The following is a 72,089-nucleotide window of genomic DNA, read 5'->3' on the forward strand; positions in this document are numbered from 1 at the left end:
ACTCCTGCACCTATTTTCTATGTTTCTATGAAAATGCAACGAACCATCGATCACCCATTCACACGTGCAATGTTATCCCAATTTTAGATCCACTCCTCACAGCAGGGGCAATTTTATAGAGGCCAATTAACCTATAAACATGCACACCTTTGGGATGTGGGAGGAAACCAGATCACCTGAAGCAAACCCAGGCGGTCACAAGGAAAACGTGCACATAGACAACACCGGAGGTCAGGACTGAACCTGAACTGAGTTTCCTGCTTTGTGAGGCAGCAGCTCTACCAGCTGTACCACTGTGCCATTATTAATTTAATAAATCAACAAATTTTAACACAGTGAACAAGAATTTATTCTCCTAAAAAATGGATTGTACAGAAGAATAAATAATCACAGCAAAAGTATTTTTTTCTAATTGACAAGCTAAAAGCTTCCACCACATGTTATTGAATTGCTCACATTCACATAGAAGGTGTTACCAAGTGTGCACAGATAACAATAATAACAGTTGATTAAAAGAGCTTGTTTAGAGATAAACCTCAGTAGTCACTTTGGATTCATGTCCCAATGGGCAGGAGCATCAGGATGAAGTTTGATCATCTTGAGCAAGGATAAGTGATGGTGCTGTTCTCTCAGCTTATCCTCCAAGGAGGATAGAGAATTGTCTTCACTCTTTATCATTGTCCTTCTCCAACAGCTTGCTGTTTGCTGAAGTAAGTGTGCAATGTTATCCCAATTTTAGATCCACTCAGTGTCAAATATCAAATAATTAAATGAGTTTACTCTGCAGAACAGGTAGATATTTATCTACAGTAACTCCCAATGCATTTTGATGAAGCACAACCTTCACTGGATTGTCGCTGGTCACCATCTTCAATACTGTGAACTAGGGCAGACTCTGGTCATGGAGCTAGGGTCATCAAGTAATAGAGAAATACAGCACAGAAACAAGCTCTTCAGCCCAAGTTGACCATGTTGGCATACCAGGCGATTCCCATTTGGCCCACAGCCCTCTAAACACTTCCTATCTGTTTATCTGTCCAAATGCATTTTAAAAGTGATACTTTTAAAGCAGCCTCTGACAGCTCATTCCAAATTAGCTTTAGAGTGAACATTTTACCCCTGTGGTCCTTCTTAATTTTTCACTTTAAGTCTTTTCCTACTAATTTTAGAATCCTCCACCTAGGGAGCATTCATTTATCCATGCCCTGCATGATCTTGTACACCTCAGTTAGGTCACCCCTCAGCCTCCTGCACTCCAAAGAAAAAGGCCTCAAATCTCTCGAACATCTCCTTATATGACACAAGTCCACAATCCCAGGTAACATCTTTGCAATTTTTTCTACACTGCTTCCAAATTTACAACATCCTACCTAAAGGTTGATGACCAGAACTGCACACAGCACTCCAAGTGTGCTCTCACCAATGTCTGATACAGCTGCATCATGATATCCTTTTGTACTCAATAAGGGAAACATGCGAAAGGCCTCCTTAACCGCTCTGTCACACTGACGGAAAACCCTGCAACCATTCTGCATGATCGCTGTCTGTTGTTCCATATTCTCCAGGACTCTGCCATTTACTGCATAAAAAATGCCCTGGTTTGACATATTAAAGGTCCAACACCTCACACTTGTCAGAGTTAAATTCCATTTGCCGTTCCTTGGCCTATTATCCCAACTGATCTAGATCCTATCATAGACTTAGATATATTTCCTCATTGTCCACTATATCATCAACTGGTGCCACCTGCATTTTCTTTAACAATGCCAACTACAATGTCATCCAAATAATGCAGATAATAAACAGCAACAGACGCAACACCAGCCCTGCAACATTCCACTCATTATTGGCATCTAATCAGCAAAATAACCATCCAGATGTGCCCTTTCACCTCTTTCTCCAAGCCAATTTTGAATTCAGTAGGCTAGCTTGCTGGATTCAATGTGAAATATCCGTTTGGATTAGTCTACCATGTGGGACCTTATCAAAGGCCTTGCTGAAATTCATATAGACAATGTCCCCTGCCCTGCCCCAATCAATCATTTTGGTGACCTCTTCAAACAATGCCTTCCGGTGTGTGAGACACAATTTCCCACATGCAAAGCCATGCTGATGATTCTTAATCCGTCGTGCCTATTCAAATGCTGATAGATACAACGTATCCTCCACTGACTATAGATTTACCAGCCTGCAGCTCCTTGCTTATCACCAAAAACCTGTCCAGATTTTACGTTTTTTTTAAAGGAGAGTGAACGTTAAAGAGTGATTAAGTCAAGTGTTGTTTCTTTCTACCAAGTTTGAATGAAAGCACCAAGTCATGATAAATTAAAGCCTTGAATCAGACACAGCAGGAGATGCCCAACAAGTTTAAAAGAAGATAATGTATTTCCAAGAGTTGGTTTGAACGTTCATAGAGTGATTTGGATTAGTTTTTGTTTTGTCAATAATCTTTAAAGCTGATTAATGGAAAAAATACCAGTCACAGAAAATTTTCCAGCACCAATCTGACATCGAGTTATGGAATGGAAGCTAAAATGGTCCTGATATGTTAAAAATAAAATTTAATTTTTTATAGCACTGAAGATTGTGTCACATCGCAATATTAATGAAAGCAAACTATTTGAAGCAGCTTATCCAGAAAGAGCACTACCTTTTATGAATACATGTAGGTGTATTAAACTATATTGCATGTTCCATTCGATGAGGAACTTGAAAATTCTGCAATTTAAGTGGAGCATCTCGAGAGTAGGTTGCAATCCTATTAACCTTTTTAAAAGCAAGCAAAGGTGATGAGTTGCCTAGCAATGTGTGCAGTAAATTACATCTTTTCAGATGAAAAGATAAATTATGCAAATTTATAACACGTAACACACTTGAGAGTTCCCAATGTACAGTGTTGAAATAAAGTCACAAGAAATTTGACGGTTCCTGGTGCTGTTGAAACCTGCACAGCTACATTATTGGAGGAGCTCAACAATCTGGCAACATCAGTGGAAGGAAAGGACAAGCAATGTTTTGGGTCTGGAGCCTTCTTCAGACTTCCCCAGATACTGCCTGATCTGCTGAGTTCCTCCAGCACTTTGTATTTTGCTCAGGACCTCAGTTTCTGCATTCTTTATGTCTACAGTTTTTCCAAAATTAACCATTTTGCAATTAATAAATGTGACTCTTTGACAGCAAGATTGCACATAGGCACAAGCTGAATTGATTTTGCTGCTGATCAAGTTTGAGGAGCTGCACAGTACACTTGAAATATGGTGCCATTATCAAAGGGATCCTTAGATTTCTCAGAGAATACACAAAACAAATCTCTGCACAGCTGCTCTACGATGTTGAGACTGCACCTAATGAGTGCATGAAAAGGTATAATGAACTGACAAGTTCCGTCCGCTGCTGACAACTACACTGAGAAGGATTGTACAGCTTTTGTTATATATTGTTAAACTCATGGAAACAAGACTGACTCCAAGAAGATTGGAACCACTGGATATTTTAAGAATGTATTTTGAACGAATTTGTTGTAAAGATTTGTAATTATTTTCTCCAACTTTGGAGACAAGAACTTGTTTTCGTCAATTACTCCTGCAATATTCCTGTGCTGCTTTGTCACTTCAAAGTTTTATGTTTTTTACTGATGATGTGATACTCTTTTACTTGTAGGGTGGAGGGAACTAAAGGGAAGAACCACAAACTATTAGCCCATACTGGTTTTGTTTAATCTAGAGATACAGCATGGGAACAGGTACTTCAGCCTGCCCAGTCCCCACAGACCACCAATAACCCGTTTACATTAGTTAATTGTATTCCCATATTCTTATCCATTCCCGACACACTAGCAGCAATTTACAGTGGCCAATTAACTTGCAAACCCGCACATTTCTGGAATGCAGGAGGAAACCAGAGCACTTGGAGGAAACTTACAGGGAGAACGTGCAAACTGCAGGCAGACGGCACTCGAGGTCAGGATCCAACCCGGGTCTCTGGCGCCGTGAGACAGCGGCTCTACCAGCTGTGCCACTGTGCAGCCCATGTTTAGCCTCCATTCAGGTTCCTCTCATCCTTCCACATTTTGCTCTGCCAGGATTCCCTTCTGCCTCATTTAATGTTTTGTGTTCAGTTTTGGTTACCATGTTATAGGAAAAATGTTGTCAAGCTAGAAAGGATTCAGAGAAGATTTACCTGAATGTTGCCGAAACTTGAGGGACTGAGCGATAGGGAAAGGTTGAGCACGTTAGGGGTTTATTCCTTGGAGCGCAGGATGATGAGGGGTGATCTTATAGAGGTGTACAAAATGACGAGAGAAATGGATCAGATGAACACAGTGTCTTTTGCCCAGAGTAGTAGAATTGAGACCAAAGGACATAGGTTTAAGATGAGGGAGGGGGGGGGGGGGGGGGGGGGGGGGGATAGAGATAGTCATAGGAACCCGAGGGGCATGTTTTTTACACAAAGGGTGGTGAGGATATGGAACATAGAAACATAGAAAACAGGTGCAGGAGTAGAGGCCATTCGGCCCTTCGAGCCTGCACCGCCATTCAATATGATCATGGCTGATCATCCAACTCAGTATCCTGTACCTGCCTTCTCTCCATACACCCTGTCCCTTTAGCCACAAGGGCCACATCTAACTCCCTCTTAAATATAGCCAATGAACTGGCCTCAACTACCTTCTGCGGCAGAGAATTCCAGAGATTCACCACTCTCTATGTGAAAAAAGCTTTCCTCAGGCTAAGCATGAACAAGGTACCATAGGAGGTAGTTAAAGCAGGTACTATCACAACGTTTAGGTAACATTTTGACAGGTGCATGGACAGTTGTGAGTGATATGTTGTGAGGAGAGTTGTGAGTGATATGGACTAAAAGCAGTCAGGTGGGATTAATATACTTGGGGCATGTTGGTCAGTGTGGGAAAGTTGGGTGGAAGGGCATGTTTCAATGCTGTATGACTATGATTATGACAGTTGATATCTTAGTTTCTCCCTGGACATAGAGTACAGAGTACAGGACAAAAATCCAAAATCTGGTTGAATGGTCGTAAGATCATAAGTGATAGGAGTAGGCCATTCAGCCCATCAAGTCTACTCCACCTTTCAACCATGGCTGATCTATCTCTCCCTCCTAACCCCATTCTCCTGCCTTCTCCCCATAACCTCTGACACACATTCTAGTCAAGAATCTATCTATCTATCACTGCCTTAAATATATCCACTGAATGGTGTCAGAACAATCTTGCTCTCAACATCAGCAAGACCAAGGAGCTGATTGCTGACTTCAGGAAGTCAAGAGTCCATGAACCTGGCTTCATTGACATGACAGTGATGGAGAGAGTCCACAGCTTTAGATTTCTGGTCATGCACATCTCTGAAGATCTGTCCAGGGCCCAGCACATCGATGCAATCACAAAGAAAGCTCAGCACTTCTACTTCCTCTGAACTTGGAAAAGATTTGGCTAGTCGCTGAGCACTCTATCAAATTCCAGAGGTGTTCAGTGGAGAGCATACTAACTGGTTGCATCACAACCTGGAATGAAGGAGGCTGCAGCAAGTGGTGGACATTGCCCAGTCCATCACAGGTTTTAGTCTCCCCATAGTCCAAGGGGTCTTCAGGAAGTGCTGTCTCAAGATGGCAGCAACATTTATCAAAGACCCACACCACCCATGCTCTTGGCTCACTGCTACCAATGGTGCAATAGATTGCAGTACAATGCATTCAAAAAGTATTCAGACCCCTTCACATTTTGCACATTTTGTTAGGTTACAGCCTTATTCCCAAATGGGATTAAATTCATTTTTTAATCATCACACAATGCCCCTTAATACAAAAGTGAAAAAGGATAAAAATGTTTGCAAAGTAATTAATAAGAAATAACTGAAATATTAAATTTACATAAGTATTCAGACCCTTTACTTAGTACTTTGTTGAGGTACCTTTGGCAGCAATTACAACCTCAAGTCTTCTTGGGTATGAAGCAACAAGTTTGGCATACCTGTATTTAAGTAATTTCCCCCATTCTTCTCTGCAGATCCTCTCAAGCTCTGTCAGGTTGGATGGGGTGCGTTGATGCACAGCTTTTTTCAGGTCCCTCCAGAGATGTTCGATCGGATTCAATTCCGGGCTCTGGCTGGGCCACTCAAGGACATTCATAGATTTGTCACAAAGCCACTCCTGTGTTGTCTTGGTTGTGTGCTTAGGCTTGTCCTGTTGGAAGGTGAACCTCCGCCCCAGATCCAGAACGCTCTGAAGCAGGTTTTCATCAAGGATCTCTCTGTACTTTGCTCTGTTCATCTTTCCCTTGATCCTGACTAGTCTCCCAGACTAGTCTCCCAGTTCCTGCCACTGAAAAACATCCCCACAGCATGATGCTGCCACCACCATGCTTCACGTTAGGTATGGTATTGGTCAGGTGATGAGTGGTGCCTGGTTTCCTTCAGATGTGACGCTTGGCATTCAGGCCAAAGAGTTCAACCTTGGTTTCATCAGACCAGAGAAACTTGTTTCTCATGACTTTTGGCAAACTCCAAGCGGGCTGTCATATGCCTTTTACTGCGGAGTGGCCTCCTTCTGGCCACTCTACCATAAAGGCCTCATTGGTGGAGATATAGTTGTCCTTCTGGAAGATACTCCCATCTCCACAAAGGAACTCTGGAGGTCTCTCAAAGTGATCATCGGGTTCTTGGTCACCTCCCTGACCAAGGCCCTTCTCCCCTGATTTCTCAGTTTAGCCAGGCAGCCAGCTCTATGAAGAGTCCTGGTGGTTCCAAAGTTCTTCCGTTTAAGTATGATGGTCTTCAGGACCTGCAATGCTACATAAATTGTTTATACCCTTCCACAGATCTAATTCTCAACACAATCCTGTCTCGGAGGTACACAGACAATTATTTCATCTTCATGGCTTGGTTGTTGCTCTGACATGCACTGTCAACTGTGTGACCTTATATGGACGGGTGTGTGCCTTTCCAAATCTTGTCCAATCAATTTAATTTACCACTGGTCGACTCCAATCAAGTTGTAGAAACATCTCAAGGATAATCAATGGAAACAGGATGAACATAAACTCAATTTTCAATGCCATAGCAAAGGGTCTGAATACTATGTAAATGTGGTATTTCAGTTATTTCTTTTTCATTACTTTGCAAAAAATTCTAATCACCTGCTTCTTCATTCTGGGCTATTGTGTGTAGATTGATGATATATAAATATAATTTAATCCATTTAAAAATAAGGCTATAACATATCAAAATGTGGAAAAGGTGAAAGGTCTGAATAGTTTCTGAATGCACTGTATGTACTTTAGCTTGCATTCTTATGTTCCGATTACCTGCTATAACAGATAGATCAACATATTGCCGTTTATTGTATCTTTATTTATTGGGTTAATGGTCCTTTAAGCAAGCAAATAAGGTTTTCATTGTTCCATTCACGGTACATATGACAATTTAACATTCTTGTTTCTTCAAACTCTTAATTATTTGCCGCAAACTCTCCTTGGGGTAGGGAGTTTCACACTCTCACCACCCTCTGAATTCACTGAATTATGTGGTGACTATTTTGTGTTAGTAGCCTTTAGTTTTTCTCTTCCTTGGAAAGAGCACTCCCCCTGAAGATATCTATCAAATACCTGAATATTGTATTGACTTATCACTCAAAAGAAAAAAGACCAACTTTCTCATCATACCTGGGTAATTCTAATCTGGCATATCTAGTACCCTGTATATTATTTAACATTATGTGCCCAGAAAGCAAAATTCACTCTTCCTTGGAACAAAAGTTAGTTTTCATTTAGTTTAAAAAGACCATGGAAACAAGCCGTTTGCACCACCAAATCCACACAGACAATTCAGCACCCATTCACATAGTTCTATGTTATCCCATTTTTTCATTCATTCCCTACACAATATGGGCAATTGACAATCCAATTAATCTCGGGGACAAAACTCATCCGATCACAGTGCGAACATGCAAACTCCACACAGACAGCACCCAAAGTCAAGATTGAACACGGTACTCTGGTGCTGTGAGAGGCAGCAGCTCTACCAACTGCGCCACTGTGCCGCCCATTCTTCATGTCATGTAAACATAAAATCATTTGACCCTAAAAAACTCACTTTGCTAAAACTGAGATAACCTGGATAACAAATCATTAGAATAGGTTTGACCATTAACCATAATCCATGCATGAAATCATTACCTCAGGTTTTCCTGCCAGAGGCTGACTTCGAATATTAAACCCAACATCATTGCCATTTTAAGCATGGTAAAGCAGTCAAATACTTATGTGACCTTTCTCTTCATGGCAGCAGCCGAATAATATATTTATGCACACCTTTTTCTTTCCTTATTTACTTCATAATTTCACCCTCTTGACCTTTAATTTCCCTCCTTTCTAAGTAGCTGGCTTCTTGGTATTTTCCAGTAGTTTCTCTCTCTGTCCACCCCACACGTTCTTTAACATCAATGCACTTCTCGATTTAGAAAGTTTGCTTTCTAATGAACATATTTGGTCCGGATCATTATCATTTTTTCCATGAGTGTCTCAGTGCTTTGACACGGTGATGCAGCGGTAGACTTGCTGCTTTCCAGCGAATGCAGCACCGGAGACGCTGGTTTGATCCCGACTACGGATTCTGTCAATTCATTCTCGCCGTGACTTGCGTGGGTTTTCTCCAAGATCTTTGGTTTCCTCCCACACTTCAAAAATGTACATGTTTGTAGGTTGATTGGCTTGGTAAATGTCAAAATTGTCCCTAGTGGGTGATGTGAATGTGTGGGGATCACTGGTCGGAGCGGATCCGGAGGGCCAAAGTGGCTTTTCCCGCGCTGTATCTCCAAACTAAACTAAAAAAATTATATATATATATATATTTGGAGGCCTTGCACCCTGCTTGAAGTGGTAGGAAACTGCACTTGAAATATGTGGCCTTGCACCCTGCTTGAAATGGAATTTCGAGGAATAGCAGTATACTAGACTAAGTGGGACCCGTTGGGTTCACACGGGAGGGCTGGTCCCCCAACACAATATTCCACCTCTCCACCAATTCCAATATTGGTGGCCAATGGGGGTGGGAGGGAGGGGTGGGCTTTCTGGAGTGCTAGTATGGGTGTTGTGGGCTGAAGAGACTGGTTTCCAGAGGGCTAGTATGGACATTGTGGGCCAAATGGATTCTTGGGCTTGAAACTCAGTCACTCAAGCCTGGTGTGCTGGCAGCGCACTCACTTATGGCTGGTGGGCTGGCAGTTGACTCACTGCTATTCCTCGAAATTCCATTTCAAGCAGGGTGCAAGGCCACAAAATTCAAGTGCAGTTTCCTACCACTTCAAGCAGGGTGCAAGGCCACCAAATTCAAGTGCAGTTTCCTACCTCTTCAAGCAGGGTGCAAGGCCTCCAAATTCAAGTGCAGTTTCCTACCACTTCAAGCAGGGTGCAAGGCCACCAAAGACAGAGAGTCATGACCTCTCCCTCCCCCATTGGTAGAGTCCGAGCCACACCCACACTTCCGGGATTTATAGTCCCTCTCCCCTCCCACCAGAAGGGGCGTGGCTTTCATGGCGTGATTGACAGGATAGTCAATTTTGTAGCCCAGGGCAGAAAAGCACAGGCAGAATTTAGAGAACTATTCTAAAAGCATGATTGTCAACCACCCTTAGCAAAATAAGTATCTTTTGACAATGAAGTCGCATAAAGATTTAGGTTTAAGTTTATTATTGTCACATATACCAAGGTTCAGCTAAAAGATCAGATAATACAATACATATATACGATCAGATCAAACTCAACTACAATTGATAGAGCAAAGGGGAAGAAACAGAGTGCAGAATATAGTTCTCAATATTGTAGTGCCTCAGTTCCACAAAGTGCAATGTCTACAATGACGAAGAGGTAGAGGGGAAGAAGCTGTTCCAGAATCCAGTGGTGTGCGTTTTCAAGCTTCCGAACCTTTGTCTTGCATGCGATCTAAACAGATCAGATAAATCACTCATACATACCTGTAGGGACAATCTGTTCAAACTCAGGTACAATATCGAGAGCAAAGGGGAAGATGCAGAGTGCAGATAATAGTTCTCAAAATCATAGTACATTGTAGTGCATTAGTTCTTTGGACATGTTCCATATGATAAAAGTCATATATCTAGAAGACTCCATCATTTCATATTCACCCTAGGTTCCTACGGCCACAAAAGATCTATTGAAGTATCCAATTCTTGTTTTTATTGAAGAAGAGTCCTGACCCAAAATTTAAGTATGCTTTTTTCCCATTATTAGCCCGTAATTAAGTAAGTTCTTTTGAAACACGTTTAATTCGGGGTTACCTTCTGATATTTCAAAAATGATCCATTCTGCTTTTGGTACAAGTTTTATTTTAAATAATTTTGTGAAGATTTCAAATATTTAGTTCCAAAATTTTTGGATTTTTATACAGAAAACAAAAGAGTGCGCTATGTTAGCTTCTTGTGACTGGCATTTATCACAAATGGGTGAGACATTGGGGAAACGTTTATTTATTTTTGTTTTTGAATAATGTAATGTTTTTTATATTGAATTGGAGTATGTCGTACGTTAATCGAACATTTATGCACATATAGTAAGTGTTTATCCCAGCTCTCTTTTGAATTTTTTATAGCTAGTTCTTGTTCCCGGTCTCTTCTAATACCATCAGTTGTAGGTATTTCTATATTTAAAATAATGTTGTATAAGTATGATATTAGATTTGCTGATTCAGCCTTTGTCTTCATGGCTTCATCCAATAAGTCTGGGGACATGTTATGATAGATAGCCTTTTGTGTATTTTTTCAGATAGTCACAGATTTGAAGATATTTAAAATATTGATTATTTTTTAAATTATATTTCAGTTGTAATTGTTGAAATGATAATAATTTTCCTAATTCATACAAGTCTCCGAGCATTTTGATTCCCATTCTTTCCCATTGTGTAAATTATTTATCTATAATTGAGGGTTTAAACTACGGGTTATTGACTATTGGCATTAAAAGAGATAGATTTATTAATTTTAGTTACCAACAATAAAAATGTGGATTTCAAACATGTTCGAAACACTACACTTGAAGAGATGAGACTCCTCCTAGCAGGCAAAGCAGACCACTTCCAAAAGACGTGGTCTGCATTTATGGAACTATTACAAGCATAAGGTGCAATAGTAATTTAAAATATAAATGGTACCAGGATCTGGTAACGGGGGGTAAAAAATAAATTTTAAAAAAAACACGGTTGGTATATCCTTTTTTGCGAGTTTTGTGTTACAATAGAGCGATTGTTTTTCCTTTTTTTTCTTTTCTTTCTAGGGTCTTATTTCCTTTCTTTACTTCCTTCTCTAACTTCCTCCCTTAAGGGGCTTTCTTTTCCCAACACTTTCCTGCACCTTCACGATTCTTACTCACTTTCCTTACTTCTTTTATTTCTATCTTTTTTAAAGCTCGAAAAACAAAGTGGTACAACAAATGTAATAAGATATATCGGATGTGCATTATTGTAATTTACTGTACTTCTAATAAAAATAAAATAAAAATTAAAAAAAAGAGTCCTGACCCAAAACATCACCTGCCTGTCAATTTCCTCCTCTGATGCTGCCAGACGTGTTGAATTCCTCTAGTACTTTTTGTTTTGAACAAGGTTTTGTGCAATGGTGAAAATGTGCAGCAAGTGTACTTTCATTAGCTTTTGTGTACCTTGACTCAATCACATGACCATTGAGTATCTCAGTAATATTCATTATATAACCACATCATATTGAGATTAAAATTTGATCTGTGGCAGAACTGTGTCAAAACAATGCGATAAATAACCAGTAGACACAAGGAACTGCAGATGCTCATTTACGGAAAAACACATAAAGTGCTGGAGTAACTCGGTGGATCTGTCAGCATTTACGGAAGATATGGATAGATGATATTTCATGGTCAGAAACCTTCATCAAACTGATTGTAGTAAGGGAGAGCAAGTTAGAAGAGAGATAGGGACCGGACAAAGCCTGGCAAGTGATAGGTGGATATAGGTAAGGGAGGGTTGATAGGTATTTCACATGGGAGGTGTGTATCCAGGGTATTTCCCTTGCACTTTGACTGCTGCTTCCCACTTAGAGTCCAGTGGTTAAACTCAAACTCTGGACATTATATTGTGTCCTCCTTCTGGTAGGTCACCCCAGGCTCCCAATACCTGTTGGGAAGTAGAACTGACAACTTTTCTTCGACCATGTTACTATTTTAGAAAAGGCTCAACTAGCCTGCCAGTAATTAATTTGAATGGACTCAGCCCAATAGTTCTATTTAGTGTTACCCTAATGCTGCACAAGAATATTGGCAGTGCCTAAGGTCACGGCATTCCTTCATGATGGTATTTGGCTAATCTTTCAGGATCTGATTTACCTGCTCCACTTGATCCAAGGTTTGTGAATGGTAAGGCCAATGCAACTCTCAGGTAATGTTCAATAGGCAACAGGCTTACTGACAGTAAAATTAGTCCCTTGTTGAGATTTTATGTACTGCAAGGCCAATCTGGGGAACAACAGGCCATTGAACGGTGTGGTGTGAAATTACTGGAGGGGATTTTAAGGGACAGGATTTATTTTTTTAATTGATAGAAACAATAGACAATAGACAATGGGTACAGGAGTAGGCGTTTCGGCCCTTCAAGCCAGCACCGCCATTCACTGTGATCATGGCTGATCATCCACAATCAGTACCCCATTCCTACCTTCTCCCCATATCCCTTGACTCCACTATCTTTAAGAGCTACATTTAACTCTCTCTTGAAAGCATTCAGATAATTGGCCTCCACTGCCTTCTGAGGCAGAGAATTCCACAGATTCTTAAATCACTGGGTGAAAACGTTTTTCGTCATCTCTTTTCTAAATGGCCTACCCCTTATTCTTAAACTGTGGACCCTGGTTCTGGACTCCCCAACATTGGGACCACGTTTCTTGCCTCCAGCATGTCCAATCCCTTAATCTATATAATTAAAAGTCAAATCTTGACCATTTCCTGTTTGTGTTGTATATTGATTTTAGAAAAAACACTACCACTTACAGCTGTGATTATTGGCCAACTTACTGAGAGTCAACCCCCACTCATCAGGTGCAGAGGATTTTTCCCATCGCTGAAAAATATAAGAGTTAAGGCCCTGTCCCACTTTTGCAAGTTACTCACAAATTCTCCCAAGTTTTCTCCTTGATTTGAACTCGGAGAATTAGGGTAATAGCCATTCGTAGGTACTCAGGGCTATTTTTTTCAACTCGTGGACATTTTTCAACATGTTGTAAAAATGTCCCGACTTACCTAATGCCCCGAGTTCCTACAGCTGGCATTACGAGCCACTACGAAACATCTACGGACTCCTACAGCCTCCTACGAGCTCGCTACCGACATTCCCCAACATTCCCCAAGTTCGAATCAAGGGGAAAACTCGGGAGAGTTCGTCAGTGACTCGGGAAAGTGGGTCAGGGCCTTTATTAGTGTTTTAAAAATGTTGAGATTCCCTCTCCTGTCAATCACCGCCATGAAGGTCACGCCCCTCCAGGGTGGTGGGGAAGGAGGAGCTAGAAAACCCGGAAGTCTGGACATGGCTCTGTTGCTGCAAGATGGCTCCTCTGTCAAAATCTACCGAACCATGAGTGTCATACTGACCCCGAGTCCCATTATGTGGGGAAGGAGGAGCTAGAAAACTGTGGCTGTTGAAATGTCATTGACATGGAAATGTTGCTGCAAGCATGGCGAGTGAGAGTGTGGCTGTTGACATGTCTGTCTGAGCTGGAAATGTGTACAGAACTGTCGCTTTAGTGTCTACTTGAAATGTGTGGCTGCGAGTGCTGTTGAAACGTTATGTGTTTGGCTTTTGCAACTGTTGCTGTTTGTGTGGCTGTTGACTGTGTGCTGTTGTTGAAATGTGTGGCTTTTGCAACTGTCGCTATTGAAATGTATGGCTCTTGAAACGTGTGGCTGTTGAAACGTGTGGCTGTTGAAACGTGTGGCTGTTGCAACTGTGTGGCTATTGAAATGTGTGGCTATTGAACTGAGTGGCTATTGAAATGTGTGGCTATTGAAATGTGTGGCTATTGAAATGTGTGGCTATTGAAATGTGTGGCTATTGCAACTGTGTGGCTATTGCAACTGTGTGGCTATTGCTGTGTGGCTATTGCAACTATTGAACTGAGTGGCTATTGAACTGAGTGGCTATTGAACTGTGTGGCTATTGAACTGTGTGGCTATTGAACTGTGTGGCTATTGAAATGCGTGGCTATTGAAATGTGTGGCTATTGAAATGTGTGGCTATTGCAACTGTGTAGCTATTGCAACAGTGTGGCTATTGCAGAGGTGTGGCTATTGAAACTGTGGTTATTGCAACTGTGTGGCTATTGCTAATGTGTGGCTATTGCAACTGTGCGTATTGAAATGTGTGGGTATTGAATTGTGTGGCTATTGAAATGTGTGGCTATTGAAATGTGTGACTCTTGCAACTGTGGCTCTTGCAACTGTGGCTTTTGCAACTGTGGCTATTGAAACTGTGTGGCTATTGAAACTGTGGCTTTTGCAACTGTGGCATTTGCAACTGTGGCTATTGTAACTGTGTGTATTGAAATGTTTGGGTATTGAATCGTGTGGCTATTGAAACGTGTGGCTATTGAAATGTGTGGCTCTTGCAACTGTGGCTCTTGCAACTGTGGCTCTTGCAACTGTGGCTCTTGCAACTGGCTTTTGCAACTGTGGCTATTGCAGCTGTGGCCATTGCAACTGTGGCTTTTGCAACTGTGACTATTGATATGTTGTTATTTAAATGTGGCTAATATGCACCTATTAAAATGTGGCTATTAAAATGTGGCTTTGCAATGTGGCTATGCAACTGTGGCTATTGCAACCGTGGCTATTGCACCTGTGGCTATTGCAATGGTGGCTATTGCAACAGTGGCTATTGCAACGGTGGCTATTGCAACTGTGGCTACGGAATTGTGGCTATTGCGACTGCAGCTTGGACCAATCCTTTTACTGCTATCCAAATGAGCCATTATTACTTCTTTAATAATTGACTCCAGCATCTTCCCCACCACCAATGTCAGGCTAACTGGTCTATAATTCCCGGTTTTCTCTCTCGCTCCTTTCTTGAAAAGTGGGATAACATTAGCTATCCTCCAATCCACAGGAACTGACCCTAAATCTGTAGAACATTGGAAAATGATCACCAATGTGTCCACAATTTGTAGAGGCACCTTCTTGAGTACCCTGGGATGGAAACCATCAAGCCCTGGGGATTTATCAGCCTTCAGTCCCATCAGTCTGCCCAATACTATTTCTTGCCAATTGCAGATTTCTTTCAGTTCCGCTTTCTCCCTGGATCCTCTGTCCTCTGGTACATCTGGGAGATTGTTTGTGTCTTCCTTAGTGTCAAGTCAAGTCAAGTCAAGTATTTGTCACATACACATACGAGATGTGCGGTGAAATGAAAGTGGCAATGCTCGCGGACTTTTGTGCAAAAGACAAACAACAAAACAACCAAACAAATTATAAACACCATCATAACACACATATTTTTTTACATAATATGTGAAAACAGAACCAAAGTACCTGTTCTTCTCTTCTGCCATTTCCTTGTTCCCCATAATAATTTCACCAGTTTCTGCCTTCAAGGGACCCACATGGGTAACCAGCCATAGCCAGACCCTATAGAGGCACATGAAAACATGAAGGGCACAGATAAGGTGTATGGCAGTCTTTCTTCCAGGATCAGTGAGTCTAAAACCAGGAGGTATAGATTTACGGTGAGAATGGAAAGATTTAAGGAAATGCAATTTGTTTGAACAAGCACATGCCCTAAAGGTTACACGAGAATGGGTAGCGATGTGGTAGAGTAATAGCCATTTTAAGTGGCAATGGTGTTTGCAATAAGGATAGTTTGCAAACAATACAGTACATAACACTGATGAATGTATAAATGCTGAGAATGTCTGGAGTTCTTGCACTGTTCTTGTTCCGCACATTTTTTAAATTCTCAGTAATGCTTTTTTTGGGGCTAAATAGCCATTTTAGAGACCCAAGTAACTGCAAATGCTGAAATCTTGAGCAAAACACAATGTTCTGGAGGAACTTATCAGGGCAGGCAACATCTAGGGTGTGACAATACATGTGACATTTTGGGTTGGGACTCTTCGTCACTCTCAAGAAAGATCCAGACCCGAAACGTTGCCTATCCACAGACCCACAAATAACCATTTTGATCGATCGTCCATCTCATCTAATTTCTTTTTAGTTAGGAGCCATTTTAATGACCACAGTGTCAGTGGCAAAGAGACTCTTCATCATGTGTTTTCCACTTTCAGTGCAGTCATGAATCCAACATGAATGAGGTTATTAAATGTTTGAAATAGTTTATTCATTGAACTCAGATGGGTAGGTTACATTAACTTCAATTAGAATTAGCAATTAATGCTGGTTGTTTTACATAGCTGCATAAATATAAGCAAATGGAAATAAAATTACAGGGATCAGGATTAGACTAAAAATTATATATGCAACTCATATTTTTCATTATTAATGCATGTTTACTTGCTTATGGTCACAGGGCAGATTTTGGCTCATGAAGCACAGTCAATGACAAATCAAGTTATCGGCAACTCAAAATAAATATTACGGTTGTGCAAAAATCCTTCTGTGAAATTTGTTTTTATGTGCTATGGTTTTTGTGTTAATCTTTAAAATGGGCCTATTATTCTAAACTCATGACAAGTGGGCATATTTGCACTATGCTTACAATTCATGTCCAATCTAGTTGATTCTGGTTTTAAGAAATGAGAATTATAAAGTGGTAATAGATTTTTGGCAAACGATGCCAGCTCAGATTTGACGGCTTTTGTTATTTTGCATTTCTTCTGTTATTTTGAATTTTTCAGAAGAACAAGAGACCTTGAAATGATGAGAGGGTTTCTCGCCAATAGGATGTTGTCTTCTGGAAAATATAAGCTTTTTGTGAGAAACTCATTATCAAAGCATGAATAGAAAAGCTGTGTGGGTCGAGTGAGTGAGTACTGTGAGTACAGATTATAAATGTGCGCTGTTTATTGAAAGGCCATAGTAAATACTTACAATTGACTACTTATACAAAAAGCAGATCAAAATCATTTAGACGTGAACAGATGCATAGAAACAGTTGCATATCTAAGAATATTTTTACTTTTTATTCAGCCCTTTAACATAAAAAATGAGAGCACTGGAATAGATGTTACTTTGGAGAATGCACATCAGCTAAAAGATCCACCAGCTTTAGTTTAGTTTAGTTTAAAGATACAGATTGGAAACGGGTCCTTCAGCCCACTGAGTATCCTACGCATACAGTACTAGGGACAATTTATACTTATACCAAACCACTTAACCTACTAACATGTACGTCTTTGGAGTGTGGGAGGAAACTGAAGATCTTGGAGAAAACTGACGCAATTATGGGGAGAACGGCCAAACTCCACACAGACAAGCACCCGTAGCCAGGATTGAACCAGGATCTCTGGCACTGTAAGCGCTGTATAGCAGCAACTCTACTGCTCTGCCACCATGAATGAGAAGCATGAAGCATGAACATTTTTTATAGCTCCTATTTTATATTTACCTGTTTTTCTTTGTCATGCCGACAACTCAGGATGTCACAGCTGAGGCAGCCCAGTGTTGTAGCTGGAAGAGCTGCTGCCTCACAGTGCCGGAGACCTGGGTTCCATCCTGACCTCAGGTACTGTTTGTGTGGAATTTGCATGTTTTCCCTGTGACCGCTGGTCTCTGATGCTGTGAAGTAGCAGCTCTACTAGCTGCAATACTGTTTGGTCTAAGAAAGCCCTAGTCTCTGTAATACTAAACAGTGATTCCAGCTGCTTCTCCTGCTCAGGAATCCTAAACTTGGGCTTTGTCTGTTGGAAGGAATGAGGCAAGGGGAGGAAAGATGGAGGACTAATAAGATAAGTTCAAATTACTTTGTAGGTTGGGTCCTGAGTTGGTGTGGGGGATCATTAATATGATCAGGGCAGTGGTGGAGGGGGGACAGGGACCATCCCTGGGTTAGTAGTATGAGTCTGAAATTATCCATGGCAAGGGAGGATGGGAGGGGTGAGGGTTATGTTACAAGATAAAGGAGAATCGAGCCATAAGATCATTCATACACCAAGCCCTATGGCAACAAACCAATAAAGCAAGCCTCCTTTAAGATACATAAAATCAAGAGAGACAAGAGTGTTTCATTGTCATATGTACTGACAACAGCACATTAAATTCTTACTTTAGGTAAATAGCAAGCCTGCAAACACAGAGTGTTCAAGAGCCTGATGGTTTGTTGGGTAGCAGCTATTCTTGAACCCGGTAGTCACAGTTTTCAGGTGCCTTCACTTTTTCCCAATGGTAGGAGTGAAATGACAGTGTAGCCAGGGTGATGTGGGTCTTTGATGATTGTGACTGCCTTTTTGAGGCAAAATCAGACCCTACTTGTCTTCTGAAAGTTTGCTTTTGTGCAGATCATAAATACACAATTGAAATTGGTAGAGCTGATATCATTTGTCACAGGATACCCAGATGTTCTGGAAATCACATGAGGGCCTCCATGACCTGCGCCCAGAGTAAATGTGATTGTGTTTTAAGATTAATTGTGAAAAGATGTTGTAAAGCAGAGTGGGTTGCCTCGGCCCATAGACTGATCTTCCTCACTAATATTTTTACATCATTACCTCAATAGCAAACACAGCTAGTTATCTCAATGTACTTAAAACATAAATTAATAGGTAATTATGCATAAATATATGTAACACTCAGTCTGAAGAAGGGTTCCGACTCAAAACGTCACCTATCCATGTCTTCCAGAGATGCTGCCTGACTGGCTGAGTTACTCCAGCATTTGTGTTCTATCTACCTAACTTTGTTTTTAGGGCCAAATAAAGGACATTAATAAATGCAGCTTGGGCAGATCAATGGAATGCTCCCCCCTTTCAGTAAGAAGGATAGGTCCTTAAGTTCCTCTCAAGAGTCCTGAACACAGATCAAACCTAACATTTTTGCACCTAAATCTTGACCACCTCTCAAGTGTTTATGAACAATCCCATCAGATTCTTTTAGAAAAGAGCATAGGCGCTTTCTGTTGTGCTTTATCATCATCGTCAGTGATCAATTGAAATTGAGTATGATTGTCCTTCTAGTGGGTCCTTTCAGTGGGCCTTGGAGATGGCTGAGGAGTCCGATCCTGGAGCCACAGATTGTATCCCTCCAGGACTCCTATACATCTTTTAACACGGGGAGACTGGTGTACAGACCACCACCGCATGGTCTTTGACAGAGACAGACCCAAGTCCAATGACATGGATTCCACCATCTTTGTGAATCTCTCCATACTGCTGCCTTCTTCCACCTTCTCATTTAATGTTGTGCTCCACCTGCTGGCCAGCCGCCTTCCCCCACATGTTCCACCGTTGAAATCATCTTCCTGGGCCGTGCTTTGTCAGTAACTTGCCCCCTCAATCTGCCCACTATGGGTGACCCTGCCAGGAGCAATAGCTCTGGGTGGTTTTGCTCTCAGCATCCAAGGCACATGCAATTCTCTCCACCATGACAAAGTGGTGGCCCTCGGAGAAGAAGCCTGTAATTGACTCTTAGCCAACACAACTGACAATGCAACATGTTTTGTCAATTTGATAATAGTGATCATAGGATTCTGCTACAATTTCATAAATCACAACCATTGATGATCTATAAATACTTGTTGGGATGTCATGATGTTGAAAAAAAAACTACATACAGTAAATGCAAACCTTACTTTTATGTTTTTTGAAGGATTCAGTGATAAAGCAGTGATAAAGCAATAGCTGTAATAAATTGCTGGCACAAACATTTTGAGTTGTAAAGTATTTCCAACTATTATCTATGTCACTAAAACTCTGTTCTTGACCGGTTTTGGCATCTGTGCTGCGATTTCCGAGAGAACGCCGCCACCTACGGCCGTCATTTTTGGCCACCTCGCTCAGAGCCCCCCTCTGCCGTATGTGTGCCGAGGATTTTTCCCGTCGATGAAATATGACAGAGATATTAATGATTTTACAAAATTCCCCATTCTCTCTGCTGCCCCTGCTGGCGGCAAGGGGGAGGGACTATAAAACCAGGAAGTGGTGTGCCTCAATTAGTCTGCAAGCTGGAGGAAGGCAGAGGGTCACATTTCTCTGAGCTGTGAATAAAACTGAACAAATGTCCACACAACTATGAGTAAGTACCCTTAATGTGGTTTGAAAATGAAAATATGGTTAAAGTAAAAAATCACTGCCTGCAAATGGTTGTTTGGGTTGAAATAAAAAGGCACTCTCTCTCTCCCCTCCTCTCCTCTCCCCCCCACCTCCTCCTCCCCCCCCCTCTCCTTCATCCCCTCTCACCTCACCCTCTCTCAGTACACCCCCTCACTCCCCCCCTCTCCTCTCTCCCCTCTCTCTCTCCCCCTCTCCTCTTCCCCCATCTCCTCTTTCCCCCCCTCCTCTCTCTCCCCCCCTCCCTCTCTTCCCCTCTCCCCCCTCTCTCTCCTCCTCTCTCCCTCCCACCCCCTCTCCTCTCTCCTCCCCTCTCCTCCCTCCCTCTCCCCTCCTCCCCCTCCCCCCTCTCCCCCTCTCCCCCTCTCCTCTCTCCCCCTCCCTCTCCTCTCTCCTCCCCCTCTCCTCTCTCCCCCTCTCCTCTCTCTCCCTGTCCCCTCTCCTCTCTCCTCTCTCTCCCTCTCCCTCCCTGTCTGTCCCCTCTCCTCTCTCTCCCCCTCTCTCTCCTCTCTTCCCCCTCTCCTCTCTCCATCTCCCCCCCCCTCTCTCCTCTCCCCTCCCTCTCTCTCTCCCCCCCTCCCTCTCTCCCCTCCCCCCCTCTCCCCCCCCCTCTCTTCCCTCCCCAACCTTTCTCTCTCTGCCTCTCTCCCCCTCTCTCTCCCCCCCTCCCCCCTTCCCCCCCTCCTCCCCCCCCCCCCCTCTCTCTTCCCCCCTCTCCTCTCTCCCCTCCTCTCCCTCTCCCACAGATTCACCCCCCCCTCTCCTCTCCTCTCCCCCTCCTCCCTCCCTCCCTCCCCCTCTCTCTCCCCCCTCTCCTCTCCCCCCTCTCTCTCTCCCCTCTTTTCCTCTCCCTCCCCCCCCCTCTATCCCCCCTCCCCCACCATCCCACCCCTAAACCCCCCTCCCTCCTCACACCCCTCTACCCCCTTCCCTCCACCCTTCCCTGCTCCCCACCTCTCCCCCTCCCCTCACCTCGCCCCCTCTCTCAGCACAACCTCGCTCTCCCCCTCTCCCCCCCCCCCCCCCCCTCTCTCCCCCCTCTCTCTCCCCCTCCCCCCCTCTCTCCCCCCTCCCCCTCCCCCCTCTCTCTCCTCCTCCCGCACGTGGGGGGAACAGATCTGCACTTAGTCTAGTTTTCAATAAATTTTCAATTTTAATAACATCCACAAATAATCCTGAAACGAAGAGGCATCTTAAACGTTATTCCAATCTTGACCAGCAGGTACTAAATATTTCACATTCAATAGAGATTTTATTTGACATTGGATGTTATTGCACATTTATTTACACCTGCTACAATAATCCATCTCCTGCCAAAGAGATATTTTATCACTATTACTGATGGCAAGTCTTATTTTAATTTGTTCTCTTTTTCAAACACTGTCAAATGTTTGCCTAAATTTAATTGGTGAAGAATACATGCAGTTTTGCGGACAATGCTAATCCCTTTGCCTCGAATTTCGGTTTGAATGTATTTAACCCACAAATCCCCATGATATGATTGTTGCTTGTAACAAAACGAATCCAATTCTTATGAATGGATGTTGTGCAATAAAATAGAATGCCTAGGTCAATACATTCAAGTTCCTTACATATATTTAATATCATACCAGCAAATACCAAAAATTAGAAAATAAAATTAATAATATGGACAGGTGATATGACAAGTTCAGATAATTTATATGGAAGGGTGCAGGATGTTCACCAAGATGTTACCTGGGCTTTTGGGCTTGAGTTGTATGGAGAGGCTAGATAGGCTGGGGCTTTTTTCTTTTATGCGGGTGATTTAGTTTAAATTAATTTAGAGATACAGAGCGGAAACAGACCCTTTGGCCCACCGAGTCCGCACTGACCAGCGATCCCCGCTTTTCAACACTATCCTACACACACTAAGGAAAATTGACACTTATACCAAGCCAATTAACCTACAAACCTGTACGTCTTTGGAGTGTGAGGAGAAACCAAAAATCTCGGAGAAAATCCACATGTTCATGGGGAGAATGTACAAACTCTGTACAGACAGCATCCAAAGTCAGAATTGAATCCTGGACTCTGGGGCTACAAGTGTCTGTAAGGCAGCAACTCTACTGCTGCAATGCCGCCACCACCAATTTTCAGACATTAGCGTGGAAACAGGCCTTTCGGCCCACCATGTCCATGCCCACCAGCAATCATCCTATACACTAGCAGTATCCTACACACAGGGGACAATTTATAATTTTACCAAAGCCAATTAACCTACAAATCTGTACATCTTTGGAGAGTGGGAGGAAAATGGAGCACCCAGAGAAAACCCACAAGGTCCCAGGGGGAATGTACGAATTCTATGCAGACAGCACCCGTAGTCAGGATCATAGATCAGAGATGAGGAATTCAGGACGAGCCTAGTATACTTGTTCAGCATGGACAAGACGGGCAGAAGGTTCTCATTCCATGTTGTAAAGCTCTATTATTATTTATCTGCACATAGAATAAATGGCAGTAGACAATTATTAGGGGAAGGGAAGGGGGGGGGGGGAGGAATATTGAAAACATTGTGAGATTTTGCAAAAACAAACATGGATTACCAAATTCAAATCAATTGCAGAGTAATTTTTATGGATCTCAATTCTTGTTCTCTGGACAAATTCAAAAAATCATGCAGCATCTGTGGAGGGAAATGGAAAGATGAACATTGCAGGTCGGGACCCGCCTTCAAACTCGAAAAGGTGAGCTATAGGGATCACACAGGGGAGCAGTGAGCGAGAGTGTCTCACTCAAATCAAGAGATGATATCAAAGGACCCGACCCTTCAAGAGGCTGCAGATGCTGTAATCTTGAACAACTAATAAGCTCCTAGTGTCTCTTATTCCCCGGTGTTGGATGACTTCATTGTCTGTCACAGAGAGAGGGGAACTTACATTGAACAAAGAACAGATTCAAGAACACAAGATCAGGTTCTTTGGCCTGCAATGTCTGTGCCAAAGAGAATGCCAAAATCTGCTTTTAACAGTCAGCACATATTCCGTATCCCTCCATTCCCTACATATCCATGTGCCTATCAAAAAAATATTTTTAAATGCCACTATCATATCTGCCTCAACCACCATCTCAGCTGTGCATTCCAGACACACACACCCTCTGGGTAAGAAACACACACATCTCCTTAAAACTTTGCCCTTCGTACCTTAAAGCTATACCCTCTAGTATTTGATTTTTCCATCTTGGGAAAGATGTTCTGACTGTCTAAACGATCTACTGTATATCTCTCATCTATATTACTAAAACTCTGATCTTGACCGCCTTTGGCCCACTGTGCTGCGATTTCTGACAGAACGCCGCGACCTACGGCCGTCATGTTTCGCCACCTCGCTCAGAGCCCCCCTCCACCTTATGGGTGCGGAGGATTTTTCCCATCGATGACAAATCAGAGAGATATTAATGTTTTTTTTTTAAAAACATCATTCTCTCTGCTGCCCCTGCTGGAGGGAGGGGGAAGGACCAGGAAGTGGTGTGCCTCACTCAGTCTCTGCAAGATGGATGAAGCCAAAGGTCACGTCTCTCTGAACTCTGAATAACACTGAACAAATGTCTACACAACTGTGAGTCCCTTAATGTGGTTTGAAAATGAAAATATGGTTTGTTTGAAGTAAAAAGGCACTTACTGCAAATGGTGGCGGGTGATTTGGCTTGAAGTTAAAGGCACTTCTTACTGCAAATGGTGGCTTGGGTGCTTTGGCTTGAGGTTGAAGCACTACTTACTGCAAATGGTGGCATGAAGTTGAAAGGCACTACTTACTGCAAATGGTGGCTTAGGTGCTTTGGCTTGAAGAGAAAGGCACTACTTACTGCAAATGGTGGCTTAGGAGCTTTGGTTTGAAGTTGAAAGGCACTACTTACTGCAAATTGTGGCTTGGGTGCTTTGGCTTGAAGTTGAAAGGCACTACTTACTGCAAATGGTGACTTGGGTGCTTTGGCTTGAAGTTAATAGGTACTACTCACTGCAAATGGTGGCTTGGGTGCTTTGACTTGAAGTTGAAAGGCACTACTTACTGAAAATGGTGGCTTGGGTGCTTTGGCTTGACGTTAAAAGGCACTACTGCAAATGCACTTCCTGTTTGCACTGTATATTGATTTTAGATAAAACGCTACCACTTACGGCGGTGAGTTTTGGCCATCATATTCAGTCCCCCTCCGCTGAGCAGATGCAGAGAATTCTTCCCATCAATGAAAAATAGAAGTATTATTAGTGTTTAAAAAATGTTGAGAATCTCTCTCCTGTCAATCACGCCATGAAAGCCACACCTTTTCCGGTGGGAGGGGTTATAAAACCCAGAAGTGTGGGTGTGGCTCGGTCTCTGCATAATGGGGGAGGGAGAGGTCACGACTGTCTGAGCTGTGAATCAACTGAATGCACTGAATGTCTACTGAACTGTGAGTTTGGTGTTTTGTGTGGTTTTATGGTGGTTTCACCCTGCATGAAATGGTATGAAGCTGCATTTGAATTTGGTGGCCTTGCACCCTGCTTGAAGTGGAATGAAACTGCACTTGAATTTGGCGGCCTTGCATCCTGCTGAAAGTGGTATGAAACTGCACTGAATTTGGTGGCCTCGCACCCTGCTGAAAGTGGTATGAAACTGCACTTGAATTTGGTGGCCTTGGAACCAGCTTGAAGTGGTATGAAACTGCACTGGAATTCGGTGGCCTTGCACCCTGCTTGAAGTGGTATGAAACTGCACTGGAATTCGGTGGCCTTGCACCCTGCTTGAAGTGGTAGGAAACTGCACGAATTTGGTGGCCTTGCAACCTGCTTGAAATGGAATTTCAAGGACTAGTCATGAGTCAACTGCCAGCCCACCAGCCGTGAGTGAGCTGCCAGCAGATCAGGCTTGAGGGAATGAGCTGCCACCCCAAGAACCCACATCAGCATTCCAGAAAGCCCCCCCACTGGCCACCAATATTGGAATTGGTGGAGAGGTGGAATATTGCGTTGGGGGACCAGCCCTCCCGTGTGAACATTGGACCCAATGGGTCCCACTTAGTCTAGTAGCTTTATATATTTCTACCAAGTCTCCCATTGCACAGATACCATTCCATGTCTGTCCAACTTCTCCCTTTAACTTATGCCCCTTAATCAAGGCATCATTCTGGTAAACCTCCTTTGCACCCTTCCCAAATCCTCCACCTCCTTCCTATAATGGGACGGCCAGAACTGAATGCAATACTCTAAATGTGGCCTCACAAAAGTCATATAGAGCTGCATCATGACTTCCTAACTCTTATACTCAATGCCACAACCTATGAAGGCAAGCATATCATATGCCTCTTTTATCATTCTATCTACTTGACGGACACACGTGGGGGGCGCTGTCCTGTGCACGGCTGCCCAGCCAGCAGCTGTCTGTCTTTTCATCTTTTTATTTTTTATTTTAGTTAGTTAAGTGTTTTGTTTGGAGGTCTAGACTTTTTTATGTGGGGGGTGGGGGGCGGGGAAGGGGGAAACTACCTTTCAGGGTCCCTACCTGGTTGGAGAGGCAGCTTTTCTCCGGGCTGCAGCTTCGACCCGTCCTCGCGGCCTACCAGCGGGCCTGGAGCGGCGTTTCCTGTCCGGGACCGCCCAGAACCTCGGCTTCGGCGGCGGCACAGCGTTCGAGCGCTTTCACGGAGCGGAGCGAGCGATGACTTATCCGGGTCGCCACACTGGAGCTCCGGTGAGCTGAAGATCGTTGAGGAAAACATCACGGAGCTGCGGGACTGTGGAGTGACCAGCTGCGGGCGGCAGCGCTGACTTTACACCGGGAGCCTGGGATCTCTAGATGAGATCGCCAGTTGTGGAGCTCCAACCGGCAGGGCCTTGTTGGCTTTGGAAGCCGTGGCCTCTAGTACGGAAGCGGCCATTCCAGGGTTCCCAAGCCGCTGAGAGGACTCTCCCGACGCCGGAGCAACATCACCTGGCCTGGAACATCGGGCCTCCGTAGAGGCAACTGTGGAGGCCTCAATGGGCCCGACTATGGGTGAACTGGGGTTGGGGACTGGACTTTGTGCCTTCCCTCATAATGGGAACCGTTGTGGGGGGATGTTCTTTATGTTTAAAACTCTTATAACCATATAACCATATAACAATTACAGCCCGGAAATAGGCCATCTCGGCCCTACAAGTCCGTGCCAAACAACTTTTTTCCCTTAGTCCCACCTGCCTGCACTCATACCATAACCCTCCATTCTCTTCTCATCCATATGCCTATCCAATTTATTTTTAAATGATACCAATGAACCTGCCGCCACCACTTCCACTGGAAGTTCATTCCACACCGCCACCACTCTCTGAGTAAAGACGTTCCCCCTCATGTTACCCCTAAACTTCTGTCCCTTAATTCTGAAGTCATGTCCTCTTGTTTGAATCTTCCCTATTCTCAAAGGGAAAAGCTTGTCCACATCAACTCTGTCTATCCCTCTCATCATTTTAAAGACCTCTATCAAGTCCCCCCCTTAACCTTCTGCGCTCCAGAGAATAAAGACCTAACTTATTCAACCTATCTCTGTAACTTAGTTGTTGAAACCCAGGAAACATTCTAGTAAATCTCCTCTGTACACTCTCTATTTTGTTGACATCCTTCCTATAATTGGGCGACCAAATCTTATTAATGTTATGTCTGTATTCCTTCTTTATGTGCTGCAAAATGGCAAGAAGCATTTCACTTCACTACACCTAGGTGTATGTGAATGTGACCAATAAAATACCTTTTGATACCTTTGATACTTGGATTTCCACTTTCTGCGAGTTATGGTCTTGGAACCCAAGATTCTTCTGTACATGAATGCTATTAAGGGTTATGCCATCAATTGTATATTTTCCCCTCACATTTGACCTCCTATAGTGCAATACCTCACATTTGTTCAGATAAAGCTCCATCTGCCAGTTCTCTGCCCATTTCTATAGCTGATCTATATCCAGCTCTATATTATGGCAGCATTGCACCCAGTCCGTGACCTCACTAATTTTGATGTCATCTTCAAACTTATCAACCAACCCGTCTACGTTTACAAGTACACATATTTTGAGGATAATTGCAGTGGACCAGTAAAACGGACACAGAAGAAACTGCCAATACTGGACTTTTGGGCAAAATGCAAACTGCTGGAGGAACTCAGCAGTTCATGCAGCATCTGTGGAGGGAAATCAAGATATGATATTACAGGACCCGACCCGTCTACAGAGGGAAACGAGAGGCTGCAGATGCTGGAATCTTGAACAACAAATAAACTCCTTGTGTCTCTTATGGTGTTGGGTGACTTCATTATTTATGGCTGTCTGCCAAGCTTTGAGTAATGAACTTAATTGAAGGAAAAGTTCAGATCATGCAATTGAACAGATAGTTCAATTCAGGTGATGAAAATCTGTATATTCTGCTTGTGGACAAGAAGAGCAAATGTTTAGATATGCAGAGATCGAAGTGTTTCAATGGACACATTATTCCTGAGATTACTGCAAGAATTGTCTGCAAACAGGGATGATGATTCATTGCATGAAACTAAGAAGTCCAGTCAATAGTTTAGCTTCTGTGATGGTCTTCAATTCAATGCTAAATATTTGTTATGGGCTTTTGCATCTTCAAGTTGTATAGAGAGTCTGATGCGTATCTGAATGGTTAATTTGAAGTCCACTATTTCAAGGTATAGAGTAGATGTAGAATGCATAGAAGGTAGAATATGTTTACAAAGAGCAAAGACAGCATCCAGAATCTATGGTATTTTCTTTGAAATGACCTCAGGTGGTTTAAGAACAAGGAGAGTCATAATTTTCCCCAGCGGAAAGGGGATGAATGCTAGAACTGTGAGAAAGAAGGTATGTTCAGAGATGAGGAATTCCTCAACAAGACTATTTTACACAGGTCTTGAAACCAGTAAATACATCCGTTTTAAGACCTAAAGAACTCAGAAAATAGATTAATTTCTGAAACAATGTTGACAACATCATTGAGCAAGAAACAAGTGCTGGAGGAATTCAGCAGGTCAGGTAGCTCTGTGGAGGGACTGGAGACTGGCGACAGAGTTGTAAATCTGTCGAATCACCCAGAGAAATGTAAATCTGTGGAATTCTCTGCCAATGGAGGTCATTTCATTGGATGGTTTCAAGAGAGAGTTAGAAATAGCTATTTGGGCTCAGGGGATATGGGGGGGAAAGCAGGAACAGGTACTAATTTTAGATGATCAGCCATAATCATATTGAATGGCGGTGCTGGCTCAAAGGGCCAAATGGCCTACTCCTGCACCTATTTCCTATGTCTAAGTTTCTATGTCTGAAGAAGTGGTCCAGACTCAAAATGTTATCTCTCCATTCCCTCCACAGATGCTGCCTGATCCACTGCATACCTCCAGCGCTTTGTGTTATGCTCAAGGTTCCATCATCTAAAGTCTCTTGTGTCTCTTCTGTCTTGACAAAACAATCTCCTCATGTCCTTACACTCCGTGATATTATTCATTTCCAAATCTTGCCAAACTGATTCCATCGTTTCGATTCTCAAACAAGCTTTTGTTTTCTCTCAAGACAACCGGACTTTACTTTCTAAGCACTTCCTCAATTCCCAATTCACTCACCCATCACTGCTCACTCCAATCCTCATGCACTCCAAATCAAAGGAGCAGGTTCATCAGATGAATACATACCCTTCATTTCCTCACTGGTTTACTCTTTGGAAATAGAGAGCAATGCAAGGAAAGAAGGATAACTGGAGGTAACCCAGTACCAGTTATGAGGTTCAAAGTCATTGAATGTCAAGAATGTTTAATTGCTATATATGCCGGCTACAGAACAATTACATTCTTACATGCTATAGTTTTACAGGCCCATTAATGCATTACACACAAAATGATATACAATAATTTAAAAAAAATTAATAATAATTAGTAATATTATATAACTAGACCATAATGTGAAAAATTGAAGTCCCTAGTGAAATCAAAAACAAAGTCCAGCATAACTGCCGAGACAAGGTTGTGGTGGGTGTTGTGCCATGTTGAAGAGCTCAATGTTTGCTTAGAAGAAGCTGTTCTTGAAACTGGAGGACATAGATTTCAAGCTCATCTTCCATCTTCACAACGGTAGTAGTGAGGTGAGAGTGTGGCCAGGTGGTGTTCATCTTTGAAGATATTAGATATATTTTCGAATCATTCCTCCCATAGGTCCCTTTGATGGTGGGGAGATCAGTACCTGTGATGGACTGGACACTGACACTACTTCATGCAGACTTATTCATTCCTGGGCATTTGAATTACTGAACTAAGCTACACAACAGTCAGTATGCTCTTTACCATACATAGAAACATAGAAATTAAGTGCAGGAGTAGGCCATTCGGCCCTTTGAGCCTGCACCGCCATTCAATATGATACCCTCTGATCCCCTTAGCCACAAGGGCCACATCTAACTCCCTCTTAAATACAGCCAATGAACTGGCCTCGACTACCCTCTGCGGCAGAGAGTTCCAGAGATTCACCACTCTCTGTGTGGAAAAAGTTCTTCTCATCTCGGTTTTAAAGGATTTCCCCCTTATCCTTAAGCTGTGACCCCTTGTCCTGGACTTCCCCAACATCGGGAGCAATCTTCCTGCATCTAGCCTGTCCAACCCCTTAAGAATTTTGTAAGTTTCTATAAGATCCCCTCTCAATCTCCTAAATTCTAGAGAGTATAAACCAAGTCTATCCAGTCTTTCTTCATAAGACAGTCCTGACATCCCAGGAATCAGTCTGGTGAACCTTCTCTGCACTCCCTCTATGGCAATAATGTCCTTCCTCAGATTTGGTCAGATACACCTATGGAAGTTTGATAAAGTATTTATCAACAGAGTGAATCTTCTAATGATGTATTGATGATCTTTCTGTGTGATTATATCAATGTGCTGGGCAGAGGGGAAGTCTTCAGCGTTATATATGCCCAGGAACAAGAAGCCATTGACGCTCACCGTCGATGAACATGCATTCACTGATGCAGAAGCGGCACCAGAGTCAAGTGGCGCATTGGTTTCCCTCCCAGCCAGTGATGACGAGGCTGAGATTTCACACTCAACTTGCGTCAGAATTAAAAATATCCTCTGACACCGTGGTGACTTTATATCATCTGTGACAGAACGATGAGAAGATTGAGTAGGGTGTTTGTCTTGATTGTTTGCTTGCCAGCAGTGCAGGAAGTCTTCTGCCTTCCAAGGCATTGACGTATACAGCCCGAGTTGTTGGAGCTGAGTTCATTTATGGATTTACACTGACAAGGCACACAGACCTGTGCCAGCACTCAGAGTGGCAACAGTTAGTTGGATATTCACTAGGTGATTGATGGCGCAGAAGTAAGGTTAGGTAGCTGACTGTGTCAGGGAGAGCGATGGATAATCCAGCCAGTTCTCATCACACACCTGTACATTTCCAGCATTTTCTCTTAGCTTTCCAGTATCCACATTATGTTTTGTTTTGATTTTCACCGAATGGTTGAATTCACCATCATTTCTCCTCCAGGAATACTTAACCTGCAAAGGTTCCACTGTGTGCACCAAAGGGATATCCGCCCCATCTCTCTTGTCATGCTCACTCTTTGTGTTGTCTCGTTCCCTTCTTGTCTTTAACTCAGTTCATTACTGTGGTCTTATCCTTATCAGAGACTTCCCCACCCTCCATGCAGCTTAACACACTTGTGTTGTCTTCATTTGATTCTAATAAAGTATTTAAAGTGAGAGAATCAAAATTTAATGTAGACCTGTGAGGTAAGCTTTTCTGACGTAGAGAGTGGCGGATGACTGGAATGTTTTGTCAGGGATGGTGGTGGAGGCAGATACAATAATGGTATTTGAGTGGCTTTTGGATAGGTAGGGAACATAAGGATATGGATCACATCCATAATGGTAAGATTAGTTTATCTTGGCACTACATTTCGCATGGAAATGATGGGCCGAAGGGCCTGCCTGTTCGGTCCTCATCTCTGTTCTACTATGTGCTGTAAAACATTGACTATTTCTCTTATATTCAGCCAAATCTGCTGACTATTACCAATACTTGTTTTAAATTCTAGATTGTTCGGTATCTGCGGCTTTACATATATTTACTTATATATTATATATATTCACAAAATATTGGAGTGTTTTCTGTTTTATAAGTGCTCCTTCTGTATTGTCCGGGGCAGTCACTCTCATATCACCTCTAGACCCAAGCCTGGGTTCATGAAATTCAAACTGGTTATCAGTGAGGAGATTATTGGAGTGTGGGTCCCACTTGTCAACGTCACATTCCATGGCTTTGATGACAATTCAGAATAAACCTATGCATGATAATTAGCCGGGTTGGATCAGTTCAGCTTTTTATGAAGAGGGCATATCATTCAACTGCCATTGCGAAGGGTGGATGGGGGTGGGGGGAAGGGGGGGAGGGGGGAAGAGGTGGTGGGTGAAAGCTGGAAGAGTGTTGTGAGCAGGATAAAGCACGATATAAGGATATAAGTTCATACCCATGCTTACAACCTAATGGTATGAACATTGAATCTTCCAAATTTAGGTAAATAACCTAAAAACTTCTGCCTCACCCCTTTATACCACACTTCTGCCCCCTATGCCCCACATGGATGCCAGAAGTAGGGCCCTGACTCGAAACGTCACTTATCCATCTTCACCAGTGATGCTGCCTCTGAGTTACTCCAGCATTTTCTATCTTGTTTAATAAAACAGCATCTGCAGTTCCTTGCTTCTCGATTCTCTAATGCCATGGTGCAGGACACTGTTTTTACAATATTAATATGGATGTTTTAACCTGATAGTGTTCAGAATGTGTCATGCATCAATCCTTACACATTTCCCCAGTTTACCCATTGAGTTCTTCCAGCAGATTATTTTTGCTCCAAATTTCTTCCTCTGCAGGCTCTTGTGTCTCTGAACGTGAATCTGCTTGATCTTGCAGCCTTATTACCACAATGACAAGATGCCACAAACATCAATGCCCCAATAAACAGGGTTTGTTATGGCAACAATATTGGTCAGAACACCACGAAGGACCTCTCTGCTCTTCGTTGACTCATGATAAATAAATATTTCACATCAGATAGGAAAATGCATGAAGATTGTTGGGACCCTTGGCACATGACAGTGTAATAGTAATATTAACTTCTGTGAGCCAGAGGTTGATAGTGAACTTGGACGGCTTTCAGCACAGAATCTAAGCTGGTGACCCAGTGCCTCAAAATTGTGCGACTGGACATCCCATCTTATAGATATTGAGAAACCATGGCTGAATATAATACTTTGCTGGACATACAAGCATTCTGGGATTAGGGAAGAAAGGGAAGAATAGCTATCTTTAGTGTCCTGAGCTATAGTTATCCATCAATAGGGAGAACTAGACCCTCTGAAGTAGAATACCTAGTCCCTATCACATTACTGTTTTGGGATTTTTGATGCATATAACTTGTAGGACTGCAGTATTTCCCACTATCAATGCCTCTACTTTTCTTATAAAATTGTGGCAATTTGGTATGTTATGACTACTCTCGTGAGTTTCTACAGGTGTACGGTGGAGAGCATACTGACTGGTTGCATCACAGGCAACTTGAGCACCCAGGAATGAATGAGATTCCTGAGAGTCCATCATGGGTATGGACCTTCCCACCATCAAAGGATTTATGGGAGGCACTGCCTCAAAAAATGCAGCCATTATCATCAAAGAGCCGCAACACATTTGCCATACTCTTTAATTAGTAATTTTGATGGAACAAATACAGACTAGAGAAAATGCAAGCAGTAATGGCCAATTTTAAATGTCCAGGTATCACTTATTGAAGGCATCAATTTTATCATAAATTATTATAAAATCACTAAAGTTATACGATTGCCTCCATTTGTTATATATAAATGGAAATGTACAATTTTTCCCAAATAATTATTGAATATTTCCTGAAATTAACCAATAATAAACCTGAATTATTAAAGCCAAAGCATAAGCAAATTGAATGATACAGTATTTACATAGAAACATAGAAAATAGGTGTAGGAGTAGGCCATTCGGCCCTTCGAGCCTGCACCACCATTCAATATGATTATGGCTGATCATCCAACTCAGTATCCTGTACCTGCCTTCTCTCCATACCCCCTGATCCCTTTAGCCACAAGGGCCACATCTAACTCCCTCTTAAATATAGCCAATGCACTGGCCTCAACTATCTTCTGTGGCAGAGAATTCCAGAGATTCACCACTCTCTGTGTGAAAAATGTTTTCCTCATCTCGGTCCTAAAAGATTTCCCCCTTATCCTTAAACTGTGACCCCTTGTTCTGGACTTCCCCAACATCAGGAACAATCTTCCTGCATCTAGCCCTTTGAGATAGACACAAAGTGCTGGAGTAACAACAAGCTAGGCAGCCAGACATCCATGTTCTCCAGGGAGCATGGATAGGCAATGTTTCAGGTCGGGACCCTTCTTCAAATGTATTTGTTGAATTAGGCTAAAGTAGGGACCCAACCAAAAACATCACCTTTACATGTTCCACAGAGATGATGTAACCCACTGAGTTACACCAGCACTCTGTCATTTATTTGTAAACCAACATCTGTATTTCCTTGTATCCACAGTCTTTGGAGATTCCACTTCATAAAGGATAGAGCCAATTACTTCAGAGATATGTTATTCCATTTGGTAATTGTTACTCATAGATGGCAATAAACTGTTCTTTTCTTGGTCATGGGGAATACAATAAAATACATTCTGAAATTCACAGAAGGCTATTATTTATAATTACAGAAATTCACAGAAGGCTATCATTTATAATTACACATTCAATAAATAACCCCATTAGTTAATAGGTAATCTTGCCTCACTGCACTGTATATTAATTTTTCTGAACAAACCTACAGTAATGGACATGGGAATACAGTTTCTGTTATATCCACTGCACTCTTACTTTGTTACAAATTCTGGGTACACATTTTAATCTTGAAATATTAGACAGCAAAGCTAAGCACGGAACTTTAGGAGACATAGGACACAGTTGAATGAAGGTGAAAATCTAAGTAATCTGAAGAAATGAAACAGGCTTACATTGATCAATATTGATGACATGCATCCAATGCCTTTCAAGGTAAGTGAGACCTTTCAGAAAAATCAGGAAGAAACAGCCGTACAGTTGCGCGTGATTAAAATCCTACATTGAAATGTAGATATTTATTGCAATTTATCACTAGTGAAAGAATATTCATCCTTTAGGCAGCAAAAAATGCATTTCCCAATGGGATTTTCAAAAACCTATATTCATAACTTCAAACCTCAAGATCATGCTGCAAGTTTTGATCACCATCTTCACTATGTACGATGCCACCCACTTGCATGGAGGAATCTTGTGCTCACAGGGAGAATGTACAAGCCCCGCACAGATAGCAGCCAAGGTCAGGATCAAACCTGGGTCTCTGGCACTTTCTGCATTATCTTCCCACAGCAGGTTTATAATCATTAGAGAGTTAGATATAGCTCTTAGGGCTAACGGAATCAAGGGATTTAGGGAGAAAGCAGGAACGGGTACTGATTCTGGATGGTCAGCCATGATCATATTGAATGGAGGTGCTGGCTCGAACGGCCAAATGGCCTACTTCTGCACCTATTGTCTATGTTTTCATGTTCTATGTTTTATTCTTGAAAGGGTTCAGTAAGATTTACGTTGATGTTGCCAGGACTAGGGGGTCTGAGCTATAGGGAGAGGTTGAGTAGGCTGGGTCTCTATTCCTTGGAGCGCTGGAGGGTGAGGGGTGATCTTATAGAACTGTATAAAATCATGAGAGGAATAAATCGGGTTGATGCACTGAATCTCTTGCCCAGAGTCTAGGGGTTGAGGTCCAGAGGACATAGGTTCAAGGTGAATGGGAAAAGATTTAATAGGAATCTGAGAGGCAACTTTTTCGCACAAAGGGTGGTGGGTGTATGGAACAAGCTGCCAGAGGAGACAGTTGAAGCTGGGACTATACCAATGTTTAAAAAACAGTTAGGCAGGTACATGGATAGGCCAAGTTTGCAGGGATATGGAAGGCAGATGGGACTAGTGTTGCAGGGACATGTTGGCCGGTGTGAGTAAGTTGGGCTGAAGGGCCTGTTTCCACACACTATGACTGAATGAGTCTATATGCACCTCACGAGACTCAGAGAGTATCTGTGCAGCTGATGCTGAATATTGAGAATTCCCAGTGGTTTCATGAACCTCATTAATGAATTTACATAGAGCATTCCTTTCATAAATTACATTGGTGAAGTGAGATTGCAACACCCATATAATGAGAAATTGAATTTGGGCAACTGCAGCCTCAGACTTGCGTCTTCAATTTAACAAGATCCTTCATTTGTTCTTGTTTCTCATTTGCTTGCAAAACATTAAGGGGTGGCAAATAGAATAATTAATTTTATGTCTGTAACCAGGAATAGGGCAAACAGCTGCAGTCACATCTGTTAAACAATTGTTTACATTGGATTTCCACAACCATTCTATTCCTTTTGTTAAACTTTAGTCAACCCAGTGCAACAACTCCTTGGGAATACTACAAGATGAGATATATTCTAGTGGTGGTGGTGGGAGGTGGGGAGCAGGGGGACTAGAAGAAGTGACGTCTCGACCCGAAACTTCACCCATTCCTTCTCTCCAGAGATGCTGCGTGTCCCGCTGAGTTACTCCAGAATTTTGTATCTATCATCGGTTTATACCAGCATCTGCAGTTCCTTCCTGTGCAGAAGAACAAAGCAGTTGTTCCCCTGATTATCATTCAATGAAATATTTAAAAAAAAATATGAATGAAGAAGGAATCACTAGGAATCATAAGGAAATAGGGAAAGTTTGTAATATAGTCAATCTTACAAACTTGGGGATGCGGGATGGTGATTCTGACTTACATAAAATCTGACCTACATAAGCGTTCCCAGAATGTAACCCTAAGTCGGGGAGTGCCTGTAATATCCTATGGTCACATTGCTTGTTAAGAACTGGATCTCAATGATTTATTGTGAAACTGTAAAAGGTGATCTAACTATATAATGTGAATCTTGTAAAATTCAGTCAGATTTTTTGGGTCTGTAGTCTTAGGAACGGTTTCCAATATATGCAGAAATAAGGCCGTGATAAACGGACTTGCTCGAGAAACTCACCACTGCAGGATGAGATTTTCCTTGAGTGCAGTCCCGATCTGAGACGTGAGGCATGTTTCAGAGGGCAGGGTACAAACACACAGAACCACTTCCAACAATGGCAGGACTGGAGAGACATTTAGAAAAAGCACTTAGGGAAAAAAACACACCATGGGATAGTACGTGTAGGAACAATCTGCCAGAGAGAAATGGTGGAGCACAATTACCAAAATTTAAAAGAATATTTGGACAAGTTCATGAATAGGAATGGTCTAACGAGATATGGAGCAAATACAGATAAATACGACTAGCTCAGATGGGGGATTTTGCTGGCATGGATGAGTTTGGCTGAAGAGCCTGTTTTTGATCTCTATATCTCTGTGACTTTAGCACAAAAAAATAGTATTAAATTAACTGTTGACAGTTTCTGAAGTAAATTAATGAAAACATTGATATTAATAAAGGTCACAAAACTTCACTGCCATAAACTCAAAGTTTGTAGATTCCAACACTAGATATCTGTTTAATTACAACCTACCCAGATATTGCATGCAGCTTACAGATTTCTTCAGAATGCCCCAGGATACAGCACAGGGCATGGAAGTCAAGGTGAATGGGAAAAGATTTAATAGGAATCTGAGAGGCAACTTTTTCGCACAAAGGGTGGTGGGTGTATGGAACAAGCTGCCAGAGGAGACAGTTGAAGCTGGGACTATACCAATGTTTAAGAAACAGTTAGGCAGGTACATGGATAGGCCAAGTTTGCAGGGATATGGAAGGCAGATGGGACTAGTGTTGCAGGGACATGTTGACCGGTGTGAGTAATTTGGGATGAAGGGCCTGTTTCCACACTGTATCACTCTATGACTCAATGAGTCTATATGCACCTCACGAGACTCAGAGAGTATCTGTGCAACTGATGCTGAAGATTGAGAATTCCCAGTGGTTTCATGAACCTCATTAATGAATTTACATAGAGCATTCCTTTCATAAATTACATTGGTGAAGTGAGATTGCAACACCCATATAATGAGAAATTGAATTTGGTCAACTGCAGCCTCAGACTTGCGTCTTCAATTTAACAAGATCCTTCATTTGTTCTTGTTTCTCATTTGCTTGCAAAACATTAAGGGGTGGCAAATAGAATAATTAATTTTATGCCTGTAACCAGGAATAGGGCAAACAGCTGCAGTCACATCTGTTAAACAATTGTTTACATTGGATTTCCACAACCATTCTATTCCTTTTGTTAAACTTTAGTCAACTCAGTGCAACAACTCCTTGGGAATACTACAAGATGAGATATATTCTAGTGGTGGTGGTGGGAGGTGGGGAGCAGGGGGACTAGAAGAAGTGGCGTCTCGACCCGAAACTTCACCCATTCCTTCTCTCCAGAGATGCTGCGTGTCCCGCTGAGTTACTCCAGAATTTTGTATCTATCATCGGTTTTATACCAGCATCTGCAGTTCCTTCCTGCGCAGAAGAACAAAGCAGTTGTTCCCCTAATTATCATTCAATTAAATATTTTAAAAAAATATGAATGAAGAAGGAATCACTAGGAATCATAAGGAAATAGGGAAAGTTTGTAATATAGTCAATCTTACAAACTTGGGGATGCGGGATGGTGATTCTGACTTGCATAAAATCTGACCTACATAAGCGTTCCCAGAATGTAACCCTAAGTCGGGGAGTGCCTGTAATATCCTATGGTCACATTGCTTGTTAAGAACTGGATCTCAATGATTTATTGTGAAACTGTAAAAGTTGATCTAACTATATAATGTGAATCTTGTAAAATTCAGTCAGATTTTTTGGGACTGTAGTCTTAGGAACGGTTTCCAATATATGCAGAAATAAGGCCGTGATAAACGGACTTGCTCGAGAAACTCACCACTGCAGGATGAGATTTTCCTTGAGTGCAGTCCCGATCTGAGACGTATTTAACTGAGCCCCACATGTTTCAGAGGGCAGGTCAAACACACAGACCACTCCAACAATGCAAACTTGTGTGTCCCAGGACCTTGGACTGGAGAGACATTTAGAAGCAGCTTAGGGAAAAAAACACACATGGGATAGTATGTGTAAGGAACAATCTGCCAGAGAAAATGGTGGAGCACAATAACAACATTTAAAAGATATTTGGACAAGTTCATGAATAGGAAAGGTCTAACGAGATATGGAGCAAATACAGATAAATAAGACTAGCTCAGATGGGGGATTTTGCTGGCATGGATGAGTTGGGCTGAAGAGCCTGTTTTTGATCTCTATATCTCTGTGACTTTAAAATTAACAAAAAATAGGAAATATTAAATTAACTGTTGACATTATTCTGAAGTAAATTAATGAAAACATTGATATTAATAAAGTCAAATTAAATGAAAGTAAAAACTTCACTAAACTATTCACTGAAAGTTGTAGATTCCAACACTAGATATCTGGTGTAATTACACCAACCCAGATATGGTGCATGCAGCTTATCAGATTTCTTCAGAATGCCCCAGGATACAGCACAGGCATGGAAGTCAAAGCTGATGTACATTTGGCCATTAACCAGCGGTTCCTCATACCATCTGCAGTGTGATCATGCCAAATAATAACAGGTGCTTAGATCCTTCTGAGAGCCAAGAGTGTTAGAGTTTTGCAGGCTGGGCAGCACAGTGGCACAGCTGGTAGAGACCCAGGCTTGATCCTGACCTCGGGTGCTGTTGATATGGAATGTGCACATTCTCTGTGACCGCGTGAGGTTTCCCCGGGTGCTTTGGTTTCTTCTCACATCCCAAAGGCCTATGGGTTTGTCAGTTAATTGACCTATGTAAATTGTCCCTACTGTGTATAAAGTGGATGAGAAAGTGGGATGTTGTAAAACTAGTGATAATAGTCAGCATGGACTCAGTGGGCTGAAGGGCCTGTTTCCATGCTATAACTCTAAACTAAACTACTCAAAAATCAACCATACTCTACCCTTCTTTACAAAAACAAAATTCGGAAAACCCGATGTCAGGATTGAATCTGGGCTCTTCAATCAAATCAGATATTATTATACTTAAAATTAATCAAAACAAGCAAAAGACAAGACGTTGTGTCATGTGCAATCTTCACATGCACCTCCACTGAAGATATCTCTGGGGCTATGGGAGTGTGTTCTCAGGAATAGCGAGGGAGGGATGCTAGAACCCTATCTCCTGCAGCGATGGTGTTCTGTTGGACACCATGCCTTCGTCCAATTCCGTCTGCAGACCAACGAACATGTCCAGGGAAAGACACAAAATGCTGGAGTAACTCAGCAGGTCAGGCAGCATCTCTGGAGAGAAAGAATGGTGACGTTTTGGTTTGAGACCCTCCTTCAGACCCACTTTGCTTTTCTCCAGAAAATGTCCAGTGCGGTGGAGAGGCACAATGTTTTTTTTCTAGGTGAAGACTTCGGACAATTGCTGAAATACATATTTGTAAAGCGACTCTAGTAGAGGTCTTGGAAAAGTTTGCCAGTAAATGTTCTATTCTGTTTCAGAGGCTCTCTTCACAGCATTAACATTTCTCTGCAAATCCTCTGCACTTTTGCATTTACAGCTATCCTTAGCGAACAAAAAAACCTCAGCGTATTTACACCATAATAAAATGTGGTGTCCTTAAATGACTACAGCAGGCAATTGAAAAGACAGTCAGCTATTTAACGATTCTCCTGACAAGCAACAACTCCTTTACCAATACGATGTCTCACATTAAATTAAGCTTAAATTTGATTGTTGAAGACGCTACCTTGCCCCACCTCTGTGATTGTTCAGCGACTAAATTCTCTGAGGAAAATTGGACAAAAGGCGCATTGTCAAGCAAGTTTGAGGTGGGAGTTGTGTGAGAATGATTTTGTAAATCATACTTAAATTACAGTATCACTGATGATGTTTTACACAATCTTATTGCTGACTATTGAGCAGTTTGTAGTTCATTTAACTTATTTATTTCCAGTGACATTATTGTTAATATACCTTTCCTGCTTAGTTTTAGGTTCATTATTGTTACTTATGCTGGCATAGTGAAACGCCTTGTTCTGCACACTATCCAATCAATTCAAATAATACTATACAAACATAAAATCAACCCAAACTCAAGTAAAGTAGGTAGAGTGAAAGGAAAGATACAAAATGCATTGTATAGTTCTCAGCACACCAGTTCCAGAGACAAAGTCTAATGCCTGCAATGGGATAGAGGATAATTACATAGTACCTTAGTTTATGGACTGACCGCTCAGAAACCTGTGGAAGAAGTGGAAGAAGCTGTTCCTGAGTCTGGTGATGTACACTTTTAAGCTTCTATATCTTCTGCCCATCAAGAAAGGGGAGAAGAATAAATGACTGGGGTGGGAAAGTTGATTGATTATGTTGGCTGCTTTCCCGAGGCAGCGTGAAGTGTAGATGGAGTCAATGTTGAGAAATCCCATCTGTGTGATGGACTGACATAGGATGGCACAGTGGTACAGCTGGTAGAGACACGGGTTCAATCCCGACCTCGGGCCCAGTCTGTGCGGAGTCCACACGTTCTCCCTGTGACCATGTGATATTCTGCCAGGTACTTTCCTCCCACATCCCAAAGATTTGCATGTTTGTCAGTTAATTGGCCTCCATCAAGATAAAATATCCCCAATGCGTTTTGAGAGGATATGAATCTACAATAACATAGAACTAGCGTGAATGGGTGATCAATGGTTGGTGTGGACTCGGTGGGCTGAAACATAGAAACATAGAAAATAGGTGCAGGAGGAGGCCATTTGGCCCTTCGAGCCAGCACCAATATTCATTGTGATCACGGCTGATCATCCCCAATCAATAATCCGTGCCTGCTTTATCCCCATATCCCTTGACTCCACTAGCCCCTAGAGCTTTATCTAACTCTCTTAAATCCATCCAGTGACTTGGCCTCCAATGCCCTCTGTGGCAGGGAATTCCACAAATTAACAACTCTCTGGGTGAAAAAGTTTTTTCTCACCTCAGTCTTAAATGGCTTCCCCTTTATGCTAAGACTGTGGCCCTTGGTTCTGGATCCGCCCAACATTCGGAACATTTTTCCTGCATCTAGCTTGTCCAGTCCTTATATAATTGTATATGTTTCTATAAGACTGCCCCTCATCCTTCTAAACTCCAGTGAATAAGGCCTAATTTCATGCTATAGCTCCAAACTAAATAAAATATCAATTATTTTTCCTTCAGTAAATGTATTGATTGGAATTTCCAGTGTCAGTAATAATGTAATAAATCGTTTATCATCTTATCCCAAATGGAATTGTATTAGGAAAATGTAACGCACAATTGTTTAAAGACAGCTCTAAATTTCTTAATGTCCACAAAATTAGCTGTAATAATATAATTATGATTTTGTCTCCAGTTTTAAACCAGCATGTTACATTTGCAATGATGAAAATGCAAGATGATCCACTACATTAATCACTGCATTCACAATGAATTACAATAACTATTACCTATAAATGCCCCAAAAAATCAATACACCAAGGGAAAAACAAACATTCTCTTTGCTCTGCAATTTTCTTTGATGTTACCCTCCGAGGAGATCAGAGAATTTGGAAAGTCTTCCTGTATCTACTGTTTCACGGGTTATCTAACATTCATTACTTCAAAAGCGTCATGCTGGGAGGTTAAAGGAACCAAATCATCCATGCCACAAAGATGCTCATCTAAACTAGTCTCATTTGGCTGCATTTGGCCCATATCCTCTAAACCTTTTCTATCCATGTACCTGTCCAAGTGTCTTTTTAATATTGTTATTGTATCTCCCTCAACAACCTCCTCTGGCAGTTCGTCCCATGTACCTACCACCCTTTGAGTGAAAATGTTGTTCGTCGGGTTTCAATTAAATCTTTCCCCTCTCACAATGCAATATTGTCAGGTTCCCCTCCCTACCTGGGAAAGACTCACTATCATTTCCCCTCATGACTTTCTACATGACTTTAAGATTACCTCCTAGCCACCTGCCCTCAAAGGAATAAAGTTTGTCCAACCTCTCCCTATAGCTCAGAACCTTAAGTCCTGGCAACATTCTTATAAATCTTCACTGCATACTTTCCAGCTTAACGACATCCTTCCTATAGCAGGTTTGATCCTAGTTTGATCCTGGCCTTGAGACACAAGGAACTGCGGGTGCTGGAATCTTATGCAAAAAAACACTGTTGAATGAACTCAGCACGTCAGCCAGCATCTATGAAGGGAAATGGATAGACAACGTTTCAGGTCAGAACCCTTCTTCAGACTGATTGTGTATGATACGCCACAAGTGCGTCTGGGTCAGATCAGGTAAGGATAAAAATATAAGATCTTGGGTTGTGTTCTGACTGTCTGCAGTTGGGTTAGAAATGGGCAGCCATTTAATCTTATTGATTGACAAAATACGGGGGTGAACACAACCCTGTCCTCATCGACAGAGTTCAAGTTCCTTCGATTAATATCACTGGCAACCTAACCTGCTCCCTTCACTGTTGTGGTGATCAAGAAAGCTCAAGAGTGTATTTATTTTCTTAGGAATGTGAGAATATTCAGCATGTCCAGGAGCATTTTCTTGAACCTCTACAGATGCACTATATAGAAAGTATTCTGACTGAATCCATCTCAGCATGCTATGGCAACAGTTCTGATCATGACTGCCTGAAGCTGCAGAGAGTGGTGAACATAGCCCAGTCCATCACAGGCACGTCACTGCCTTTCATCCTGTCCATCTTCACAGTACGTTGCATAAGGAGGCTGGATGTATTATCAAGGATACCTGCCACTCTGGCCATTCCCTTTTCTCTCCTACACCTCTTGAGAGAAGATACAGGACCTTGAAAGCCTGGACATCCAGACTTAAGAACAACTTCTTTCTCACTGCTATCAGGCACCTGAACCATTTACCTCTTTCCCACTCCTTGCCTACGGTGTACTCTTATTCTTAACGATACATCTATTGGTCATCCTATTATTGCACCTTAGTATTTTTCTTTGCACTACTTCAGATGGCATGGCAATCTTTGCACCATCATGTGGTATTGGTTGTTGTATTTGTTGTCGCATCTATCATTATTATTTACACAGTTCCCTCTGTGAGCTTCATGCAAACAAGGAATTTCACTGCACACTGGAATATATGGCAATCAGCAAATCTGTATCTCAATCTGGATCAGAATGCTGGCCCAGTTCAATATTTGCTTCAGCTCAGTTTAACAGGTTAGCAGTTTGTGTCTGTGCTTGACACCCAGCCAAAAACCTGAAAGGGAACTTGACCTTGTCTGGGTGGATGATGTACTCGGTGCTAATTCCACATTTAGCTTGGTGCCACCAGCAAAGTGAGATATTCTGTAGGAAAATGGAAAGGAAATGTTGCCCACATCTGGAACTGGTATGGATCTCAAGGATGAAATAGTCTTAATGTCTGTGTATAATATTTTGCAAGTGGTTTGGGGTCAGGCTAAGTAAGGACAAAGATACAAGGGTTTGGGTTGAGTTCAGACTGGCTGTGGTTGTGTTTGATATGGATACAGTTTTAATCTTATTGCTTGATTGATACGGCATGGAAACAGGATCTTCGGCCCAATGAGTCCATCGATCGCCTGTTCACAAAAGTTGTATCTTATTCCACCTTCGTATCCCCTCCCTACACACTAAGTAGGTATGTTACAAAACTTACCTTCAGCGGCGCTGCAGTTCTGTCACTGGCCGTGTGCACGACTTTGGTGCCTTTGAGGGGGGCAGGGGGGTGGTTAAAAGGCGTTTTTTCTCCTGCCTGCCGAAGTTTTATTTTCTCGGGCTGCAGCTTATGCTGAAGATTTATTCCGACTGCCGGTCTGTGAATTTATTTTTTAAATCGCCCGACAATTTCAGAACTGGAGTAAAATAAAAATTAGCTTCTAATTCCGTGAACGCCGACAACGGGGACGGATTTCAGGTATGGGACAGCTAACGGAAAGCTGTTTATTTTACATATAAACGTGCTTCTTAGGATGACCTTAATCCACATTTTACGTTGTGAAAAGGTGATTTAGGCCCCATACGAACCAGCAGTAAATTTTCTGCCGATATGGGGTTCAAATTCACAGCAACCGCAACGTTCCAATTGATCGCGTTCCACAAAAACCCACTCGCAAGTTGATTAAAATGGCTTTTAATTTACGGGAATTAAACACTAAATTCCTTCCATTTGGCCTATAAATTAATGACAATGAGATTTAAAAATCATGTTATATTGTGAATTATTGTGTGAATGTTATTTGGACACTTAGGTTATTTAAAAATGTTATTTTTTTCTTAAGCAATGGATAGATGTTTAGATCTAGTAATTGTATTTTGTAATTATTGACAATTGGGTAACTAACTAATTATATGCTTTAATTTCAGGTCATCCAAGTAAGATTGTTTCATATTTGCTTCAGAATGCTTCAATGTATAATAACTGAAAATTTATTTCAGTTCTCTTAATTTTTAAGAAAGTTATTGGGTTTTGACTGTCTTCGATCACAGCTTTTGTGTTAAGTTAATGGAAAAGCAATAGGGAACAAGATGCTAATTTCTGAGTATGAAAATGGCCATAACCTTTTTAATACTAAAGGTATGAAAGTGAATTTAGTGTCAAATTAAACTTCTTATTATGCTCTATCTGATGGCACAAATTGGCACTTGATTTTTAAAATCTCAAAATTTTGTAACATTGCTACACTAAGGACAATTTACAGAAGCCAATTAACCTATTAACCTGGGATGTAGGAAGAAACTGGAGAACCCGGAGGAAACCCATACTGTCACAGGGAGAACGTGCAAACCCCTCACAGACAGCATCAAGTTCAGGAATGAATCCAGGTCTCTGATGCTGTGAGGTAGCAGCTACCAGCTGTGTCACTGTGGCATCCCTTAGAGCCAAACAGATTTCTGCACTAAAATGTCTTGAGGCTATTACCACTATTGTGCTGAGGTCTAATTCTGGATAGTTCAAAACTAGCTAAATAAGCACATACTGATATTTGATTGATGCAATCTCTCACCAAACTTCAGGGTTTTTTGTTTGTTCTTAATGATGCATAGATTTATTTTATTCAAATAATTTCTGTATTGTAAAGTAAAGCAAGTCTCCTTATGTCCATGATTTCTTTTCATGATTATGTGTATTAGTGGATTGTGTCATTGTTGTGTATCAAATGGATTTCCCACAGTAAAAGGTGTATTCTTTAAACATTGCAGTGACCAGAAAATAATCCATCTGTGATGTTAAATCAGCACAGAGGAAATCACCCTTCCTGGAAGATATTGGTAGCAGCTGCAAGATGCTGGAAGACCAGCTCATTAAAAAAAAAATCACAATGTTTCTCACAGAACCGTAGAAAAGAGTGTAATTTTGAATCAAATCCACTTCTGTCACTTAGTGCCTTTTGAATCTATTTTGAAACATCGCAAAGCTCTCTACAGCCAATAAATACTTTTTAAATGTAATTGCTATTATAATAAAGGCAGCGCAAAACCAAATTAGAGTCAGAGTAATACAGCAAATGAACAGGCTCGTTGGCTCAACTCATCCATGCTGACTGAGGCCTCATCATAAACTAGTTATTTTTGCCTGTGTTGGCCTGTATCCATCTGATCCAATCCTACCCGCATCTACCCGCATCTTGTCCAAATGACTCTTATACGGTGTTGTTGTACCTGCCTCAAATACTACACAATGGCAGCTGGTAGAACTGGTATTTATAGCGCCAGAAACCAGAGTTTGATCCTAACCTCGGGTGCTGTCTGCGTGGAGTTTGCACGTTCTCTTGGTGTCTGTATGTTTCCTCCAGATCCTTTGGTTTCCTCTCACAGCCCAAGATAGTCCATCAAGTTTGGTTGGTTAATGGATCGATTAATTTAATGTAGGTTAACGTGCTCTGTAAATTGTCCCTCAAGTGTAAGTGAGTGGTAGAATCTGGGGGTGGTTGATGGTTGGCATTGATTTCATGGGCTGAAGAGTCTCTTTCAGTGTTGGATCTCACAAAAATTGTCAAATTGCAATGTATTAATGATCAGTGCCGGATAATCATTTTTTTCAGTCATATTAGTCAAGCCATTGGGAAACGAATACCCTGCATGAAAATCAAAGCAGAAAGTACCTGCAATATTCAGACCCATTATGAATCTTTGACTTGAAATATCACCTCAGTTTCTCATTATTTTGGTCCTGCCTGATCCGCAAACTGTTTCCAGCATTCTCTGTTTTTCTTTCAGATTTCCAGCAACTGTAGGATTTCTTTTGTTTTTTGTTTCTCACTTTGAAGTAGGCCTTGCAAATTGTTTTACATGACCAGAGACAATGACCCTGCTTGGAATGCCTGGAACGTGCTGCCTGGGTTGGTGGCAAAGGCCTATGATAGTGGCATTTAAGAGACTTTCACAAAGGCACATAGATATGCATGAATGGAAGGATACGGATCATGTACAGGCAGAAGGAATTAGTTTAACTTGGTATCATGTTTGAAGGACATTGGCACTGAGAATCTTAGCTATTAATTAATGAGAAAAAAAAATTAAAACATTTTAAATCCCGAAAGTTATGTTAATGTTTTTTAAAGTAAATTAGCAAATACCCAAATTAATTTGTTTTTTTAATCATTCAGAGAAATTGGTAAGGTACAGTCTGCCACAATCTTTGAGGTTTAAAGGAAAATATGAGGTTATCATGTATTTGTGATTTTGTATCTAACCAATTATTTCTGGGAATCGTGGATATGGAAGTCATGAGTGACCATTGTGCATAAACCCTAAAATTTCTGCTTATCCTTGTTTTGTAGTACATTGATATATGAAGTTGGAATCGTCCATGAAGCAACAGTGAGTTCCCGGCACAGAGACCTGTGGTCGATTCACAGTTTCATCTGTCATTGAATATCAATTTTCCATAGCAGGGAATTCCATTAAGTCTAGCCAAGGCCCTTTAGATGGAGCAGTTTGTGGCAGTGAAATGATACATCTAAGCAAAGAGAAAAAGTCAATATGTCTGTCCTGTATTGGAACAGCATCCATTGTTTTTCTGTGTAAGTCCATAGTTCAAACGTCCTATCACCACAATGAATCCAATGGAGTTGACAGCGTTGAAATTCCCTTCCATTCTCTCTGGAATTCTCTATCCCCCAGGTGGTTTGTGTTGAGACTACCCATTATTGGGGATATGCAAAAGGATAAAGTACAATGGAGATTGACAAGAATGGAAATTCTCTTCCATTTTCTGGAATTCTCTATCCCAGTGGTTTGTGGAGACTACATTATTGGGGATATTCAAAGAGGGAGTAGAAACAATTTCAAAAGATCAGGGAAATAAGGGCTATGAGGAAGAGGGGATGAAGCCAGGGAAAGATAAGCCAAATGTCAAGAGTATTTAATCTTCTGTTGTTAATATGGACCGACAATGGAATAATGAAATTCTTACTTGCAGCAGCTTAACAGGCCCATAAGCACAATATGCACATATAATATATACTACTTAAAAAAAAAAGAACAATCACAATACTAGTACAAAAACCAAAGAGTCAATAGAAAATCATAGAAGCTGAGGCTAGTGTTGTGTACCAAGAGCCTAATGGTGATTGGGAATAATGATCCTGATGAAAGCAGGGCAGGTCTGAGGGACGGAATGGCCGACTCCTGCTCCTATGTTTATTACAAGGATCATAGATCACAAATATGGTTTATTACGTTTCTTACTGTCACTCTAAGTATTCCAGTAGAAAACGCATCTGGACTGATTTAAAGAAAGAGGGTATTTATTGGGAAGCATGGGATTTCTTAATAAACGAGAGCTTTCCTAATCTTACAACCCTTTGGGTGTAAATGTTAAAGAGCTGATCATCGGAAGAAGGTAGACAAAAAAGCTGGAGAAACTCAGCAGGTGAGGCAGCATCTATGGAGCGAAGGAATAGGCGATGGTTCGGGTGGCCCACACCTGCTCCTATTTTGTTATATTCATATGTGTTGGTGTTCTTAACAACAGAAGAACATGAAATGTAATAATAGTGCACGTCTATCCACAGGGAAATATTTCTTCAATTTTATAGTAATTTTTAACTGTTATTTATAATTATTTGATGTGTTACAATACAAAGACTGGCACAAAGATTTATTTTTGGGAATCTGATTTTGGGTGGGATAGTGACTCAAGATTTTATTTGTAAATTTAAGATAGGTACAAAAACCAGCATGAAGCTCTGCCCAATGTATCTCTTTTTGCCTTGCATTAGCTGGCATGGATCTCCCCGTTAGGTACAAATTATCACCAGGCTTTCTCGATATTTTACCAGAAAGCTGAAAGGATTGGATGGTATTAGCTACAAGGAGAGGTTGGACTGTTTTCTCTGGAGGTTGAGCAGAGACCTGCTAGAAGTATATATGAATATGACAGACATAGTTAGGGTCGGCATAGTCAGAATATTTTTCCCAGGGTGGAAATGTCAAAGAATTGAGGGCATGTTTATGGTGAGAGGGGCAATGTTTAAAGGAGTTGTGCAGAGCAAGTTTTTTACACAGAGAGTGGTGGTTGCTTGGAACATGCTGCTGGAGTGGAGATGACGGCGGATATAATCCTAATGTTTAAGAGGCTTTTCGATAGGCACAAGGAATGCAGTTAATGGAGAGATATGGATCACATGAAGGAATAGAAGATTTATTTAATTTGGCATTGTTCACTGAAGGTCCTGTTCCCGTGCTCTAGTTTTCTATGAGCTATGTATTATATTACGAGAGAGTTTGAAAGAAAGTGGTGAATTATTTCCCCAGGAGTTGAAAAGGGCTGTGTTATTACAGATTATTTATTACATACTGTCAATGTATGGAGCAATCAGAGCCATTTCTCTCTTGACTTATCAACCTTTTAATACTAATATTGATGCTGCCTGAATTGTTAAGTGTTTCCACTATTATTTTTATTTCAGACATCCATAATTTGGAATGCTTTGTTTTCAATAAAACATATTGTTTGAGTTACAGCTTGAACTCATGAACAGACTCAAACCATCTCACATCATTTTGACTACCATGCAGAACATTTTAATTCCTATTTTATAAAGCTGTATTTTTTTGATTAATTAAACGATGTAATATTTTCTTAATATTTGGAAAACATGAAATGTTGTATAAATTCAAAGACCTACATGTTGAAAAAATGAAACATAGAACATAAAGCAGCGCCAGAGATATGTCTCATAACTAAAAATATTGGTATAATGAATCAGCTGTATTAACATAAAACATAGACATAGAACAGAACAAGAACAGGACCTTTGGCCCACAATGTCCAGGCCTAACAAGACGCCAAGTTTAATTAATCTCTTCTGCATATTCATGATCCATATCCCTCCATTCCCTGCATATCCGTGCACCTATTTAAAAGCTCCAAACGCCATATCACATCTGCTCCGACACCACCCGTGGCAACACGTTCCAGGCACCCACCACCTTTTGTGTAAAAAACTTGTTTTGCATATCTCCTTTAAATTTTGATCCTTTCACTTTAAAGCTCATGTATTTGATATTTCTACCTTGAGGTAAAGGTTCTGACTGTCTACCCCGAATGTCTACCCTATCTATGTCTCGTATATATGTCTCGTATCCAGTGGCTAGGTATGTTACAAACCTACCTGAATCGTCATTGGGAATCTGCCCTCAGACAGATCCGCGATTTTGGCGCTGTTTGGAGGGGGCGGGTTTAAAACGCGATTTTTACTAGGCTGTACTAATCGCAGATGTTCAGCCTAGTAAATCATTAACGAAAAATCGCTGCAAGACCCGGTCGCAAAAGGTATTATTAGTTTTATAGGCCTCGATAATATAGTTCTAATAGTTTTTAAATTACTGTCTGATTCCGCAACCTCTCGCAGCCCCAGGGTTTTATAGAGCAAACAATTAAAGGTATGTACCTTATTTTTACATTAAATGGGGCATATATATAACCCTGTATATCAAGTTATCTATAGCGAATAGTTCATTTTGGGCTTTTTATATCCCGCAGTATTTTTCTCGGCATTTGAGGGCACTAATCCAGCGCGATATCAACATTCTAAACCAGCGCGTTCCACATGAACCCACTAGAAAGCCGATTTAAATGGGCATTTATTTACAGCAATTGAACACTAAATTCCTTCCATTTGGCCTATACATTAATGTAAATTAGAAATAGAAATCAGGTTATATTGTGAATTATTTGTGAATAATCTTTGGACACTTAGGCTATTTAAAAATGTTAATCTTTCCTTAAGAAATGGCCTTTTGACAATCCAAGATCACAGCTTTTTTGTAATGTCCATTGAAAATCAATAGGGAACAAGATGCTAATTTCCGAGTATGAAAATGGCCATAACTTTTTTAATACTTGAGATATGAAAGTGAATTTGGTGTCAAATTAAACTTATTGTTATGCTTTATCTGATGGGATAAATTGCAGACTTGATCTTTTAAATCTCAAAATTTTGTAACATTGCTACAGTGGCGTAGCGTGGGGGGGGGGGGGGGGGGGGGGGGGCAGAGGGGCGGTTGCCCCGGGCGAGGGGCGGTTGTCCCGGGCGCTAATTCTTAGGGGCGCAAAAAAATAGTTGGATAAAATCTTTTTATAAAAATGGCAAAATTTTTTGTTCTAAAGGCACGCTGCACCTCTTTAGCAGCCTTCCCCTGAATTATTGTAATAAAATGTACCATTTTTTTGCCATTTTATAATTTTTTTTATCTAACAATTTTTTTGCGCCCCTAAAAATGTATCCAACAATTGTAACCAACCAGCGATCTCTGCGCCGAGGCCACTGCCACTGTCCCAGCCGCCGCTGTCGTCCACTGGGCCCTTGGTCGGGTCGAGTGGCCGCTGCTGCCGGAACTTGCCCCAGCTCCAAGTTCTGGTCGGCGCTGTCCTAGCTCCGAGGCCAGTCCCAGCTCCGAGGCCAGGCCGCTGCTGTTCCCGTCCCAGCTCCGAGGCCAGGCACCCGCTGTTCCCGTCCCAGCCGCTGCCGAGGCCACCCCTGCGCCCACGCCGGGCTGCCGCTGCCGCCATCCCAGCTCCGAGGCCAGGCCGCTGTTGCCGCCATGCCAGCTCCGAGGCCAGGCCGCTGCTGCCGCTGCTCCAGCTCCGATGCCGTGTGGCTGCTGCCGCTGCCCCCACTCCGAGGCCAGGCCGCTGCTGCCGCCATCCCAGCTCCGAGGCCAGGTCGCTGTCCCCGCTCCGAGGTCAGGTCACCGCTGCCGCCGCCCCAGCTCCGAGGCCAGGCCGCCGCCCCAGCTCCGAGGCCAGGCCGCTGCTGCCCGCCATCCCAGCCACTGCCGCCGCCGTCCCGGCTCCGATGCCGGGCGGCCACTGCCACCGCCCCAGCTCCAAGGCCAGGCCGCCGCTGCCGCTGCCGCCGTCCCAGCCGCTGCCACCGCCGTCCCAGCTCCGATGCCAGGTGGCCACTGCCGCTGTCCCAGCTCCGAGGCCAGGCCGCCGCTGTCAAAGCCGCCGCTGCCGCTGTCAAAGCCGCCATTGCCGCTGCCCAGCTCCGAGTACTGGTCGCCGCTGCCGCTGTCCCAGCCACCACTACAGCTGCCCCAGCTCCAAAGCCACCATTAGGCCTCGGCACAGGCGGAGATGCGGGATACGACAAAAGAAGTCGCATCCCCGAAGGAAGAGACCAAAAACCGCTAATGAGGAGGCACAATATTTTAAACTGCCCTGTGCGCGCAAAACCCACCCCACGCCACTGCTCGTATCGTATATACATTTACCAGGTCTTCCCAGCAACCTCAGGAATTCCAGAGAAAATGATCCATGCTTGACCAACCTCTCTTTAAACTCCTCAGATCCAGTCAGCATTCTGGTAAATCTCTTCTGGCAATGTGAAGGCACCATGCCTTTGTGGCGTGGCATATAGCTCGCTGTTCTCTTTTAACCATGTGAAGTACATGTTCTATGGAATATTCATGATTTTTAGACAAACTGCTTAATGGGAATCCTTTCATGCACAATTTCTTTGTTGCAACGTTTACGATATTTAGTGAGAGAATTACCTACTTCATCAGTGTCAATGGGATGCATTAATATTACAGTCGGAAATTATCAGTAGATAAAGGCTTAATGAGTATTGCTAGTTATTCAACTAAAACACATGGTTAAAGATAGCGCTCATAATTAATGATGCTAACTGTAGTGTCAATTAAAATGGAAATTTTCATTTCGTGTTTTTTTTTTCCGGTTTACTACTATTTCATCCTGTTAACAATCACATTTATAACCACTAAGTGAAATACACAGGATGAGGGGTAATTATTCACTGTCTGGTATCGAGGCCACAGATTATAAATCCGGGACGACGTTTGGATTGCTGATTGCAAAACAAAGCATGAAACAAGGCATTTGACCAATGTTGGAAGTAAATCCTGAGCAACTGGTTAAGAGCGAGAAACAGATGCATCGCATCAGAGGGTAAAAGATTAATAAGAACTAGGGATGCAAAATCTTAGGAGGGAGTTTGCAAACTTTATCACATTAGAAAAAGACACAAAATGCTGGAGTAATTATCCAGTGGGTCAGGCAGCAATTATGGATAAGTAATGTTTCTGCATACGGATTATTGTTCGGGGCGGGGGACCTGGAAGTGAACTGTGGGTGGGACAAAGCTTAGGAAGTGATATATGGATACAGATGAGAAGATTTTTTGATTGTCAGATGGACAGAGAAAGGCTACAAGTCATTCATCTTGAGCCTTTTCCTAGATGTGGATCACAATCCGGACCAGTCCAGGCTATTTTGTCAATATATTGTTAAATTGTACTATAATTGAATTCCAGATGGGCCATGTGCAGCAGAGGAGCTCCTGTTGCCATAACACGGCAGCAGGCTTGATTTTCCCCCAGGGAAACGGGGAACCGGGAAACCCACATGGAGTGGGAGCCTTGTCCGAGGCTCATTCCCACTCTACCCCAAAAACCGGGAACCTGAAAGTGGAGGGAGTCGGTGATGGCGGCGGACCCTGGACCAAGGGCCAGTAAGGGGAATTGGGGGTCTTACCTTCCACGCCAACAAGATCAGCCGTGGGAGATGCCACCTTGGGTTCGAAGGCTGAAGGTTGAAGTCGAGGCTAAAGAGGGACAATGTTTCATAGGCAATCTGGATGGAGGATGGAGGCCACGGCTGCAACGGGCTTTTATGGGCAGCTGAAGCTATGACTTTGAAATGGCACCAAAACCTGGCAACATTTGCATATGGATTCAGTGGGCTGTTTCTATGCATTTGGCAATGTATGCAGGAATGGCCACTTTGGTGGGAAAAACAGGAAGGCAGATTAAGTAATTACTTTCAAGTAATAACAACATATCTGAATAGTGACAAATTGGGAAAAGTGGAAGTACAACGAGATCTGGGGGGTCCTTGTTCATCAGTCACAGTCAAGTAAACATGCAGGTACAGCAGGCAGTGAAGAAAGCAAATGGCATGTTGGCCTTCATAACAAGAGGAGTTGAGTATAGGAGTGAAGAGATCCTTCTGCAGTTGTATAGGGCCCTAGTGAGACCACACCTTGAGTATTGTGTGCAGTTTTGGTCTCCAAATTTGTGAATGGACATTCTTGCTATTGAGGGAGTGCAGCGTCGATTCACAAGGTTAATTCCCAGGATGGTGTGACTGTCATATGTTGATAGAATTGAGCAGCTGGGCTTGTATATGCTGAAATTTAGAGGGATGAGAGGGATTCTTGTTGAAACATATAAGATTATTAAGGAATTGGACATGCTAGAATGTTCCCGATGTTTGGGGAATCCAGAACTAGGGTCCACAGTTTAAGCTTTAGGGGAAGGCCTTTTAAAACGTAGATTAAGGAAAACTTATTCACACAGAGAGTTGCGAGTCTGTGGAATTCTCTGCCTCAGAGGGTGGTGGAGAGTGGTGGAGGCTGGTTCTCTGTTTCTCGCTAGAAAGCTCGAGAAATCTCTTAAAGAAAGCGGAGTCAGGGATATGGCGAGAAGGCACGAACGGGGTACTGATTGTGGATGATCAGCCATGATCATATTGAATGGCGGTGCTGGTTCGATGGGCCGAATGGCCTACTCCTGCACCTATTGTCTATTATCTATAATCTTACTAAACTGCATGAGATAAAAATAATTGAATTTTACCTTGGTACACGTGATAATAAAAAGAACCATAGAACCAAGAATAATTTGGGGGTTTGGTACAGGAAGGTGAAGTTGACAAAATGGAAAAATTATGAAGAGACCTGGAGATCTCTTTGACCCCCAACGAGCGTGGACATTAGACATCTTACACTTAATTGCTAGAGAAGAGAATGGGTGTATATATGGGCTGGATGAGCTCCAGTGTGTGCATTGCCAACATGGAAGCTGGGATCACGTTGAAGGTTGCATGGGGGCTCACCTGACCCCCTGTTCTATGTATCAAAGGTATCAAAGGTATCAAAGGCATTTTATTAGTCACATTCACATAAACCCAGGTGTAGTGAAGTGAAATGATTTTTGCCATTTTGCAGCACACAAAAAAAGAATACAGACATAACACCAATGAGAGTCTTAACCACATAGAACATCCCCCCACAATGGCTCCCACCATGAGGGAAGGCACAAAGTCCAGTCCCCAACCTCAGTTCACCCATAGACAGGCCTATTGAGGCCTCCACAGTTGCCTCTATGGAGGCCCGATGTTCCTGGCCGTTCTCGCCGGGTGATGTTGCTCTGGCGTCGGGAGAGTCCTCCCAGCGGCCTGGGAACCCTGGAACGGCCGCTTCCGCACTGGAGGCCGCGGCTTCCGAAGCCAACAGGCTCCGGTTGGAGCTCCACAACTGGCGATCTCATCTAGAGATCCCAGGCTCCCGATGTTAAGTTCAGCGCCCCCGCCCGCAGCTGGTCGCTCCACAGACCCGCAGCTCCGCGATGTTTTCCTCAGCGATCTTCAGCTCACCGAAGCTCCAGCGCGGCGACCCGGGCAAGGCATCGCCCGCTCCGCGATAGTGCTCCAGCGCTGTGCCACCGCCCGAAGCCGAGGTTCTGGGCGGTTCCCGACAGGAAACGCCGGTCCAGGCCCGCTGGTAGGCCGCGAGGACGGGTCGAAGCTGTAGCCCAGAGAAAAGCCGCCTCTCCGACCAGGTAGGGACCCTGAAAGGTAGTTTTCCCCTTCCCCCCCCCCCCCCCCCCCCCCCCCCCCCCCCCCCCCCCCCCCACATAAAAAAGTCTAGACCTCCAAACAAAACACTAACTAAAATAAAAAATAAAAAGATAAAGAGACAGACAGCTGCTGGCTGGGCAGCCATGCACAGGACAGCGCCCCCTGGACCTGCCAAGCTCCAACAATCACTCCACAACATTCTGAGCTTGGTGGCAGCAAACACTTTTAATCCCAACCCTCCATATCTTTATCGTGCTAGTGAGATGTATCAGTACTTCTAAAAAGGTATAAACAAAATGTTAATTTTTTGGAATTTTTTTTTAAACATGTGTTGATTTTATACTTTTTAGTTAATTAATTTGTTAAATGAGAAGTTAGAGTCATAGAGCCATACAGAAACAAATCCTTTGTAGGTGACATGGTGGTGCAGCGGTAGAGTTGCTGCCTTACAGCTTCAAATATCCAGGTTTAATCCTGACTATGGGTGCTTTCTATACTGGGTTTTTATGTTCTCCCCATGACTGAATGAGTTTTCCCCGCTCCGGTTTCCTCCCACACTCCAAATTTCCTCCCACACTCCCACACTCCAAAGAGTTTTGTAGATTAATTGGCATTGGTACTGATTGTAAATTGCCCCTAGTGTGTAGGATAGTGCTAGTGTATGGGGATCACTGGTCGGCACAGACACGGTGGGCCGAAGGGCCTTTTTCCATGCTATATCGCTAGAATAAAATACACTAAACTTCAGCTCAACTCATTCATCCCGCCCAAGATTCCTCTCTCAACTCAACCCATTTTCCCACTTTTGACACATATTCTACTAAAACTTTCCTGACCATGTACTGATCCAAGTGCCTTTTTAATGCCATTGGAGTTTATATCACAAAATCAAAACAGAAGTGGGGGGAAATCTAAACAATTGTTGATAAATGTAGCTTAAGTTTTTAATTGGTAGCTGAATTGGTACATTCTCTACAAGAATAGCACTGTCAATCCTCTGCTTTACTTTGCTGAAAGTCAAAAACTGTGCATTCCTTCTAACAGACCCAAACAAGATCCGCCTGGAAATTTATCTAAATCCACAATCATTTTCTTCATTTAGAGGCATTGCACAACATACTTGCAGCATATTTAGCACCGCTTAATTTTTTCAAACACATCTGTTCAGCTCATAAAGTTAATTGCAAGGATTCACTTGGCTCTTTCAATGCCATATGTAGCAAATCCTTTTTCATTTTGATAAAGGTTAACTCAGTCCATAATTTGATTAGTACTCCCACAATTTGAAATGCTCTATTGTCAAATCTGTGCATTCTCAGACACAATTTAAGAACAAAGGCTTTAACCACAAGGTAGTTTAATTCTTAATTTCCAAATTCTATTGTAGACTTTCTGAGCTCCACTGCGCCAGGTTTTGTGCGATCCTTGATTTTACTTCATGCTTCATTCAAGTAAATAAACTGGAAGATCTTGACTTTTTTTTCAATGACAGATTTTTTTTCACTACGAAGATATATACACAGGCTGAATGATATATATCGGTACAGAAACTGAACAATAAATTATTTATTATATTATTTAATGTCAGCAATCTTGCAAAACATTCTATATTGGTGAGTTTGCTGCTGAGTACTCTAATTGGACGGGAATTATTGGATTAGTAGGAAGTCTAAACTGTTTCCCAAATGGACTCAAACATTATTGATGAAGTTAAGAACAAAATACAATTAAGGCCTAAAATTCAATTGCTGCAGCGAAGTGTAAGATGATTTTATTTTCAGTGGAGCTGCACATACCATAGAATATTTGACAGCCTGAGGAATTTTTAATACAATCTACATGGGGACTGGGTTTAAGAAATGTTTTATGTTGATGTCGTCATGTTTTGTCAAATTTTTCTCATGGGCCTTCTTTGGTATGGATAAAGATGTACACGATTCACGATTCATGAAAGAAACCTACACGGTCACAGAGAGAACGTGCAAACTCCACAGACAACAACTGAAATCAGGATCAACCCCGGCCGGCTCTCTGGCACTGTGAGACAGCAGCTCTACCAGCTGTGCTACTGTGCCGCCCAGATTAGTGATTATTCATTTATTGTATTATTGATTATTTTATATTTAATTTTGTGCTTTACATGACTGAACCTGTCAAGCTGCAGCATTAAGAATTTCATTGTTCTGTTGCCAGTACTTTTGGCATTTGAATACTGTTGACCCTTGACTAACGTCACATCTTTTTACCCACATCTGAGTCGGATAGCTTACCTGTTGGCCATTGGTGGATTTCACACAGCAGTAGATGGAGATGATCTTGTGCTGATTCAGCTTATGATAATTAAATAGGATTTACTCTTTAATTACAGCAACTATGGGCTCAGTTTAACTTTTGGCAGGAGTTGTTGTCAAGCTGTCAGTCTGTCTTCATGGTCTCTGTAGCATGAGCCATTAATGATCACAAATTCTGGGCTTCATACTTTATGAAATAGTACAGTTCCTGGAAAAAAAAGCATCCTTATTTTGCATGGAATTTCAGTAGAGCTACCCAGTCTATTTATAGCAAAAGTACACTCTACAAGAAAAGGCTGAACTCGTTGGCGGTCACTTTTATTGCTAAACCTCCTGAAAGGAATCATTACAGGCACAGTGCAGCTGGTAGAACTGTGTCTCACAACGAAGATTGTTAAGGGCTTGGACACGCTACAGGCAGGAAACATGTTTCCGATGTTGGCGGAGTCCAGAATCAGGGGCCACAGTTTAAGAATAAGGGGTAAGCCATTTAGAACGGAGACGAGGAAACACTTTTTCTCACAGAGGGTGGTGAGTCTGTGGAATTCTCTGCTCAGAGGGCAGTGGAGGCAGGTTCTCTGGATGCTTTCAAGAAAGAGCTAGATAGGGCTCTTAAAAATAGCAGAGTCAGGGGATATGGGTAGAAGGCAGTAACGGGGTGCTGATTGGGGATGATCAGCCATGATCACATTGAATGGCGGTGCTTGCCTACTCCTGCACCTACTCCTTAACCTATTGTTTATTATCTATTGTCAGAGGCCAGAGTTCAATCCTGACCTCGGCCGCTGTCTGTGTGGAGTTTGCCTGTGACCGCGTGCGTTTCCTCCAGGTGCTTCAGTTTGTTTATGCAACCCAAAGACATGCAGTTTTGTTGGTTAGTTGGGGTCTATAAATTATCGCTGGTGTGCAGAGAGTAGATGCGAAAGTGGGATAACATAGAACCAGTGTCATTGTGCAATTGATGGTCAGCATGTACTTGGTTGACCGAAGAGCCTGATTCCATGCTGTTTCTATAAACTAAACTAAATTATTTACAGAGTTGACCCTACAATTTATCTCACCACATGTGAAAACAAAAGTGAACTGAAGTCTCTTCCCCAGTATCTGCACAACATTTCCAAGGACAGCTTCTGGGATGATGATGACATCTCCCAGAACTTCCATCATGGTTAAAATTTCTTCTTTTAGTGATAGTAAATCCTTGAAAACATGTTCCACCAGACTCAGGAACAGCTTCTTCCCTTCTGTTATAGGATTACTGAAAGATCCTCCCATCCTAGGATAGAGACTCAATGTAAGACCTACCTCATTGTGATTGCTGGACTTTTTCTCTGGAACTGGAACACTCCAATGTTGCAAACCTATTCTTCACTGGTATTTTTCTCTGCACTACCTGGTGTACATGTGTATGGCTTGATTGTACTCGTGTAACCTCATATAATTGGGTAGCACACAATCAAAAGCTTCTCCCAGTATCTTGTTCCACATGACAATAGTAAACCATAATAGTACCATTACCAAATGAGTGTAAAAGTATAGAAAGAGTGATCATGTGTACAATCAAATTCCCACACAATCAAGTTCTCAAAAAAAAAAGCAAACTCCACACTGACAGCACCAGAGGTCTGGATCAAACCCAGGTTTGGATTCAAGGACCCAAGCAGTCGTTCCCGGTGTGACAGAGGTTCACCTGCACCTCCTCCAACCTCATCTATTGCATCCGCTGCTCTAGATGTCAGCTGGTCTACATCGGTGAGACCGAGCGTAGGCTTGGCAATCGTTTCGCCGAACATCTCCGCTCGGTCCGCAATAATCTCCCAGTGGCTCAGCACTTTAACTCCCCGTCCCATTCCGAATCCGACCTTTCTGTCCGGGGCCTCCTCCATGGCCAGAGTGAGCATAACCAGAAATTGGAGGAACAGCACCTCATATTTCGCTCAGGCAGTTTATACCCCAGCGGCATTTCGTTACTCAATAAAATGTTGAAAGCAAGTGAGTAGTGGTGGTATACATTGTCTTTTGCATGGTTTTTGAGGAGATTCCCCTGATCCTGAAAATTGGGTCACATTGTGATCCAAAGTGCATTTGATCCCACAATTTGCAGTATAATTATGCTGAAAGGGTTCTCAGCAATTTAACTCTGCATCTGAATGCACCATCTGTATTGAATTCTGGTTGTATGCTGTTAGCAATAGACTATTATGCTATAAGTTTTACAATTACAATTCTTTGCAGATACCATCACCATCAAACTAGATATCAGTCACTTTCAACAAGGTTATTTTGCATCATTGGGACTGAGACTGGATCCAAACTATTAATTTTATCACCTAGAACAATAAACATGGTCATGGGCATACTTGCTCAATCAATTATCAATAATTAGGATATTTATGTGCTCAAGAGAGTCATCCCTCACAACACTAATGTAGACATATGGAACCGCAGATGTAGGTTTACTAAAAAAATAACACAGAGTGCTTGAGTGACTCAATGGGTCAGGCAGCATCTCTGGATAACCTGGACAGACAACGTTTTGGGTCGGGACCCTTATTCAGACAGATTTCCGTTCTCCCCTGTGTTCCACCTGGATGTGCACCCTTTTTCCTTTCACCATCTCCTCATCCCCTTTTTGTCTTTTGTCTTTTGATCTCTGGCCTTTGTCTAACCATTTGCCAATCAAAACCCACCTCAACTGTGCCCACCTATCTTTCGGTAGGCTTTGTCCTTCTCCCCACCTCCATTCCTGCTTTCTACCCTGACCACAATCAGTCTGAAGAAGGGTCCCAACAAAAACAACACTTATCGATGTCCTTCGAAGATGCTACCTGGTCCAATGAGTTACTCCGGTACTTCCTCAGCACAATAATTTTGAGTGTCTGGGTTCTCTGTCGTCAAAAGATTATTGACCATCAACATGAATCACTTTTGTCCTAGCAAAGTTGTATGACAACAACAATACAATACAATACAACGGTTTATTTGTCACATTGCACAAAAGTGCAAGTGAAATGATATGTCAGCAGCGATACAATGATAAATAGCACACACAAAAACACAATAAAATTTTAACATAAACATCCACCACAGCATTCATCACTGTGGTGGAAGGCACACAATTTGGCCAGTCCTCCTCCATTTTCCCCCGTGGTCGGGACCTCAAACCTCCGCAGCAGTCGCTGCGGGCGTCCAGATGGTAAGGACAAGGTACAAGTCCAGGTAAGTCCAAAATCGGCTCCTCCCCACCGGAGACCGCAGCTTTTAGTTGGTATAGGCCGGCGGCCGAAGATTTAAAGTTCCCTCCACGTCGCAGCCAGAAGCACCGCAGTCTGCAGGGCCGGCGGTCGAAGCTCCCCTCCAGGGGTGATGTTAAGTCCATACCGCACTCGCGGTAGAAGACGGCCGTGGGCCGGCGGTGGAAGCTTCTTCTTCCCCCCGGGTCCCCCACGAGGGATCCCGGGCTGTAGACGCCGCGCCTCTTGAGCTGTGCAGACCGCGGCTTCAGGCTGCCGTCTGCTGTGAGCATTCAGAGATGTCTTTTCATCCACAATGTGCTCCTGGTTGTAAATGTGAAGTTCAATGACACAATTTGTCAGACTCAAAGTATTGAAGTAACCAATGTCACTGTAGTGACTGAAATTGAACTGAATCTCCTGCTGTTATCTTTCTTCGCTAAAATTTGACGTGCTTTGAATTCCAGGACACTCTACCAAGAGGGTCTCCAAGCAAATGACTACATGTCACGATGAACAACGACCTACTGTATTTACCAGCTTCACTCTTTAGTGGGTGAGTCACAGTCAGAACATTGATACCTTAGCCAACTAGCCACTGATCTCATCTCCTACTTGTGCAACCCACTGTGTGCAAACTGACTGTCAACACAAGTGGCTGCACCAGAAGTAATTAATTGACAGTGAAGTGCTTTGGAGCAGCCTGAAAACATGAAAGGTCTCGTATAAATGCAAATTACGTTCTTTAATATATTGCACAGCAGAAGAAGAAACGTTTCTGAGAAGAATTATGAATTTCAGAGGGTGGGAGAAAAAAAAAAAACATTATACAGTTGAAGCAGTTATAGAAAAGTCTGAGCTGTATGATAAAATTAATTGAAAGATACCCCATGGAAACAGGCCCTCAAGTAAATGAGTCCACTCCAGCCATCGATCAGTCATTCACGCTAGTTCTAACCCACATGGTCACAGGGAAAATGTACAAACTCTCCACACACACAGCACCCAAAGTCAGGATAGAACCCAGCAGAAATAAATATGAAAGAGGTTTGCTTCTTTAACAGAAATCCACTAAGGATTTCAAGGTTGCAGAGCTACTGCCTTACACCTATTCATTTTCTCTCGAGATGCTGCCTGACCAGCTGAGTTACTCCAGCGTTTTGTGTGTATTCAAAATAAGTGTGTATTGTATAATAGTTTATACTGAAGTGGTTGGCAGATAGGAAACAAAGAGCAGGGATTAACGGGTCTCTTTCAGAATGGCAGGCAGTGACTAGAGGGGTACCGCAAGGCTTGGTGCTGGGACTGCAGCTATTTACAATATACATCAATGATTTGGATGAAAGGGTTCAAAGTTACATTAGCAAGTTTGCAGATGACACAAAGCTGGGTGGCAGTGTGAACTGTGAGGAGGATGCTATGAGAATGCAGGCTGACTTGGACAGTTTGGGGGAGTGGGCAGATGCATGGCAGATGAAGTTTAATGCGGATAAATGTGAGGTTATCCACTTTGGTATAAAAAACATGAAGGCAGATTACTATCTAAATGGCGTTGTTGGGAAAAGGGGAAGTACAACGGGATCTGGGGGTCCTTGTACATCAGTCTATGAAAGTAAGCATGCAGGTACAGCAGGCACTGAAGAAAGTAAATGGCATGTTGTCCTTTACAACAAGAGAAATCAAATATAGGTGCAAAGAGGTCCTTCTGCAGTTGTACAGAGCCTTTGTGAGACCACACCTGGAGTATTGTGTGCAGTTTTGGTCCCCTAATTTGAGGAAGGACATTCTTGCTATTGAGGGAGTGCAGCATAGGTTTACATGGTTAATTCACGGGATGGCGGGACTGTCATATGCTGAGAGAATGGAGCAGCTGGGCTTGTACACTCTGGAGTTTAGAAGGATGAGAGGGTATCTCATTGAAACATATAAGATTGTTAAGGGTTTGGACACGCTAGAGGCAGGAAACAATTCTCTGCCTCAGAGGGTGGAGGAGGCAGGATGCTTTCAAGAGAGAGCTAGATAGGGCTTAAAAATAGCGGAGTCAGTGGATATGGGGAGAAGGCAGGAACGGGGTACTGATTGGGGATGATCAGCCATGACTCATTGAATGGCAGTGCTGGCTCGAAGGGCCTACTCCTGCACCAATTGTCTATTGTCTATTGTATACTGAACGACCCGTGGACACGTTGGGTCCCCATCCCACAGAAGTGTTACATCAAAAAGGCGCGGATACCAAGCCCACTGCGCATGCGCGGGGAGACGTTCAGTTAGTTCAAATTCCGCATACGTGGATACTGGGCCCACTCTGCACATGCGGAGAGACGGCACCATTTTCAATTGTGTCGTGGCTGACAGGATCGACAAGTGGGAGCGCACTGCACAGGCGCGACTGTTGGGTTAATTCACAGTATAAAGTCAATTAAACTTTATTACTAGAATTACTTTGTCAAATGGAACAAAACTTGGTACTAAGGCGTCCCAAAAATTGTAGTGCTATCATGTACCATTTTGGCTGTATTCTGGGAAACATACAAGGATGCATTAAAAAAATTACACTTTTGAGCTATGTTTTTAAAGTTTACTAGACCAAGTGGGATCTGTTGGGTCACGTTCCCAAATGCAATATTCCACCACTCATTTGTTCCCCCAAAACAATATTTTCCCCGACACAATATTCCACCACTCACCCATAGCCCCCAAGAAACCTTTTTGGATCATCGGGGTCACCACTGTAGTAATTCACGCATTGTAAAGAAAACTATCTTTATTGGCAAATATAACTATTAAACACATGCACGTTAATTGAGAGCTCAAGCAAGGTCCATGTTGCTGCTGTAGGACACACCCATTGACTGATGACAATCTTCATTCCAAACTCCCGCCAAGCTCAGTCACGTGACCATCCCAGCTCTACTGACGAGCGTTGGAACTATAAGTGGCTCAACCCCCAGATAGCGACACACCAATTCCTTTTCTCCAGAGGTGCTGTCTGACCTGCTGAATTACCACTGCCTTTTGTGTCTATCTTCTGTTTAAACCAGCATCTGCAGTTCCTTCCTACACATCGTAGTCTTCCTCACAAATTCATGGAATGATTGTAAACCCATGGCACAAGATGAAGCCCATTCCATCTGTGATGGCCAATATAGAACTGATCTGTCCAACCCCCATCTTCCCTTGACCAGGTTTCTGGCCTTGCAGATCATAAATCTTTAAGAACACATCCTAATCAAAACACAACATGCTGGATGTTCTCAGTGGGTCAGGTACCATCTGTGGAGGGAATGGACAGACGACGTTTTGGTTTACGACCCTTCTTCAGACTGATTGTAGTAGGGGGAAGAAAAGAAAACTGTGGCTGAGACAAAGCCTGCCAATTGACAGGAGGATACAAATGATAGGGGCTTTATTTGGCAAATTGGTGAAGTATATGACAAACATTAGAGGTGAATTGGAGGCTAAATGGAGAGAACTGAAGGATTGAAATGTAACAACCAAAGTGTGGCATGGGTGGAAGGGTTTGGTGAGGGGTGAAGAGAGTGGGAGTGGGGGCATAAAAGGGAAATGGATGCCTCAAGGATGGGAGATGAGTGTACGAAGAAGGGAAAGGGAGCTCGGTGACTGGGTGGGGTGGGAGATGGTAGGAGAATGTGTACGCAGCGGGATTGTGGGGAGGTACGGGAAAGGGAGGTGGAGTTGAAGAGAGAGAGAGAGATAGGACATATCCTGATAATGCTTAAAGTTATTTTCGAACTATTAGAATGAACATCAGAGGCAAAGAACTTTGAGTAGATAGATAGATAGATAGATAGAGAGATAGATAGATAGATTCGAGTAGATAGATAGATAGATAGATAGATAGATAGATAGATAGATAGATAGATAGATAGATAGATAGATAGATAGATAGATAGATCCTTTATTGTCATTCAGACCTTTTGGTCTGAACGAAATTAGGTTGCCTACAATCATACACAGAATCAATAATAACAAAACATACAATAATTACAAATTAAACATTCACCACAGTAAGTTCACCAAGCACATCCTCACTGTGATGGAGGAAAAATCTTAGTCTCCGTCTCTTCCCTCCTTGTTCTCCCTCTGTGCTGAGGCGATTGATCCAGGCCGAAGATGCCGCACTCCAGTCAAGCGGAACTCCATGGTGATGTCGCCCCCGCCGAAAGCCGTAACGCCGTCTCCGCTCCGAGACGGCCCGCCACAGCATCAGCTCTGGGCCGCCGCCCCCGCTCCAGGCCGCCCCCCCCCCCCCCCCAGTCTCCGCTCCAGGCCGCCAGCATCAGCTACCCGCCGCCCCTGCTCCAGGTGCCGCAGTCTCAGCTCCGGGCCGCCGCCCCAGCTCCAGGCCACCGCCCCAGCTCCGGGTCCCGCAGTCTCCGCTCCGGGCCGCCGCCCCAGCTCCAGGCCGCCGCCCCAGCTCCGGGTCCCGTAGTCTCCGCTCCAAGTCCCGCAGTCTCCGCTCCGGGCAGCCGCCCCAGCTCCAGGCCGCTGCCCCAGCTCCGGGTCCTGCAGTCTCAGCTCCGAGCACAGCTGCATCAGCTCCAGGCCGCCGCCGCAAGCCAGAACGCCGCACCAGCAAGTCGGGCCACCGCTGCCTTAGCCCCGAAGAAGGCCTGCCATACACCACGTTAAGTTCCACCAACTGTGGATGAATTTCAAACCAATGCTTTTCTTTACAACACTGACTAAGTACGTTTTTACTTTGATTAAGAGTAACACAAACTGCCAGCCATGTAGAATAGTAAGATTAAACAAGAACTTACCAGTTCGAAGTTTGATCATTATTTTATGAGGAGTAACATTGAGGGATTAAGTGAAGAACCCGCCAGGACGCATGTGTGTCATTCTTCAAAGCAGCGGTGTGAAATCACAGATAACAGTAATGACTGAACAAAGTAAGATTAGAGAAGAGGATACCAGTTGAGCTTTATGATCAAGGGTGGGAGCGGAGGGCACATAATCCCTCAACGTTACTCCTCATAAAATAATGATCAAACTTCGAACTGGTAAGTTCTCGTTTAATCTTACTATTTTACTTCGGAGTCACGTTAATGACTACGTGAAGATTTGAAAGCTCTGTGATTTTATGCGGTGGAAACGAGTCCATGCATCACATCTGCCTTAATTGACTAAGGGAAGAATTGTGTTAACATGTTTAAACATGAATCCGACGATGAAATCCATGATAAAGTTATTAACAACAAATTATAGCACAAATCACAAATTCATGGGGTGAAATCATATTACAGAACTTAAAATTGATTCTGCAAAAGTTCCAGGTTTAACCACTGGTTTATGGTAGATTTGTTGGAACATTTTTTCCCTTGACCATCCTCCTGTACTCCAGGATTTCGTCCATCGGTATGTCCAACTCCATAGCTGCCGATGTCGCTGCAGCCCTAGTGGAATGAGATTTGAATATGTTAGTATCCACTCCAGCTGTTGTTAAAACCTGTTTCAGCCATCTGGAAATGTTTGAACCAACACTTTTTTGTGGGGTTGCTTGAGGCTGATTAGTAGTGCCATCTCATAGCCTCTGATGTTTTTGGTGTTCTCCATATATAACAATAAATGTATTTTTATACAGAGACGATCATCTATAGGGTAAGCCCTAAATTCTATTTTGGGGCCTGACGGTCCTGGTCTGTTCTGTTTGACTAATTCGTGAATATGAAAAGGTATATTTCTTGTTGAAGAAGTCATATTGTCCAGCCTTAACTTATGTAAAGACTGTACCCTTTGTACTGTGACCAAAGCCATCAGCATGACTGTTTTATGCGTCAGTTTTTGCAGGAACAGAGCTGTTGCTGGAGACCAGTTCCTTAGCAACGTTAGGACAATACTCACATCCCATATTTGAGAGTACCTGGTTCTTGGGGGATTGATATTAAAAATTTCCCTCATAAGTTTGGTTACCAGGGGGTAACCAAACAGTCCCAACAGAATGACGCTCTGATCCTCGCCATAGATATGCTGAAAGGGCCCTTCTGGCGCAGTTAATGGCACTGGAACTGAGCCCCTCATCATAATGGTGGCCTGCCAGGAATTCCAGAACAGACATTATGTTCATCGAGCTGTAAGTGACGTTGTTACTGTGACAATATATCTCCCATTTCCTGATGTATACCAGATATTGTTTTTTGGTGGACTGTCTGTGAGCCGCTGAGATAATGTCCAATGTTCGGTCCGTCAGTCCCAGTTCCAGTAGAGGTTTCTTTAAACTCTACAAATTAATAAGTTTGTGGTATTATGAAATGGATGGCTATCTCCAGTTACGGGATGAACCAACAAATCTGGTCGTTTCAGGATGGTGATACATGGTTCTAAGACCATGTCGAGTATCACAGGGAACCATGGTTGATTAGGCCAATCGGGCACTACCAAAATACCAGATGCCGAGTCTTGTTGTATTTTGCGTAATACCCGACTGATGAGGCAGAAAGGAGGGAGTGCATAGAAAAAACAATTTCCCCCAATGCAACGAAAAAGCATCTATCGCTGATGCCCCAGGGTCTGGTTCCCAAGAAACATAGTTTGGTAACTGGTGATTGAGTCTAGATGCAAATAGATCGATATCTGGTGTTCCATACCGTGCTACAATATCAGTAAATACTTTTATATCCAACATCCATTCGATGTTTTCATTGAATTTGCGTAACCTGGTGTCTGCCACTGAATTTAGGTTACCTGGTAGGTAAGTAGCTGATATCCAAATATTTCTCTGGATACACCATTGCTAAATTGTATTAGCCGGATTGTCACATGATGTCGATTTGATTCCACCCATATGGTTAATATATGCCACCACGGTGGTATTGACAATCTGTAGTCTAACGTGCTGGTGATATATTCCAGAACAGTATGACTTTAGGCCATAGAACGGACCCAACATTTCAAGGTAGTTTATGCCATTGTCTGCGGTAATGATGCCTCCTGTGCATTCCATCTACCTCCACAGCTGGAGATGGAATTGGTAGCACCCCAACCAACTGCACTGGCATCAGTTTGTAGCACCACTGAGGGGTTGCTGATAATGATAGGGCTGGAATAATGCCGAATGTTATCCCTCCACCATTTTAATGCCATAATTGCTTTGATTGGTAGCTTCATTGGTCTGTCGAAATGACCAGCATTAATTTGGAGTCCTTGTATTTTTGCCCTTTGTAAATTTTGATAATACAAAGGTCCAAATTGTGTGGCTGGAAAAGCAGCCACTTCTTTGCCAATCACCCTTGCTACCAATCTGATAGATGATTCACTGATGTCAATGAGGTTGTTGCAGGCTTTAGTTAAGACTGTAGCCTTGCCCTTTGGTAAAGTCACAGACATGTGAACTGAGTCAATAGTGAACCCCAAATAATCCATTATGATGGAAGGCGTTACTTTAGATTTAACTGGATGGATGATAAACCCCAGTTTCTCAAACAATTGTTTGGTGGCTGATACAGCTAGTTTGGCTAATTCCAAAGTTTAGCCCACAATCAATATGTCATCTAGATAGGCCATTATCATATGTTTTTGTTTCCGAAGAAACGCTAGGGCTGGCTTCAAAAATTTTGTAAACAGACTGGGGCTGATGTTAATCCATTTGGTAGAGCTCTGTACTGCCAGTGCTGCCCCGTCCAGTTGAATTTTAAATAACGTCTGTGATCAGTCCGTATAGACACTGAATAGTAAGCATCTTTTAGGTCGATGCTGGCCATGAAGTAGCCTGTGATTTCCATCCAATTGTTTGGCAGTAACAGAGGTTTCCATTTTGAAATGAATATACTGCACAAATGTATTCAATTTGGTCAAATCTATGATGATGCGACAACCACCATCTTTTTTCAATAACCCCCTTAGCGTGGAGTCTCACTAGTTCAGCATGTGCTTCCAATTTTTCTTTTCGTGAAAGTACGAACGTTCGGTTCGTTACATGCTGAACTTGGGCTATTTTTCTGCACAAATTCAATGATATATCCCTGGATACTGTTTAGGATATAAGTGTCTGTTGTTCATGCACTCCATGACTCCCAAAAGAAGTGTAATCTCCACCGATATGTGTATTATCCACACTTCCTATAATTTGTAAGGGACCAGACCCACCTACCTCCAAGGTTACCAGTGGAAAGTTTACTCCTTCCTGTGTAGTCTTCGAGGAGGTTGAGGCGCCGGTGTCTGGTTTTGGGTTTGGGGTTTGCGCATTTTCCATGTCTGGGCCATGGCCTAAAAAGACCGCTGTCCTGTATGTCCGGCCTTTGAGCTTTCACCAGCTTCTGATTGTCTTGCTCTGCTGGTGGGTGCGTGAGGGTGCTGTTTTTGAGTGTAGGAGGTCATCCCATCGAGCTCCTTCTTTCTCCTTCCTGCACCCCCTGCCCACTTGTTGTTTGTTCAACAAACCCCTCTTCAGGGTCAGCCCAGAATTGACCCCCAGTACTCCCCTCTGACGAGGGAGATGCAATGTGCAGCCCTATGTAAGGTGCTGCTGTGGGTATTTTGTATAACCCATGGTGACTAGACTCCATCTCCCTGTCACATCTGGTCACATTGGCAGCATCTGCTCCATAAGCCTCTCCATTTAGCCCCCCGCAACGCTGGTCCCCGGCGGCGCGGGTTCCAAGTCATGCACGGCTGATCCCACTCACTTGTCTGTGTCAACGGCTCTTGTTCCGTATCCGCGGTTCTTCCGCGTGCAGCCCTTGTGCACTGTCGTCCATAGATTCTGTGCAGCACGGGAAACAAAAAACGACCGCAGAGTAATTCCCTTACCTGTCGGTCTCGGGTGCCTCCCTCCGCATAGTCTTCCCGCCCGGGCACAAGTCGGGCATAGCTGATCCCACTCACGGTGATGCTGGTGCCTTTGGCTGCTGCTGGCTGCCCGCAACCCCGCGGTTTTTTCCCAGCCAGTGCAGCCCTTGTGGACTCTTGTCCATAGTTTCCCCCTGATATGAACCAGACACGGGAAACAAAACACAACCGCAGTAATTCCCTTACCTGTCGGTCTTGGTTTTTTTAAAACTTGCCGCTGCAGGGGAATGCTCCCCCCGCTTGCCGTTTCGATTTGTCATAGTCAACGGCTCTGTTCTGTGTAGTCTTTCCGCCCAGCCGTGGTGTTGATCTGGCCGGCACGGGTGCTAAGTTGGGCACAGCTGATCCCACTCATGGTGATGCTGGTGCCTTCAGCCGTTGCTGGCTGCCCGCAACTCCACGGTCCTCCCCAGCCAGCTTTAGACGCAGCCCTTGTGGACTCTATTTTTGTCCAGTTTCCCCATGTAAAAAACAGCACGGGAAACAAAAAAACGACCGCAGAGTAATTCACTTACCTGCGGTCTCGGTTTCAAAATTACCGCTGCGGGGGGACGTTCCACCCCGCCTGTCATTTCGCAATGCGTGAAGCAATATGACACGCATGCGTCCTGGCGGGTTCTTCACGTAGTCACTCACGTGACTCCGAAGTAAAATGGCATATTTGTTGAAGTTGAACATGAATGGGAATGTAGAATAAGTTTAGATTCCTTTCACTGATTTCCATTTGTCAGAAAAATTGATTGTAAAGTAAATTGGAAACTGGACAGCATGCACAAAATTGTTCATTATTACAGTGGCAGCATGTTTAATTATTTTTTTACTTGCTCTGTTAGGACTCGTCCTCTGCTTAAGTTTGCTCTGTAATTATTTTTCATTGGCTTCACTTGTACTAATTTATCATAGCTACGAGCAGAGGAATAATACTCAAAGAGAATGGACTGAATTCACTTTCACTCCACAATGCATTTAAATAGTAGGGTCAGGACTCCAGGGAGGTTGAGAGCAGCATTTTTGATGCTGGTTGATGTCGTAGCTCTTTCTCTCCCATTCAGAGATCAAAATCGATTTGCACTCTTACATGAGAATAAAAACAAACTTTACTTCAAATATAATATAAAAATCTATTTTCGGACCTTATTAACTGAATTGCCTGACCCTTGCCCATTGCTGCAAAGTAGAGATAACCTTTTTCTCCAAACAATAAAAAGTGTAAATCTTGTTATTGAGCTATAAAAAATAGATTCCATCTGCCAAGGCCTAGCAGCAGATAACATATCTCAGCTGGTATGTTTAAATCAGGTGGTACAGCACTTTCTTAAACAGTTCCTGCTGTGTGCGTGCTAATGTGATTTTCCCATTAACTGGTTTGGATGGTTGAAAGAGGTGGTACTATTCAATTAGGATGCAGCAAATCATTATTGAATAAACCAAGCAGGATTAATATATTTCGAGAGGACAAAGGGAGGTATTTGAAAGGAGGTTGCAATAAAATATGTAAGGCAATTTCAGAGTGAGTTGAAGGCTGACAAGAGTGGATACGCCATTGGAACGAGGGGGAAAAGTATTTTAAGAAAAGGGAACGGGGGCTGGGGATTGGTGGTTGGGAGGGGAAGGGGTGTTGGTTTGGGTTTGGAGAAGCAATGGTGATGGGGGGGGGGGAATGAGTGGAAGAGAGTTGGTGTGGAAGAATGTAAGGGTGGAGGAGTGCAGGAGTTGATTGGTGAAGAGTGAGCAGACGTTTTGAAGAATGGAGGAGGAGGAAGGGTGGAGGAAGTATATTTCAAGAGTGGAGGAGGAGTGGGTTTAGTTTAGTTTAACGATACAGCGCGGAAACAGACCCTTCGGCCCATTAGTTCCGCACCGACCAGCGACCCCTGCACATTAACTATCCTATACCCACAGGGGACAATTTTTACATTATCAAACCAATTAACCTACAAACCTGTACAATTTTGGAGTGTGGGAAGAAACCGGAGATCTTGGAGAAAACCCACGCAGGTCACGGGGAGAACTTATAAACTCCGTACAGACAGCACCCGTTGTCAGGATGGAACCCGGGTCCCCAGCGCTGCATTCGCTGTAACGCAGCAACTCTACTGCTGTGCCATCGTGACCAAGTGTGGATGAAGAGCAAAAGAAGATTAGAGGTGGAGAGGAGGAGGAGTGGAAGAGATTATCCAGGGGCCAAATTAAGTGGATGGTTGGCAAGATCCAAAGAGAGTAAGATATACACTGGGAGAGAGGGATAGGATGAGATTGTGGTACAAGAAAAGAA

The sequence above is a fragment of the Leucoraja erinacea genome, chromosome 9 (genome assembly GCF_028641065.1).
Source record: "Leucoraja erinacea ecotype New England chromosome 9, Leri_hhj_1, whole genome shotgun sequence".
NCBI lineage: Eukaryota > Metazoa > Chordata > Chondrichthyes > Rajiformes > Rajidae > Leucoraja > Leucoraja erinaceus.